We start from the raw sequence: 67516 nt of genomic DNA on the forward strand, positions 1-67516 counted from the left end.
TTTAGATAGTTGAAGCAACGCTCCAAATGAAAATCCGATAAGGGAACTTATATATAGGATGTACCAGCGGCGTATCCACCATGTCCTTATCATCTTTACATTTATACCGTTATCTCAACTACTTACGGTTTTATGTTATGACACACCATTATTCGGATCATGATTTCCATGCGAGGACTTTGGTGATTACGTATGCATCCATAATTACCTAGATCATCGGATGGTCCACATGACTCGTCCCATTGTGTGGGTTACAAAACGTTTAAGTAAAACATGATTTTTAAGGGAACAAAGTTTTTAAGGAGTTTTAATATAAAACGATTTCAAAAGTTGCAATGGAATTTTAATTAGACATCGCAAAAATATAAGTATTTGAAGAAGACATCACTTATGAAGATAAAATAAATAAGATAAAAGTAAACTTTAACAACCTATGTAAACAAAAGGAACTTTATTCATAAGATAGCTTATAAAAGATAAATAATTCAAATGCGAGATAATCCAAGGCCGTAAAGAGGCATTACAATAATTAAGAAAAGACAAAATATCAAGATAGATAAATAGAACGGCAAAAGTCTTCATGATTGTTGAGTATTTTAATTGACTTGGCTTGAAGCACCATGAGGAGTTGCATGAGCAGGAGTAGTTGGGGTAGACAGGCTTGGAATAACTTGAATAGGTTGAGCTTGCATAATAGGGGCTTGAGCAAAGTAGGCTTGGTACGCTTGAGCTTGGGGGCGCGGAGCTTGATAGAGTTGGGTTAAGTAAGGTTGACTTGAATTCATGGGAAGGGTTTGCAGGACATGTGGTGGTTGAGTTTGAACTTGGTGAGCATGGGTCAAGTAGCCGGGTGTGGTCATGGTTTGGGCTTGATGGGCAAGAATGAGTTGAGGGCACATATTACGAAGATGGTTTGGGTCTCCACAATGATAGCAAGCATGGTTAAAAGGAGCACCGGGTTGAGCACGTGAGGTGGCTTGTGCATCAAGCGTGATGCGGCAAGTGTTAGAAAGGTGGCCATAAAGGTTGCATTGGGTACATCGTCGGCAAGGGGTTTGGGGAGAGTGATTAAAGCTACACTTGGCACATAGGGGATGAGGACCAAGGTAAGTCTTCTTGTTTGGGGTAGTTTGGTTTTGGTTAGGAGGAGGTTGGTTATTGGGTTGGTTAATGGCATAGGCTTTGCGCTTGTTGTTGTGGTTGTTGTTGCGGTGATTGTTGTTGTAGGAAGGCTTAGTCTCAGCTTCAACTTCAAAAGAGGAGTCGGTCTTAGTCATGTCAGGAGTAGGCTTGGAATCCTTGCGAGACAAGGTTCCATCCTTAACATGACTATCGGTGAGAGAGGCAGCTAGGTCCATCGCCTCACCAATGGTTAACCGGTCACGACTCATGATGGCATCACGAAAAAGGATCGGAAGACCGCGAATGTACTTCTAAATACCGCGAGTCTCGAAGGTTACCAAATGGGGCACAATACGGCTAAGCTCGCGGAACCGGTTAGAGTAGGCGGAGTTATCCCCACCAATCTGCTTAAGTTCCCAGAATTCGGCTTCGAGTCTCTGCAGCTCATGTTCCGGGCAAAACTCTTTCTTCATTGCTTCTTTAAGTTCCTCACAAGGCATGGATACAACCAAGTCAGACCTTTGGTCATTCCTCAGGGCATTCCACCAGATGACAGCTCGACCCTCGAACTTGCTCGAGGCGAACTTAGTCCGTTTGGCGTCCTGACATTCACAGACCATAGTGGATGAAAATATTTTCCATTTCTTCAAACCATTGCAGCAATTTGGTGGCGTTTTCTTCACCAAGAAAGGATGGGGGTTTAGTGCTCAGGAAGTTGCAGAAATCAGAATTGTTTGACGCGGCCGAAGTAGCAGATCCATTGGAGTTGAGGCTTTGGACTATGAGTGATGATTGTGGGCATTTCAGCAGCAAATTCCTTTGTGATTCTAGCAGCCAAGCGGAGATCGCGTGAACCGGATGAACGTTGGTGACGACGGTGGTTTCTTAGAGACGACATATTAAAGGGATAAAAAATGACAATTTATAAGATGAAGGATAAATTGAGGAAACCATAAGAATAGTAAAATGTAGAATTATGTGAAAATAATAATGTAGTCTTAAGAAGTGAGGGGGATTTGCACCACAAAGATTAAATGTAAAAGATTATAAGATAAGAGGGTACATTGCGTAAATAGTTGTTAAATGATGTAGTAAATAAGTTTAATGTGTGGTGACTACATGAGAAGTTAAGTCATTTTAAATATTTTGATTATTAAGTTTACAATAAACTAACGAAATATAAATTGTGAATGTTGGCCTCCCATGAGCTTTCCATGGCAATTTGAATGGCCCAACGATCTAACGAAAAACAACTGAGTTGGATAGCCCATGAGCGTCTCAACTAATTAACGAATTAACAATGCGATGAAGTTTGTCGGCCCAATGAGCGTTACACGGCGTTTTAAACCGACCAAACTAAATAACGAACTATCAAAATAAATATGGGTAGTCGGAGAATCCTGTTAATCACCACGTTGATTACTTCAACAAAAATACGAAATCAAGTTAAGAAATGAATAGTAGGAGTGCCCATGGGTTCCATGAATTTTTCACCCAACTAACCATTTATATAACGGGACACAATAATCGGGAAAACCGAGTTTAGCCACGAATCACCAGTGAATTCGGTTAAAATTAACCTAAGGTGTCGGTCATATGGCATTTATGGGTCTCGCTCGGGTCCATGGGGTTGAGTACTGTGGTCAGGTTATCACCCAGGTAAGGAATAACGTCTTACCTTTGGTTCTTGGAACCGTTTTGCCAGTGCTCAACTCACAGTTTCTCTTCCCCTTTCATTTATCGTAGGGGCATGCCAGACAACTTAGCCTTAAGGTTTACGAGTGAAAACAACATGTGGGAATTCTTAAGGAATTTCCTGAAAATAAAACGCAATCTAATTTTTAAAAAGTTTTCTTTGAATGTTGAGGCATAGCCTCAGAGTTTGTGTGTGTGTGTGTGTAAAACAATACTATATATAATAAATAAATAATTATCTAAAAAGCTGTAAACAATTTTAAACTGAACACATAAAGGTAAACAGATAGGCACAGGGTTCCGAAACATGTATCTAAGGCAATTTCTAACGACCTATCTTAAACATTCGGCTCTGATACCAATCTGTCACACCCCAACCTAAGGCGGAAATGTCGGGGCGTGAACTGATTGTCACAGCTCTCAAGGTACTATCATGCAATATTAAAAGTTTCGATATCTATTAAATAAATTTCCAAATAACAAACATCCATGCAAAATTCAAATACACAAGTGCATATATGAATCAATTACAATATGTCTCATTATGTTTTCCTTCTAGCATAAATCCTTAAGTGATCTTGTACTTCACATCAAACGAATACCTGCAAATGCGTTGAAAATAGTATAGTTTTGTCAACACAAGGTTGAGTGAGCAACACACCAGTTCAAAGTATAAATAAAAATATGTATTTGCAACAAGTCATATGCGAATAACAAAATAACAAAATGAGCAAGTATAACTGAGATGTCGAGAAGCACAAAGCTATAACGACTGGCGTATGATCATACTAGACTGAGATTATGTTGGACCTCTCCTAATGCGAAAGCATACAAAGCAAATAGCACATAAACAAGTAAGGTATAAGTTATTAACACATAAGACAAAGTTGTAGTTTTGAGTATAAGTATTTATAAGAAATATTATTTACGCATATGTCCCCAAAACATTGAAAGCGTCACCTCGATACACGAACAATAGCAAAAAGAGAAGTATTAAGATTGATGAATCGCGGTAATCACACGTTGACGATAAAGCCTAAAAAGGAATAAGAGAAATACGAATACGCTAAGTAATGAACAAGATTGATTACGACAACTCGATAAACATTATTAAGTTAATATTATAATAATATAATATCATAAAGATTTAGTATAAAATAATTAGTTAAATAAATAAAACATATCTTGAAAAATATTATTTTAAGTTTCATAAATATATAATAGTTCATATACACAAATCAAATATTAGTTTGTAAAGTAATTATATATATATATGCATATATACTTATATGCTTTCATCTACGTATATACACGAACGACAACGAGAACGAGTATTATAAAGTCGGTTTTCACTAAAATAAGTTTAAATAGTTATTATTTTTATTAATATAACCATTAATTAATTTTAAAAAAGGAAAACTTTAACAAAAATCTCAAAAGTTTCGGGGTAGCAGAGGATCGAACCTGCGACCTCTGCCCCCATAGCCATGGGTGTTACCCAACTGGACTACCAAGCAACGGCGATATAACCCAGAACCCAAATAATATATATAGAAACAGATTTAATCAAATTTGCTTATAAACCCTAGCTAACTGATTTGATCCAACCCTTTGAAGTTAAACAAATCAACCATAGGGCTTTTTATCAGTACCATCTCGCGATCAAAACCATGTAATTAATTACCTTAACTCGTTTGAATGGAGGATGAACGAGATTAAATGGTTGTCGGACTATAGTGCTTATGGACGAGCTGGTAAACGGAAATGATAATATAATTGATGATAGGGTTAATGAAGGCGACGGCTTAAGGAAGCTAGGTGTGAGTTTAATTGCAAAATTATCATCGTTTATATAGATAACGAGATTAGGGTTCATAGCGTGAGTAATAAGTTGCGGCCCATGATCTGGATCCTTCTAGACGAAATTAAGCGAGGGATTAGGGTCGGCTGGATGCGAATTAAGGCTTAGGAACGCTTAATTAGACTTTGGTTGATGGATTTGGGCTCAAGAACAAACTAGGGTTTATATTAAACGTTTTGGGTTCGGTTTTGGTTTGGATCCAAATTCATAAACGGGTTAAATAACGATACTTACAATTTAATCCTTGATGTTTAAAGATGGACACAAGAAGTTGAAACTATAAGATTTCGGCTAAAAGTGTATAAACGATAAAGATTTAATTATATTAATAAAATAATCAGTTTTGCTCGATAAACGCCAATTATATTTATTTAATAAAAATAACCCGAGCATTGAACCGAGTCAGGTAAAAGTATAAGTTCGAAAACCCGAGTTGTTACATACTCTACCTCCAAATCAATGCCTTGAAGCACGTGGGCTTCAGGAGGAAGATTGTCTCGCAAATGCATCACAGCCTCCTGAAAACCAGCCTTATGGCTCAATTACTGTGCAACAGTAACAAGGCGTCCATAAGGGGTGGATTTGTGTTTCTTCAATATGATTTGTGATCCTCAACTTAAAGGCACTAAATAATGAGCGGAAGAACTGGTTGAAGTGTATGCAATTGAGATTCAAAAGTACACAGAGAAGAAAATAACAAAAAGCTTAAACTGAGATGCTTTGATATTGGTGTTATGTTATATTCATTATATGTTATCTAACTATACTATTAAAATAACACAATTTTTCAACATGGTACCATTCTAGAGTGTTCACATTGGATTCCACATAGACAATTCTCTTAAATACAGTTTCCACATTTTTAACATTCATTAAAATGTATAACAATTCATTAAATGTAGAAAACAAGTTATACAAAATTTAAAACTCACATTGACTTTTCTAATGTAGATAAAAACAAGGAGTAATTGTTATTTTATTAACTTTATTCAAGTTATATAAAAATTTAAAACACACATTGACTTATAATTTGATTATTTGATACTTTAGTAACAAATCTAAACAAATGTTGTCTTAAAACAAGTTATCTCTAAAATCAAATTATTAACTTCTCTAAAATGTTAAACGAGTTAATAGATCAATCCACTTTTAATGGGTTGGGCTTAGGTTTATCTTTTTTTAAACGTGTCGGGTTCAGGATGACATGGGTCTTGTCAGTCGACCCAAAATCAATATTTTTTCATGTCGGGTTTCAGGTCGGGTCAGGTATTGACACCCCAAAAGAAATCTATTATGTAATTCATTGTTTAGGTACAAGATTGAGATAAGAGTTCAAGATGAAACCCGTGTCGTGTCTCTAACTGTATTCGACAGAGATGCAATGCATCTTATTAACAAATAATAACTGAATTGTTTGGTGATCCATATGATGTATTACGTATATTTTTTTAACTAGTTATAAATACTAATAAAATATAACAGGTTTGCTGCATATATATGTGAGTTTTTTTTTCAAATATTCTTCTTATCAGTTTGAATTTTTAAACGGTTTTAAGTTAGTTGAAACCCTGCTTTGCTGAACTATTTGTTGGATAAGATGTTTGCGTTTAATATTTATGAAATATCCAAGTTAACTGATGATAAATCCATCTTCAGAACTTGAAGAAAGGATCAATGTTGCTCAAGTATTAAGTTTTATACTTAATTGTATGCATTAATTTTTTCAACTCTTAGAAAAAAGTTTGTATTTGCAGTCTTCTAAAAGCGACTCTCTTAATCATGTGGTTACAATGTCTGATTTTCCGGTTATAAGTTCTTATATTCTAAAGGTTTATAATACTTTTACATTTTTTTCATTTTGTATAGTTTAGCTTCATAATATATAAATTGTTTTTAAAGTTTAATGTTGTTTAAATAGATATCTAGAATGGGTGATGACCCAACTCCTGCCTCAAATGTTCAACACTTTATTGGTGATCAAGATGTAAATGTTGTCAAGAATACATTCAGTTCATCTTTAGATGAAGTACATTTGAGTATATAACAATTATGTATATTCATTATCTTTAGACGAAAGACATTTAGATATATAAATATATAAATTATGGTTTTTAATTAACATATTTATCAATATTAATTTTAAATGCATTTGTTAGTTGACTAAAAACTAAACGGAAATCATTTATGATTTTATAAAAATGGAATGATTAACATGCAAGAGTAATGTTATAATCAATAAGAAATTAACTATTGTTAGTCTAAATACTATGCTGATATATTATGGATTTGAAACTATAGATAGGATCTGAAAAGGTAATGTTTATGACGCATATATTAGGCCGATGTGTAATAAAAGCTAATGTTGTTTATGGTACAAATATCGAATATCGCACCTTAATTAGTCAAATTAGTCTTACTCCATCATATAAGAAACTTTGTTTTAAGTCTATAGAGAAGATAATTTTCTATTTTACTTTGTTTTGTAGTGACCTTCAACAAAAGTCAAGAACAATCGTTATCAATAGTTGACTTGTGTTTAAGAGAACCAGTTTTTTAGCATAAACAACTTTATGTTGATTTGTCAAGAACAAAGAGTGAAGAAGACATTACATTATTCATACTCAATAAAGAATCAAAGCTTATACAAAAGGAACAACAAAAGTTGTATATAAGGTAATACTTGAAAACTTATTATGAAGAATATTAGTTTGATATGTATTTTTAAACTTATTTTACATTTAATATTATACTTTTTTTTTACTAATATGCTTTATTCAAATTTTAGACTCAATCCATTGTTAAGCATTACTTAGAGAATGTAAGTTTTTCTTTTTACTATTTACTTTTTATGTTACAATTAATGTTTGATTTTTTTCCAATGTATCTATGTTTTGAATTTACATAATGTTTATTTTTTTTCAATTTCAGTTATTGGATGCTGAATTCATTAGATGGTTAAGTTTTATATAATATGCATCTTTTTTGCTCATGGTTTAAGTTATAAATATATTTTAACTTTTCATTTATCTCAATTAGTCTTTGTATGTTTTTATATTTAAATTAAAATAACAATGTGATTTCTTATAACCCATGTAAAATTATCTTTTTTTTAAAACGGCGACTTTCTTTGTATTTAGGCTACCGCACTCTCCAAATTTGGAAAGCCCCGATGCCCCACTCTGGCCAGACTATGTTGTCTTAACCGGGCCCACGCTGCCTTCAGAGTTTGGCTTGGGCGTTCCCCCGGAAAACCATACCGACGACTGCCACTTGACAGCCGTTGTGCCACAGGGTGACAACCTGTGGGACGAAATGGGATTCGAACCTGAGTCTCCATTGAAAAACCTAAGCTCAAATCCAGGTGGGCTCAGGGTGACAACCTTTGTACAAGTCATAGCTCAAATCCTTCATTGCCAATATCCATCCAAATATGACACAACTGGGATTCGAACCTGAGTCTCCATTGAAAAACCTAAGCCTATTACCACTAGACCACAAGTGGGGGATCCATGTAAAATTATCTTATTATATAAATATAACATTTGCATTTAATTGAATTTAAACATATGTATGTGTATATATATATATATGACGTTTCAAATATTTTTCACCCGTGTGTAACACGGGTACTATCCTAGTATATTTTAAAGCATTACGATTATTGTGTGTAACAACTTTTTTACTGAAACTGTATCAAAAAGGACTTACCAGCAATGGGCATGAGCAACTTCTGACTTACCATCAATGGGCATGAGCAACTTCTAACTTACCAGCAATGGGCATAATCCTAGGATCATGGGTATCATACATGTGTGCGTGCGCTGGTGGCAACTAGACGTGCACAAAATCCGGGTATGGTCAACAAAAGTCAAACCGGGTTCGGGTAGGAACCGGTTCCGGGTATAGTCGGGTATTTGACCGGGTTTTGATCGGTTCCTCCAGGTTTTTTTCGGGTTTTGACCGGGTATTTCCGGTTCCGGGTCGGTTCCAGTTCCGGGTACGGCTCCGAGGAGAAATCCTATGCATTGTCCTACCTGCGGGTAGGGTACGGGTAGGAACCGGTTCCGGGTCGGGTCCGGAACCAGTTATTTTGTGCACATCTAGTGGCAACATGCACATGGAAGAACGCCAATGGGCATGAGCAACTATTGACTTTTTCCAAGCTTTGAGAATCTTTGATGAAGCTGGGAATTATAGAAGAAATCAGTCTCTTAAATATTTTATGTTTTAAGCCTTTTAGTGTTTCTGTAATTGTTATTCAGATAACTTGGCCAATATGTGGTGTTATACAAATAATTGGTTCAGTCAACATGCTTGTGCAATCGGAGGTTGATCCATTTGATGGCAAGAGGTTATTTATTTACTTAGTTACATTATGGCATTAACCGTCCACCGGACAGATATAAAACTAGTTTTATATGATTTGGGAAGATTTACTTAAACAAATATGCTTTACTAGCAAAAGCCTAACATGTACGATTGTATGGAACTTTATTGCCTTATTGGCTTAAGTTTATTTAACTTTAGTTTATTAACAGACCTTAGTATTGTGCTCGTCACAATAGCATGATCGTCACATTTGTATAATAACCAATCGTTACGACCAACTATATGACATAAGTCATAACAGGTATACCCGAATCACATTTGGCCCTGTTTTGGAACACTTATCATCATCGTGCATCACCAGTAGCTATACAACTTATGATGCAAAAGTATATCCTACATTCATAACAACCAATCCAACAAAGTAGGTATTAGGTAGCAGGTCCGAAATGCAATAAGGTTTCATTTGATTGCAAAGTATAACACGAACACGATCCCATGCCACAACATATGCTAGTAAAAGTATATGGGTTAAAACTTGATAACACAACTTTAAAAGGTTATATTAACGAATCATACCACAACTCAGCCGATCATTTTATTGATTACCGCGTTCAGAACCGCAACCTCCACTACCGCTACCATCCCTACTGCATCTACCCACTATGACGACCTCCGTTCCCCATACCAACCTCCACCATACCGGTTGCCACTGCCACCATAACTATCGCCCTTATTTCCGCCTTTACTTGAGCATTCTCTAGCGATATGTCCGGGCTTGCCACATCTGAAACAGTCACTTCCACGATCATCATAGTTCCTTCTTGAACCGGCTTGAGATTGTGCTTTGCTTACTCTAATGTAACTCCCATCCAACTTATATCCGTTCATTTCTTTGATAGCAGCATTCATTGCTCGCACTTGAACAAAAGTCACGAATCCATATCCTCGTGAGCGCCCAGAGACCATGTCGAACACAACCTAAATAACAAAGAATAAAAATAAACTCTTGAAATCAATATCCTATTACTTGTAAACAATACGACCAAAGTGTCAGTCTATAATAATATAAACCATACTCAAAATAAATAAATAAAATAAAGGGTCTATTAATCGATGTAAAAAAATCCTAAACTCTTTTAAGAACGCGTAAACTCAATTGCTTAAAGTGAAGGATAGTTTTTTTCAAAAACGGTTTGCAAGATAAGATAATATAAACCTTCTTTCATGAAATGATGAAATCAAAGGCATGATCTCATTTTACACGGGTAAGTTAAAAACAAATATTCTTACATAACAAACAGTTGGTGCAAATTCTTAAAAAACAGCAATGAAATATGTTTGTTACCTTTGCATCAAGAACATAGCCAAACCTTACGAAGGCCTCAAATAGAGATTTATCAGTTGTTGACCATGATAAGCCACCAACAAAACAACAGTATCCCACATGATCAGACATGCTTGCAACTGCAGTATTAAAAGCAAAAAAAAAACATATAGAACATTAGTCAGACCTGTCAATGCAAACCCTAGCTTTTTTGTATATATTGCGGAGATAAACCATTCTTTAAAGTTTGACCGAAGTCCGGAACCATGTATATATATTGTCCTGTTGTGCTAATTTACTTTCCATATGGACCATATCCATATTTTCACACTAACAAAATTGATTATACAAATTTCCAAACACTTGTATTCAAAACAAGCATTATTTATAATTGTTAAAAGAAGACAATTGTAAAAGTTGATGATCTCTGCTAATGCATGCTTATTGTAAGTAGTAAAGATTCATAATCATCAATTCTTTCTCATTTCATAGTTTCCTGTACCATGTTTGATTTGTAAAGCCCCAATTTCCAAACACGAAGCAACCATTATAACTGTTAAATATCACATGGTAAACTAAACTCATAATATAGTTATACATATGGCGCTATAGTAGAGTAGATCAATTCTATCTTATTTCATAGTTTCCTATACCATATTTGATTGTTAAAGCCCTAAGAATTCACTAAATTAATGGTTAATATTCTCAAAACACTCACATAATTCATAAATGTTTGTCTACGTGAGTCAAATTATGATGGCTAAAAGCACAGATCACAAACAAACACAGTTGATTGTCAAATCCAATATGACACATATGGCGATTATGATCCATCAATGATTAACAACTAAAAAACACATGATAAGGACACCAATCGCAGATCAATCAACACGAACACAAGATCTAACGTTATATGAATTAAATAAAAGAGGTGGCAAACATATAATAACTTGGTGATTTCCTTACCAGGTAAATGCAAATCTAACTGACTGCCACCATTATGACGGTAGTCCCTTCCTGGACCGGCTTGAGGTTGAGCTTTGCTTACAGAGATGTAAGTCCCGTCCAAGTTATATCCGTTCATTTCTGCAATAGCATTGTTCATTGCATCCTTACCAGCAAAAGTTACGAAACCATATCCTAGCGAGAGCCCCGAGACCTTGTCTAAAACAACCTAAATCATACAAAGAATAGAAATGAACTCTTGAAATCAATATTAAATTACATGTAATTTGTAAATAATTCGACCAAAGTGTAGAATGATATAAACAAACAAATATTGTAATATAACAAAAAGTTGGTAGAAAAATAGCAATGAAGCATGTTTGTTACCTCAGCATCAAGAACATAGCCAAACCTTAAGAAGACCTCAAATAGAGCTCTATCAGTCATTGACTTGATCAAGCCACCAACAAAACAGCGATATCCCTCCTCAACAGACATGTTTTCAACTGCAGTCTCAAAACACGTGTATTCAAAACAACCATTATAATTGTAACAGTCGATGATCTATACGGATACATGCTTATAGCAAGTAGTAAAGGTTCATAATAATCAATTCTATCTTATTTCACAGTTTCCTATACAATATTTGACGATTAAAGAGCCCTAAGAGTTCATCAAAATAGACTAACCCGAACATAAGTAATTTGGATTGGATCTTGAGTTTGATTTGAGCTTTGGGTCAACTCGAAAAACTCGAATATAAGTTTTAGCCCCTAAGGTTATTAAAATATGGCATGGAGCTACAGTTCACATTCAACCTACGATGAATTGACTTATTAGTGCTTATCTATGTTTTTGATTTAAGATCGAACACCCTAATCACAGCATAACAAAGAGGATTTGTTGTTTTTTTAGTAGGCAATTTTATATATACCCTTACATATATTGAAAAGTTCATATATGCCCATACAAAACTATAAATACAATATATGCCCTTCCAAAGTTACTAATATATCACATATGCCTAATTCCTTAAAAAGGAAAAAGAACTATGTCGTATGTGTTATACAATTAACAAAGTGATTATACATATATGTACAATCAGGGCCGGCTCCAAAAAGATAAAAAAGTTTTTGGGCCAAAGGCGAACTTATTTTTGGGGCCTTAAGTAAAAGAAACATTTTGTTAGGTTTAAACTAGGGGTGTGTACAAAATTGAAAAAACCGAAACGAAACCGATAAAACCAAAAAAACCGAACCGAAAAACCCAAACCGAATTAGAAACCGACGGTTCGGTTCAAAACTTTAGCAAAAACTGAAATATTGGTTTTGGTTCGGTTTTGTATTTTGTTAAGAACCGAAAAAACCGAACCGAACCGAAATAACCAAAAATTTTGAAATAACCATAGTATATTGAAATAACCATTAAAACAAAATCTATCGGTGACTATTTGTTTAACATATGGTTAATAACAAATATATTTGGTTGCTACATATATATAGTTAATAACTAATAATACTGGTACTTTTAGTTTTGATTTTGATTTTTGATTTTAAATATATTTTTTATTAGCTTTTAATATTTGAAGCCAAATATTCAATATTCTATTAATCATTAGTTTAAAGAAAAAAAAATATCATGCCCAATTTCAATATCTTGGATCAAGTTTTTTCTTGCCCAAAATGTTTTGGCTCGATTAGCAAAACCGAAAAAACCGCATTCAAAACCGAACAGAACCCAAATACCAAAAACAGAAAACCAAAAAAGCCAAAACCGAACGGTTTTAAAAAATCATAAAACCGAAAGTTTGGTTTTAGGTTCGGTTTTAATCAAAAACCGCACCGAACCGCACCATGCACACCCCTAGTTTAAACAATTTAATTATAAATGGGCTTATTTGATTATGATTTAAGTTGTGTAAAAAATTTTTGTATAAAAATAAGCTTAAAATTGTCTCAAATAAGACTAGAACCCACAACCTTTTGGTTATATGTCATACCCCTTTACCATTATACCAAGCTAGTGGTTTTGTAATTATGTTGAAACATTGATTATACACATGTTTTTGATAAAAAATACACATAATTTTTTTTTTGAAAAAAAACATTTCGGGCCTAACGGGGTGTCGGGCCTGTGACCGTCGACTACCCTACCATGCCTCAAAGACGGCCCTGTGTACAATATCATTAAACATGTATGTATAATCCATATAAATACATTGTACACACATGTTATAATTCTCATATATGTTATTGTTATACATATATGTATAATTTATACATATATGTACAATATATTGCATTTTCTGAGTTGTATTAAATTAGTATATATGTTATTATTATACACATACGTATTATTTACACACACGTGACACATACACACACACACATATATATATATATATATATATGATTAGGATCATGAGAGAACTTTTTTGAAATTGAGAACTATGAGAACCATTTTAGACCACAAAAAATCCAAAAATAAAAAAAAATCATCAAATAAAAAAATCAAAAATCTAAAAAGTAAAAAAACCAAAATTCTTATTTTATCATCTCGGTTTCATTAAAAAAAACTCGGTTTAGCTAAACTATATACACATATGTATAATACATACATATATGTACATTTACATGTTTTTTTTATACACGTGTGTATAATTTAAGATAAATGATATTGTACATATGTGTATATTACGTAACTAAAGATTATATAAAATTATACATATGTGTATAATACGATGTTTTTTTTATTTTTTTTTATTTTTTTTATGAAACCGGAATGAAATATAAGAATTTTGGTTTTTTTACTTTTTTGAAATTTTTATTATTTTTTGTTTTATGATTTTTTTGAATATTTTTTAAAGGTGTTTTTAGTGGTACAAAATGGTTCTCAAAGTTCTCAATTTACAAAGGGTTCTCTTAGGATCCTTACCATATATATACCTAGGGGATGGATCTTGCGAGAAGTGATATTACAACGAGAAGTGCGAGAAGTGAAGGTATAACTCCATTAATCCCTAATTTCACTCCCTTTCATATGATGTTACATACATATATGTAGGTTGGTTGTATTTATGTCTTAATTACACATTCAAACCTACCTACAAACATATAAATGTACCGAGCCACATTCAAACCTATGTACCTACACACATACAAACATACATACACATATACAAACATACGTACCTACACACATACATATGCACCTACACAGAGCATCTACACATAAGAAAGGATGTGAAATTAGGGATTAATGAATTTATACATTCACTTCTCGCACTTCTCGCTGTAAAAAAACTTCTGAAATGATCCAATACCTATATATATATATATATATATATATATATGCAAAATACAACATCGCATGTAACATTATTAGGTGTGTACATTGTTATTATACATGTGTACATATATAAATAATTCATATATGCCCATACATGTATGTACAAAAATCATTATACATGTATGTGTAAATACCTTGTATGTTAATGTTTAAGGACGTTATATTTATAATCACTTGGTGTTACATGAAATGTAAAGAACGAAATAGACCGAGTTTTATCATAATCAAATAAAGAACGAGACTGAGTTCTAAAGGAAGCAAATGAGTTGGTTGGTCAAATGAAGAAATAGATGTTCATTTTTTAGATTTTGTTTGAAGCTTTATTTGTCGTATAGTGCTGTTTGTTTGAAGTTTTTGTTATCGGATTGATCTCAGGACTGTACGTTTTGATTTTCTAGTACTAAAAACATGTCGATGTTATTTGCGGTATTTATGTTTTAGGGAATTACTTCTTTTTTAGATATTTATTCGATTTTTGCTAAAGAGTGTGAAATCGTCAAGTGTGGCGTAATGTACATATATGTATCATTCTTAAATATACTTATATGTATAATCAATAGAAGCTTGTAAACTAGCCTATGTGTAATATACAACTATGTATAATTGGTTTCGTCAATGCTATATGGCAGTATACCTAATCACCATCAAAAGATATACGTAAAAAGCATCATGTTCTTGTTATTCAAATATCATCACTCTCTTTTAACAAATAATATGGTCTTAACTTTATAACAAACAAATTCAACTCATAAATTAGAGACTGATATTAACAATCGGTATAATATACATATATGTATAATCTGTGTAATATATGCATATGTACAATAGTATAATATACCTATATTATAATATACAAATATGTATAGCTTGTATATATATTCTCTCTACATTTACAATTGGTCACAATTCTCACCCTTTAATAATAATTTAAAAAGAAAACTTATCGTCTCTTTTTTTATTACTGTCCTGCCATATATCAAATGTCACATTCTAATATTCTATTCAAATACTTACAATTCTAATTGATGCCAAAAAAGTTGACTTATGCTTTGTTTCTTTCTTTTACCACGTTTTGTATTGTCATTACCTTTTCTTTTTAAAACAATGCATATTTCATGAAAGGTCAAAATATTTGGTCCCTATTCAATCCAACATCCATTTAAAAACCCAAACGATTTGAAGAACCGTTGTCATTTATCCTTTCTCTAATAACCACCTTTAAACCATCATAAGCAACCGATGTCATCCCAAACCTATAAATACACCATCACATCCCTCCATAACAATGGTGATAATCATAATAATACAGTCATGTAATCATCTTCGGCACCGCCTCCGCGCCCGCCCCTGTTGCTAGTTTGTTGCTAGTTAGTCGTCAAACATCCTAACCGTCAAGTAAGGGAAGAATATATTATTAATCACTGGAAGGCCTTGACAACCACATGCAATGACACTTGGCTGGGCAACGGATTGTGTGTGGCCGGGTATGGGATAGCAGGAACGCTTGCTGTGTATGGTATTGAACTGGCAGTCCGGCACCGAAACGTTACAAGACATTAATGGGCACTACAACGGGTGACGAAGACTTCTTTTAAATGCCTTTGCCCTAGTGAATGTGAAATTAAGGCCATTTTGACCAACTATATGATAAACAAAAGTTTTGTTAATGATCATTGCATGGATATGCTTTTGATTATGGCTATAGCCTATATGATGATATTTTCTGTCGTGAATTTGTTGGAATGCTTTATTTCTGCAAATTTATGTGTTATTATATATAGTGAAATTCAATAGTAGTAATTTATTGATAATGATAATTTACATGATGATACCGATTTACCTAATTGTATATTTGTATTCCATTTTAAAAATTAGTTGCACACAAAATGTGTAAAAATAATATATAATAATATATACTTATATATAGCCATTATAATCATTTATATTATAATAGATCAAAATATTAACTATACCTTATTATATATTAGTTTGGTAATTATTGATGGGTCATATTACATATAATTACCTAATAAAGAGTTTCCCCTTGGATGTATATAAAGAGAGATAAATATTAACATAACAAGTTTGCGTGCATCTCTCTCCTAAAACCGGATTCTTCCCTAACACAATCCTTAGCTACACATTCTAAAGGGGAACTCGACCAAGCTAACAACCATGTCGTCTACATCCTTCTCTTTGCGGTTACTACTCTCACTGCTATAACAGGTTCATAGGTTTAATATTTATCATGTTTTCTATTGCTTACATGAAAAACTGATCAAAATGTGACATCAGAGTGATGTTGATTAATCAGTTCTTCATGTTTTCCCTAAATATGGAATTAAAATCGAAAAACATGAATTTTGATTAAAACCCTAATTTTTTTCGGTTTTCTGTTTTCATGCTTTATTAAGAAAACTTGTTATAATTGCTAAAATTCATATTTAAAACTCTAATTTATTCGAAATCTGGTTCCAGAGAAAACTGACTAAAGATTCTTCGAAGATATTCTTCATGTTCGTCATAAAAACCGAAGAATCGTCCTTATTTGGATGAATCGTAGGAATAAAATATGTTGTTTCCAATTTTGATTGATTTTTATCTATTAAAATTTTTGAAACATGATATAGTTTTATTAATAAAAGATTTCAAAATCTTGGATAATTATAATTAAATATTTTAAATTTGGAAACAAGATAATCCATTAAAATTCAAATTCCATCTTTATTATAAATTAGTTTATGGGATTTAAAAATAAATGATGGGATAAAATAATTTATGGGTTAAAAATAGTTTATGGGTTAAAGATTTAAAATTAAACTTCATATTTTTTTTTCTATAATGGTATTGGTTTACCAAAATCTCGAAAACCTTATAGAACCTGAAAACTCTCATAATCCCAAAAACCCACTAAAATTCGGGCTCACTAAATTCCCGAGAACTCATATATCCTAAAAAAACTCAAAAGTATCGATAACTAATTTTCCGAGAACTCTAATTTTCCTATAAACTTTTCCTAGGTAAATGTTTTGTAAACAATTAAATCTTATAAAATTTTACAAAACATAAAAAGCTTAACTTGAGTGAATTTTGATGTATCACTTATGTCTAAAGGTGACGTGTTACATTTACCATATCATTCAAGTTTAATTAAAAGCTTCTGTTAGTTTTTGCATAACATGGTACAAGTGTCTCAAGTCTGTCCAAAGGTGGTGTGTTACATTTTGATCTAGCAAAACTAGCTTGTGCATAATTAAATTAGTTGTCTCACTTCTGCTCAAAGGTGATGTGTTACAATTGTTTTGCACACATACTTAAATAAATTTTAATTCTGCCCAAATATGATTTATTTTTTGTTTAAGTATAACTTTTAACTAGCATAAGTGCCCGCGCGTTACTGCGGGTTTGCACGACTTATCTCCTTGTATTGGTTTGTAGAGTTTGATGTGGTGTGTAATGGGTTATCAGTGCAAGCACGCTGTCGCCTCTGCATATAGTTTGTTGGGTGTATTTTGTGCGGAGGTACACGCTATGCATCGTGTTTTGTGAAATATATGTTAATAAAGTAGGTTAGTTGGCGAGCATAAGTTCGGGACCATTCTGCAATTCTTTTCATCAAAACCAGTTGAGAAAACGGTATTAAACCGAACACGTTTGTACTCAACCCGGTTCTAACTTTTTGTCGACAAACCTAAAATGATTTCGAACTGGATTTCATTTTAATTAGTATTCATGAGATTATAAGTTTAAACATAATATGGTGCTCTGGTTTTCACTTAGAATCATGTGTAAGGTCATTGTGGCGTCAAAATATTAATCACAAATTATAAAACCACTAAATAAGAAGTTAAAGTAATGCAATAATAATCACAAAAATCAAATCTTCATATACACATATGTGATGAGGGTCATAAGAATACCCAAGTTACATAATCAGATACTACATTTACAATCATATATATTATGTTTTTTTATCATTTGGGAATCTATTCACAAATACAACCATAACGAATTGTGGCTTAAATAAGCAGAGAAACAACGAGGTGATCGAGTCAAACAGATACAAACCATAAATTTTAAAGAGCGCAATATATAAAATGAGGTGGTAAAGTATTGGCTTGCGAAACCAACCCGGTTAAAGTATTGCCTTCTTTACGAGTTATGCCTTGAGCGGTCCACAATGTGAGATGAGGCCACTCGTTTTTAGACAATATCCTTTCACCATCAATGGACCCGGGCACTTCTAATGCAGCTAGTTTATTCGACAGTAACAGCGCGATCACACCCACAGGAACCTTCTGGTCCACAAACCGTGCATAGTTGGCCACAACGGTTACACCATGGCTTCTATTGTGAGCAAGAGTGATGTGGGTGCTCTCAAGGCTGTTGTTGCCCATGTTGGTTTTTACAAATATTTTAACCATCGGGTCGTTTTCTGATATCTGAAATCATCGAACTTTTCGGTCATTCGGTAACAGAGTATTAAGAGAAAAGTCGGATATTAAGCTCACGTGTGAAAGGATATTATGAACGTCAGTAACAATAACATCAATGGCAGCAAAAACTGAAGTTCCAAGTTTTCTTTTTTCAGACACGGGTGTAACGTATTCTCCTTTCGTTATTCCTTTGAGCTGTTCCATCACTTGATTAGCAGCAAATTCAAAAGGAACCTACAAAACATATATTCACAACCTCAGTAACATAAAACTAAAAAATAAAAATAATAATAATAATGAAGTAATATGAGTTTAATAATAAACATGGTACATGAACAGATGTCAAATAATCAGCATTTCTCGACAAGACCTCGCGAAATTGTTTTTGCCCATAAACCACATTCTTTTGTGTATATTCCTTTACTGGACTTTAATCTGATTATTAAGAAGACACATAAACATAATTATAAAAAGGTAAAAGAACAATATAATTTAAGTATTTAACAGATGAAAAATACCTTCTATGTCTATTAGTGTGTAATATGAAGCCTGCATAGATTTATTCCTTCTTCCAATACTGTCCTCACTGATTTAGGTAACGGATTCCTGTATAGATTTGTCCCGATACTTCAAAATTTGTAAAAATAATATGACTGAACAGATAATAATCTAATTTTCAAAATGTAATAACTCATGTCCTCTTGACTCATTTGAACTGTCTTGTTGAGTTGTTTCAAGGTACTTACTTTTTACTTGTTTGACCCGAATTGACCCTTCATAATAAGTATACGGGTCAAAATTAGCTTCTCTAAATATTAACACCTATGTATTTACCTTTCAGATTTCAAGAGAGGCATCTTCACAAGTGAGCCAAAGCGTTCGATCAGTTCACTTTCAAACTCTGAAAGATTCTGAAATGTGAAATAAGTAAAAAAATAGAAGGTATAAAAAAAATAAAACATAATGGTGTGAAATGTACCTTTCCGTCATACAGGTGATAGAACATTAGCAACACGTATCCAACACGTGGTGATGATTTATCAAGATTTCCCTTGAATACAACATTAAATAGTGAGACAAGTATTTAAATACAAAGCATAAGTGGGAAGAAAACTGCAATCGCATACAAACTGAATAGAAACAAACATACAGGATGATCAACTCGATTAAGTACACAGTACATGAAAACTGCTAATGCATCAAAGGAGAACAGATTTGATTCAGCTCCTGCATGTTAACCACAACAAAAACAGCATGTTAAAATTTAAATCCTAATTTATCTATTCACCCCGTAACAACAGTATATGGTATTTATGGAAAAAAAATATAATTCATAAAATGCATAAAGGCTTTACATAAACCTTCAGAGTCAGGCACAATTGGCAATGTAGATGCTTTAGTTCTATGGGACATAACCTCAATCTGCAAAAGCGGAAAAAAAAATCACCATAAAGTCATACCGTCCTCTATAATATAATGTACGCGCGCGCACACGCACACACACACACATAATACTATGTTACCAGCCTCCAAACTTCTTCATTGGAAAAAAAAATTATATGTTTCTTCATGGAACCTCATATTTTATTCATCATGGCAAATTACCAAAACACCCTTTGCAAGATTAAAGTCATTTTGACGTTTCAGATTGTATTTAAAAACTGTGAGGCTCCACAATGCATATCATAATTTATCCTTATCATAGAAAGAAGACTTTGATTTAGAAAACATCTTTACTTATATATAATACTATCATTGCATATTTAATGAATCCACAAGCATCTACCTTGTTACTGGAAGAGAAACGCTTAAACCAACAAAATTCTAAATATAATAATATTATTTTTGTACATGTGGTTAATTATACACACTAAAAGATTTTAATATGTTTATTATTATGTTTCTAGCATCAAGTTCGTCTCGTATAACATAAATGTGCTCGAGTTCGACTCGTATAACATAAAAGCGCTCGAGTTCGACTCTTATAACATAAAATCACTTGAGCTTCATTAAAAGCTATATTCGGAAGCTCAACCGCATCTCATGTGTATTTTTCAGTTGAACTCAACTTGTGCTTCATTCATTCATTATTTATTAGTTACTCAGTTATACGATAAATCTATATTTATAAAACTTTATGTTCATATTTATAGTTATAGTGTTAATAAACAAAATTATATTGAATACAGAACAAACTTGAACATGAAGTGTAAGTTTCTAATAATGTTGGACTAAAACACATACTAAAACCAAAATCATTTTATTTTGGTTCAATTTTAAGCAATGCAACAAAATTTTGAGATCGCCTTAAAGAATATCTTGCTGCAACACTCTTGTTGTCATCTAATTAATCCTTGCTATTTTTAAGAACTATTTAAGTAAAGCAGTATTGACATTTTACAATTAAAAATCACTAAACTAAGTAGGCATAAAGACTTAGCAGACCAATGTGTAAAGGATGCAAACAAAAGCATTTGGCAGAAGCTAACAAGCCTATGACCTGGAGATTATATAGCCCATACACCATAAGCATCATTAGCTTTGTTGCAGCTAGTCAGTACCAATATTAGTTACCCATATGGTCATGTTATTGAATCGAAAACGAAATCACTAAAATAATATTAAGAACTGAAACCTGAAATTGCTAGAATAATCTAAGAATTGAAATCCAAATCACTGAAGACTGCGAGAATATACATGGTTTTTATTTCCATATAATAATCTTGGAAGCATACATAAAAAATTTGTATGATTAGGAACAATAAAACATTTAATCTAACCAAAGGATGAAACAAAACAGGTAGGGAAGAGATTTAGCAAAATTGACAATAGCAAAAACAAATCAATAAGAATCACCCAAAGACACGAAAATTAAAAGTACCTGGGATAAGAGAGCATGAGTGAAAGTGGATGAAACCGATCTTTGTGGCCACCACTTGCAATAATGGACGTTATGTTGCTGCTGCCGTGAACAATCACAATCAAATTTTACAAAAATATGCTGCCGTTGCTGTGGTGATGAATTAGGAACCAATAGAAAAATACCTTATGAATCTACCCACCATTGAATGGCACATGGTTTGAAACAAAAGAGGTGAAGAAGCAGAATTAGGGTTTGCGGAAAACATAAGGGAGCAATAAACACCATTGATTCAATAATGCACATAAGCATTGAATTATAGGTTAATGAATCGGCGTAGGTGGTGAAGCAATGCATAACCGCTCACATTGTTGGCCGGAGATAATTAATATAACGGCGTCTTGCCAGAATTAATTAATTACCATTTTGTCCTCCTAATATGTTTTATATGTAATATAGATATAGATATAGATTATAGATTATAGTCTATTAGTTTAATGTTAATAATAGACATATCACATCTTCAATAAAATATATAATGATTCTCACATTAATGATCTTTCATTAATCTAATAATGATCATAAATTTTAATCTGTATTATTTTAATATCCTATAATATTACTCACTATAACATTCTTCTATAAATAATGATCTCATCCAAATCATCCACTCTAATCTTAAAACACAATTGAATTTTGTCTCATAAAGAGTTTAAATAATATTTAGCTCTTCTCAGTTTTAATTATCCATTAAGACATGATATAACTATCCTACTGCTCTTTCTAATAACAATCATTCTATTGAAAACTAGAGCATAATAAATGGAATGAGTCAATCATAATGTCTCTTATGATAATGAAAATCAAGAACTTATTTAAATAAATGTTATCACTAGAGTTATTCTTGATTTAGTTTTTTCTAAGACTAATCAAAATAACTCATAAGATGCATGCATTCCTTATAAATTCTAACTATAATGTTAAATGGTATCCCTAAATACATCGTAATGTACAATACCATGATCCATAAAATTAATGGCTCACACATGAAAATGAGTACAATTTTATTGTACATTACATACTAAAATTTTCAATAGTACAATTTGGTGCCTTAAGAATCAACTATAACACTCAGAAGTACCAAAGGAAAATGAATGTATTGATCAGCAACATATTTACAAGAAAAGAAATGTCTGGTACTGGAAATAAGATGTTATTCAACTCACACCACTAAAACTTAAAAGAGGATAATTCTAAGGTTCATAAAATAAATTACAAGTATAACTTTCAGCTTTAAGTTCTCTAAGGAGAAGTCTCATTGCAGACATATGTCATTATATTAGGCATAGGCATTACAAAACTATCCATAATTCAAAGGAAACAACTGGCTAAAACTGATAGTTGTATAAATGATATTTAAGTCTGCTAATCCTAATATTCCCATCAACACATGATTGGTTGAGTCTAGTTCTATATGTTTACCCGAAATCAACAAATAACTAACACGAGTGTTAGTGGCAAATTTACATGTTAAGGTTATTAGAACCATGATAAATTGTCTTTAAATTACGCTTTATGATACCTTAAATATTCTGGAGATTAATCAGAATTTAGTATCAATACTTAAGCTACATTATGACATTTATGAGGTTTGCATATCCAACATAAAGTCACTCTTATCTTAAACTCTCATATTATTTGTTATCAATATATGAATTGAAACATTTATAAAATATAACAAAATGATACTATATACTTTCATAACTTTTGTTATCATGCAAATAAAAGTTTAACAAAAGACAAATAAGACCTATAAAATTCATCCATTAAAATCAAATTTCATGAGAAATCATGATATCGTTGATGAGGGTGATTTTTCATATAATCTTATTCTTAGTGATTTTAAATCATGTGTTAGATGACCTAAACATTACTTGGATTAAAAAATAAGTATGGGTTCACCAGAAATTATATTATACTTATATTCGTGGAACTTATTCACATAATTCTTTTACCATTTAAAATGCTATTTACTTGTATATAATCTGTCTTTTATGGTCCATGGTCTTAAAGAGATTTATTCATATATACTTAATACGATTTCTTCTAAATATGTCCCTAAATTTATTATGACATATGGACGTTAATGAAATCAAATCAGGTCTAACATATATATGACAGATTCCCACATCACGTACATCATTGAAACTTTTCTTGTATTTTTTCTAGAGATATCTAAGATCAGTGGGAGCATTAAGTGTCTTGATCATAATCTGCAAGATTTGCAAGAGGTTGGGGGGGATGAAAACTTAATATTATCTCAATTACACCTCTTGTACAAGACACTACTCCATCACAACACTATTCCATTAAAAGTTATCTCTTTAGAATTTACTACTATTCTTACAAAAGTTTCATTGTTACTTAAACGTGGGCATATTCAGATTTCTTACTAAACTAACCCTCACCAAGAGAAACTACATGTAACATCCTAAAATATTATAACGTTAAATAAAGAAAGTTACGTTTAGTGATCTCGCGTTATTAATTAATATCGAGTAAAGAACGGATCATGGACTTAGATTAATTAAGGTGGATTAAGTGGTAATGGGCTTTAGGTCCATGGGCTTCAAGAGGTATAAATACCCTCTTAAACCACCCTTAAACCCTAAACCATCATTCATTTCCATCTTATTCTCTATACATTCAAAACACACACATACACTACACTATATTTCGGCCGAGAGAGAGAGAGACGCCCGAGACCAAAATCAAGCCAACCATTATTAGATCTTCGATATACGAGCTAGATACGAGATAACCACACAAACCGAACACATAAAGGTAAGATTTCGATCTTAAAGTTCATGTTTTTATAGACGGTTTGCCATGAAACTTGAAACGATAATAGATCGGATCTAAACGAAGCGTAAAGTAGCGAACTTGATGCTAGAACGAACCTAATAAACCCATAAACATGTACGGTTCGTTTAAGATAAACCGTATATCTTGTATTGAACGTTTATGAAATTAAAGGTCCAAACTTTACGTGTTTTCGGATCAAATCTTATCCAAAAACGACCATAGGAATGATCGCGGGTTAGTCAAACACCATACCCATGGATTTCTCAGTAAAACGATGATGATTTGGGGGATTAAGATTGAACAGAGGCGCAGCTGGGCAACTTCGCCTGCAAGCTTAACTTCGCCTGCAAGCTAAGTTCGCCAAGCCATAACTTCGCCTGCAAGCTTAACTTCGCTTGCAAGCAAGTTCGCCTAACTGGTAACTTCGCCTAAGGCCAAGTTCGCCTAACTGATAACTTCGCTTGGTGACAAGTTCGCCTAACTGATAACTTCGCCTGGTGACAAGTTCGCCTAACTGATAACTTCTCCTAGCATATGTTCGCCTAGGGTTAACTTCGCCGAACACTAATTTCGCCTATGCTTAAGTTCGCTTAATGTTAAGTTCGCTTATTATTAAGTTCGCTTAATGATAAGTTCGCTGGAGTTAGCAAATGAGAAAATAAATTAAAAACCTAATGAAAAATGTGTTTAGACAGTTAATGGAAATAAAATTTTTCCAAGCTGACCTGGTAGCTCGACCCCAGCCAGGGGCTCTGCCCCTTGGACCCTGCTAGGGGCTGCCGCCCCTAGACCCCACTGCCAGGGGCGCTGCCCCCGGACCCCCCGTTCGTTGTGGGTTATATAAAGATAGAAATACAACAGTAGTAGTAGTTAATTGATACATGTAAATATTATACAGTTAGCCGTGCACAGCTCAAGAAGGGAATAACGATTAACGGAGAGCGTAACAGGATTCAGGTGAGTTTCTAGCCCCATTTATGTGTTATGTTTTCGGGGCTGTGTGCATACTCAACATGCATGTTAATACGCTTATCCTAAGAGATAAGTGTATGCCTTATGTGAATGATGTGATATGTATGAATGATGGCTTGATGGTACGTGAACGATCTTCGGATATTGCACGTACTGTCAGGTTGTAACGCTATGTATAAGGTAAGTATGATATGTATTCTTATGTGTATGAACGTGATAAAGTTAATAAAAGAAGGAAAGGATGGTTGTATGGTTGTATGGTTACGAAAAGGGTACCGAGCCCTAATAATACTCGAGGTATGATGTATGGTTGTATGGTAACGAAGAGGGAATCAAACCCTACTAATATTCGAGAACTAGGGAACCGAACCCTACTAATATTCGAGGAAAAAGGGTATCGAGCCCTAATAATACTCGAGGAAGGAGGGTACCGAGCCCTAATAATACTCGAGGAATGTAGGGCGTAATGCTCTTTGTAACGTAAGATATGAAAGCAAGTTAGTATAAAAGAAAGTAAGAAAGTATGAAAGTAGGATTGAAATAATATGAGTTTGTGTGTATTGTATAATGTATGATTAACTAGAACTCACTCAGCGTAGCTGACTTTTAGTATGCACGCAGGTGAGTAGGATGAGGCAGCTCGCTTGAGGGGACACGTGGCGTTGAATAAGAGATTGGCATCAGAAGGCTCAAGACGTGATATGTTTTAATTACTTTGTTTTTGAAAGACAAGTTGTTTGTTTAAGACAAGTTTTGGATTGTTACGAAATGTTTTATGAAAATTTTTAATGTTCCGCGAATGTTTTAATTAACTCTGATATTTAGAACTGCGTTTATGAGTAAATCCAACACGAAAGTAGGGCTACCGGTAACGGGGCCTTACAAGTACAACTTAATCAACTCAAGACACTATTAAAGTGACAATATTTAATCAACTCATTTTATTTCATAAAATCATAACGAGTCACATAACTTGTTCATACAATAAATCCAATTCAAACATAGCAAATAATATATTGTCCGTTTTACTAATATCCTAATAGTCTTGATAACGTTTTCTCCAAGTCCTCGAGTCAACTATAGTCAAACCTATAATATTGCATAAAATAAAGTTTATCAACACAAAGTTTGGTGAGAAATTTCATAGTTTTTGAACAAATAGGTATATAATAAGAAAATGTCATAACTTGTATACGAAAAAGTAAATAATAGAAACAATTTGGATAATATGAGATCGCTAACACATTAGTGACACCTTCCATAAGAGAATACCAGATGGTTTAGGTTTTTTATAGTTATCGTTAATAAGAATAAACGAAACCTTGCTATAAGGGGTTGCCAAATAGATTAGGATTTATAGTTATCGTTAATAAGAATATATTAACGGCACCTTTCTATAAGGGGATGCCAAATAGACTAGGATTTAATAGATCAACCAACCAAAAGCGGTAAACACATAAGGATATAAGCATGTAAGCATAGAACACCAAATCGAGCATTTATTTAAGTAAAGTATACGATTAAGTTTGTGGTTTAAGACTCAAGTATAAATCATTTACTTTGAATAAGTATGCAATATCACCCCCAAAATGAAAGATGGAAAACGAGGAAATGAAAGTACTCACCTTTCAAGTAATAAACTTGATCGGTAAAAAAACGAGTAACCGGAAAGATGTAGTTTAATGAGCAAGGCCTAAACGAAAGAAAAATTCGTGTATTAGAAAGGGTTGTTTTGAGAAGGCTTTAAAATAAAAGACAAGAAATGTAAACAATCAAAGTTTAAGGTTTGTAAAGTAACTATTTAAGAAATTATAGAAATAACTCTTTAAATATGTAAGTTTGCTCGAAACCGGGTTAAAGTATCTAACCTTAATATTTACTCAACCTATGTTAAGTAATAAGGTGGGTAAAAATGCAAGAATGCAAGTCCCTATATAACATAGATACTAAAACGGGTTTAAACGAGTGTTTCGGGTTGTTGGTTCGGGTCCTGATTATTGGCCAAACCCAAGTCAATTTTCCAAAATTACATATGTTATGAGATAACTCAATAAAATCTAAGAAGACTTAACCAAGTATGTAGTTCTATTGTTTTAGAACTAACAACATACGTTAAGCGAGTGTTCGGTTTTGTCGGTCCAACTTTGTTATAAGATCAAGTTGGATTCAACATTCCAAGTACATTAAATAAATATTTAAAATCAGTTTGTAAAGTATTTTTAAAGAAATACACAAGTCTTGATAGCTAAAAACACACTTGTGTGTCTTAAGTGAGCGAAAATCGGTTTAGTTCGGTTTGGTTCAGTTTCCATCTCACAATAAGTTCATAGATGGTTTCCACATGCCCGAATATCAAAGAACTTGTATAATAATTTATAAGTGATGATACTTAAGTTTTACAACTAAACAGTTAACAAAGTCTCTAAACAAAAGTTCGGTTTTCGGTTCGGATCTTGGTTCGGGTTAAAACCGAGGTAAGATTCTACAAACCCATAACCATAGAACTCATAAAAATGGTTTTCTAAACTTAAATCCAACATTAAGCATGTTTAAACAATTATTTAACAAAAACTAGTAAACAAACTTCGGTTTATAGTTTAGAGCTATTTACGGTTAAACCGAGGCTAGACTCTTCAAACCCATAACCATGGAACTTGTAAATATGACAAACAAACTAAAATGAGCAGAAGTTAAGCATGATTTATATGTATAAACAAATTATATATATATATATATATATATATATATCAAGGACCGCGAAATTCCTCCAAGTAGCCTTGCCTTACAAGGCCCGGAACCTCACCGACCGAGACCAGAGGATTAACCGCCAAAGGTAACAAGGGGTGTATATTATATATATGTTGTACAACCATATTCAAGTATTAATAAGACTATATAAGCTAATTAAAATGAAAAATTTAACACAGTTTGACTTTTGGAAGTCAAACCTTTAAGAACAATAAAATAACAACCTTGAAATCTTTGGATTTGAGAGAGAATTTGGAGTATGAGCAGGTATAAAATGAAGGATATTGTCATGCATATATAGGGTAAGTTGAACTGGTCAAGCAAAAAGAGTCTTGCATGAAAATGGGTTGGTTTAAATCACATGTAACAACAACAAAACGAGTTTTGGTGCAGACTGCCTTTAGTGCGGCGCTAAGGTCTCTACCCTTGACCTTAGCGCGGCGCTAAGGTCTCTACCCTTGACCTTAGCGCGGCGCTAAGGTCACCTGGTGGAAATTCTGAACTTTCAAATTTGGCAGTTTTGGTCCCCGGAGTTGGTTTTAAGCGTTTTAAGGCCATTTTAGGGACCGAAAAGGGTGTTGTGACATTCGTTACTTTTCAAACCCGAAAACCCGACCCATTTTAAATTTCGGTTTTGTTTCTATTTAAATTTATATATTTTTATAATATTATTAATTAATCTCAATTTTCGTTAATGTATTTTATGTGATCATTTCTATGCTATTATACATTTCACCACCCTTGTAGTATTACATACTCATTTAAAACATTCATATTCAAGATCAAATATTTATGTACATGTCTCATGCAATTTACTAGAATTATTATTTAACAACTACTACTACTTTTATTATAATTATTATCATTATCATCATCTTTTCATATTATGTTACTTAACTAATAAAAAAACTAATATATGTTTTAATTACACAAAGTTTATTAAAATAGTTAAACCTTTTGAATGCTCCATTAAACTATTTTTAATCCTTGTTTTAATTATATTAAACATGATTTAATTTCTTTAATTCCATAAGACATAACAACTCTATATTTTCACTATAAAAGGAGGACAAATCATCCATTATTTTCACACCTCAATCCATTCTTTTCTTAAGTTTAAGAGCACTAACAAGTAAGTTGTTACCATTTCAAGCATTTTATAGCTTTTGTTTTGATTTTATCTTGAATGTTCATAGTTGTTCATAAATTGTTCTTCATGATCATGTTAATTTTATCATAAAAATATTATATCTTGGTTTTAAGAATCATTATGATCATGGATATCCAAGATGAACACTTTGATTTTTCTAAATCTTGGATCAAGCCTAGTTATATTGCAAGAACAAACATGAATATATATTTATCTAAATCTTATGATTCGTTGATCATCGTAACTTATAAACTTTCTTTTAAATAAGATTATTTATAAAAATTTCTTTTATTTAAAATATTTTACAATAATTTAACATATTTCATATCTTTGAATTAATAATTGAGTAAATTAATTATTGTTTATTTTATTTCAACATAACTACTATTTATAATTTTCTTTAAGAGAATTCATGTTAAACATTTAAGTTAATTAATTAATTATGTTACTTGAAAACAAATGTTTAATCATAAATTGTTATTAATATTATTATTTAATCTTATATTAATAAATTATAAGTAATTGTATACAAATCATTCTTCAACTAATAAACATCAAATGATTTATATAAACTTTATTCATTTTTGTTAAACTCATTAAAAATCCCCATGAAGAGGTAGGTCCCAGCAGAGCCCAGTTGGACCCGCATGACTCACCTTGAAGAGAGACGTCTGCGCAGAAACCAACTGGATCCGCAGGACCCACCATGCTCAGAGACGTGACGTCCTTACGCGCAGTACGCAAGCTGTTCCCGCAGGAAATGCCTCCCAATGGCGAAGTACTCCGCCTGTTCCCGCAGCTGCGGATACAAGCCATCAGGGAAGGCCACCCACGCAGCAAGGCTACACGCACAAGGCACTTAGCTCTCAAAATAATTCAGTAGTCACCTGAAGGAATGAGCAAAGCCGGGAACAATCCCGCACAAAGGCGGGAAGGGGAATACTCCCGCCCAAATGAGCCAGTCCGTACGATACTGGAGGTTCTTTTGTACTGTACCTGACGAGGTATGGGCAAAAGATCTAACCAGAGATACGACAGCTCATTGACAACAGTATGGCGAGCAGCATGCTCTTGTACTGTATGTCACTATTAGCCGCTGCCTACTCACCAACTCCTGTCATACCACGTGCATAGCCTGCAGTTGGTGGAAAAGGAATAGTACACAGCAGGCCTGGTCACTGTCAGCCGCTGCCTACCCACCAACTACCAGCATGGCACGTGCGTAGGCCACAGTTGGTAGAACAGGAATACTATTCAGCCGGCTATACCCTCTTGGAAACCTACCTTCAGCTATAAATACCCCAAATGGTATGATCATCTCATCTTATCTTGTATCTTATATCTTATACCTGATATCTGCTCTAGCAATCTCTTAATATACACTTATATTCAAGAGCAATCTAGTCTGATTCTCACGCCGGAGGGTGGTTACAAGGAGGTACCCCCCCTTCTTAGTGACGAGCTCACGGTGTCTGTTTTGCAGGTTATCAGAAGAACCATCTTTGCCGGATCTAACCCCTCGTGGGAAACATCTATTTAACCCCCAGATTATCCGTAATCTGCCCGGGGACGATTAGTGTTTCTTCATTGGCGCCATTCGTGCATAAAAGCTAGAACTTAATTTCTTTTCAGTTTTTTCAAACTTCTGGAAAGATGGTTAAAGAAACTCCGGTAACCACAACCCCAGCTACTGGGGGGAATACCGGCGACTACACAGTTTTTACGAACACTACCCCGGTTACCCAAGCCGGGGCAAGTGCAGTAAATTTTACGAACACTACCCCAGTTACCCAAGCTGGGGCAAGTGCAGTAAATAATCGCTCACTGGGATTCACCGATACCCAGTTAGAGATACAACGAACGAGGCTCCCCCTCCAAACACTAGATGAAGTTAAAGCGTGGGCGGAAGCACGTCAAAAAGAATTCCAAGCTGAGTTGGATGAACGCTTACGTTTACTCCAACAGGCTGATGAATTCGTAGAGTACTTTGACGATGATTCGGAGGAATCCGATAGTGACGCAAACCCTCGTCATAGGGCGAAAGGGAAGCGTAAGGAAACGGACTCCCAACCGAGAAGGCGTTTTGGAGAAACCTTCAAACCAAAAAACGCGGGTGGAAACCCACGTGACTTCTCCAAAACATTTACACCAACTGCTGCAAAGGCGGGAACGTCCAAATTTGCAAGGGACATTGTGGAAGCAATCGTCCCGAAAAGTGCCAAACAGATGTCCAACATCGGCACTTACGATGGTATATCTGATCCAGACGATCATTTGAACAGGTTCATAGCGGGGGCAACCGTCAGTAGTTGGACGGAACCTACGTGGTGTTACATGTTCCAAATGACGCTTGTTGGGGCAGCTAGAGCGTGGTTCGATCGTCTACCGGTCCACCACATCTACGATTGGGAAGACTTCCAGCAGAAATTTAGCCAACACTTCAGCCAACAAAGAAAGTATACCGAAGAGCAATGGACAATCCTCAATTGCATTCGAGAAAAAGATGAATCTTTGCCAGACTTCATCACTCGCTTCAACTCAAAGAAGCTAAGTCTGGGTAATATTAGCGAAGATCTTGTTCGCGCTGCTTTCATCCAGGGCGCGAACGACCCAGAGCTCATCCGCACCTTAACGGGTAGAGATGGCATGCCATCCACATGGGATGCCATCATGACAGCAGCTAAACGCTTTGCGGAAACGGAGAAGCAACTGGGTAGAGATCTCCCCCAGAGCACAAACCTCTACACCCAGAAAACAAGAGAAGACAACGTCCTTACCGCCCGACTAAACAAAAAACGGAAGCTAGGCATTTGGCAGTCAAGGATAAACTTTGACACCTCATCCGGCTTGCAACATCGGTTAGGCGGAAGGGATAACGTACAGTCGAACCAGAACTCCAGATGGACGCCACTCACCAAAAGCGTCACCGAGATATTCGCCACTGAGGAGCTCCCATGGCCAAAGGCTCCAATAATCCGACATCGTCACAACGCTGATCGGAGCAAATACTGTGACTTTCACAGGACAAAAGGCCACAACACTGAAGAATGCACAGACGTGAAGGACATCGTCGAAGCATACGTCAGAGATGGGACGCTCGCGCACCTCGTGGCGTAACAAACGATGAGCAGGCTGATGCGTGTAGAACCCCAGCTGGGGAAAACACGAATAAAATTGCAGCTTCAATGCCGGAGACTACATACTGCGTAAACAACGAGATCCCGAACCAGGTGCATATCGGCTCGATGGCACTCCCATCCCAACATGGAAGGGAGCTCAATCACACAGTTTGCATGTAGATCAATTCCAAACTTGTAAAGAAAAGGCCCAGAGCCACTTCTAATGGAAATGATTCTCCTTAGAACATTGATGCTGATGATCTTACATTTATACTTATGAACTTTCCACACGGATATGCCGGTCTTCACCGCATACATAAGTGTGAAAGTCGTTGCGTGGGGAAGGTGGCAAAACCCGCATAAACCCAAAAAACGGCAAACCTTCACGCAGGTCAGTTAAAGGTAAAGTTCAGTCATCCCACTAAATGAAAGTGCCGGTCTATCCGCACGAATCATGATAGAGGAAACTGAACACTAACCTATTAACAACCGCGCGTCGAACGGTTAATTTATTCAACACGGATGCCGGTACTCACCGCATAATTACATGGAAAGTCGTTGCGTGGGGAAGCCGGTAAAAGCTGCATAAACCCAAAAAACGGCAAACCTTCACGCAGGTCAGTCATAGGTAAACTTTGGTCATCCCACTAAATGAAAGTGCCGGTCCTAACCGCACAAATCATGAGAGGAAACCGAACTAACCTATTGACAACCGCGCGTCGAACGGTTAACTTATTCAAAATACTTAGAAAATTTCTAACAGAAGGATGAGGAAAACCTCCACGCAGGTCAGATGTAGGTGAAGTTTAGCCATCCTACCAAGTGCAAGTGACTGTTTCACCCGCACAATCACGAAGGGGGAAGCAAAACTTCAACCTATTATCTACCACGTTCAAAGGTTAACTTATTCTAAACACTTAGAAAATTTCTAACAAAAAAGATGAGGAAAACCTCCACGCAGGTCAGATATAGGTAAAGTTTAGCCATCCTACTAAGTGCAAGTGACGGTCCTACCCGCACAATCACGAAGGAGGAAGCAAAACTTCAACCTATTATCTACCACGTTCAAAGGTTAACTTATTCTAAACACTTGGAAAATTGCTAATTTAAACTAAAGTATGCATGAGCAAGTCATATAACGTTTATAAAGCAAGTCATCCAGTGAAAGTAGCGGTTTTACCCGCACAAAGATTTATATTTCATAATAATTCATTACAAGAATGGCCGGGTAACTACCCGCCTACAAGAATATAAATCTATACAAGCTAAACCTATCCTAACAGTGGGAAGGGATCTTAAGGTTCAAGCTTCAGGACCACTCCCTCCAAACCCACTTGTACCCGCACCATCAGTTGGCTGTGGCGGTTCAAGGAAGGTCTTTAGAATGGCTAGCCCATCATCAGCAGCAGCAACTTCGTTCACCTTCTCCACCACCGGATGCGGGAAGGCGGCATACTGACTCACTGCTTGGTCATATACAGCTTCAGTATCAACATTATATAAAGGGAAGTTGGAAGGCGGGATGCCTTTCTCAACGAACCCTAGACCAAGCAGGAAGCCGGCCTTTTCCCCATCCTCGTGAGAAGTGTTGAGGGCTGCGCTCATGGCATCGTCGTATGATGTGTCCGTGAAGACTCGATGCACAACCTACAAGAAAAAATACAAGTATCAAAACATTTTCTATTTACAAAGAAAAGCGTAAAGATATAATGAAATTAAACATACCTGAGACAACGCTTCTCGAAGAAGCCATTCCTTGGCAACCAGAGCCTCCTGGAGGGCGGCTTGAGCTTGGTTACGGGCGCGTTCGGCTTCACTTTTGTTGAGGTTGGCAAGCAACACTTCTTTAGCCGCAGCCTCTTCAACGCCCTTTAGCTTCCGCTCAGTATGGTCAAGCACCCCCCTCTGGTCCAAGATCTCTTGGAGCTTCTTGGCGTCTTCCATCGCCAAGGCATCATGAGCCTATTGGAGCGCCTCTAGTTTGGCTTTAAGTTCCTCATTCTCGAGGCGTAGAGGCTCAGCAACAGCTTCAGCCTTGGTGGCCCTCTCGGTTGCGTTCCGTGCAGTTTCCTTAGCCAGCCGAAGCTGTTCGTTAACAGCTTGGGCAGCCTTGGAACGGGCCTCGAGCCGGGCCTGAACTTCAACCTCGAGGGCCTTGAAGGCCTTCTCCTTTTCCGCAGCCACTGCGCTAAGCCTCTTGTTCTCCTCCCGGACAGCCCGCGCCTGAGCTACTTCTTGAATACGAGCTGCTTTTAACTTGTCGTTTTCACGACAGAGCAGCTCGACGCGCGGCTGCATCCGAGCCAGGAGAATCCGAAGCTCGTTGGTTAGCCTACCCTCCTGGTAGCTAGCCATTGCTTCCCCCAACGCACCACTGGGAGCTGCGTGACGAGCCCACTCCACGCACTCCACAGGCGTGCGAAGGGTTGTTCCTCGGCCGATGTTCCATCGTGGAACATACACTTCATTGGAATCCGACACTGCAAAAAACAAAAAGCAGTTAGGAAAAGATGATATATATATATAAAAAAAAAGGCCAAAAGAACCCTACGCACCTGTAGGGTCGACAACAGGCCGATAGCCGCCAAACCCATCACCTGACCCCAAGGGAAATCCATCCAAGAGGTCAGGCAGATGGGAAGGAGGCAGAGGTTGGCGAGAAGCCCCAAGCATACCTGAAGGATCGGCCGTAGCTGCCGACGTCGGAGGAGGCATAGAGGCCGCCGCGGTAGAAACCAACGGAGGTGAACTCACCGGAGGTGAACTCACAACCGTGGTCGCCGCTGCGGAAGTACCCGCAGAAATAGTCACCGCCGGCTCAGTGAAAGATTCAGTAAATATGGCACTGACAGCCGGCGGAGATGTCATCACAGTTGGAACAGTTGGCTCAACTGGGTGAGCAACTGAACCAACAACTGAAGCAGGCGCAGCCGCCTGGGTCATCGCCTCAGGTAGGTTGACCAAGCCTACCGTCATGGGTCCGGAGGTGCTCCTCCCCGCTCCACCCTGGAATGCGGTAGCATCCACGCCTGCACAAAGAAGATATAAGTATAATGGCGGAAAGATATGAAGTTAAAAAGTAAAGGAAGTTTGTACTTACGGGTTTTCTTGAGCCTAAAAGTGCGAACAGGCGGGGACGAACCCGATGGAGCCGGCCTCTTCACGCCGCTCACCGTCGTTGTCCTGGGCTGCTCGGAGGTGACGGTCGTCTCAGCCTCCGGAGCAGTGGTCTTATCACCACCAGGGTTCCCCGCCACCTCCTCGCTCTCGGTCTCTGAATCAGACCGATGCACTGGATCGGCAGTGGAGGCAACCTTCGCCTTCCCCTTCCCGCCGGCAGCCTTCTTCTTCCGCACCAACGGAGGACCATCTGCGGATTCCTCATCAGAAGATGACAACATTAGAGGAATTCCAGCAGAGGTTTCAGCATTGAGAGGTCGAGGGTTGAATAACGCCTTACCTGGCCGCGCGGCGCTCAGAATAGGGTGGCCTGGCGGGTAGACCTCCACAAACCGATCCCTCGTTTGCTCCAAGATGGGCAACTCGTTCTCATCGAGAGCACGAGTACCCATCCGAGCGGGACCATCACTCTCCCGCGGCTGCAGGAGAGACTGCAAGTCGTTCCCCTCTGAAATAAAAGAAACAAACAGTTAGAAGACAAACCTATATAAACAAAGAAGACAGAGCATACTGTAAGGGACAGAGTTCAAACCGTATTCGAGGACGATGGGAACCTGTGACGCCTCCTTCCACACCCGGCTCATCCCAAGCATCACCATCCCAGACTCCGCAATACCGGAGTCTGGACCCGGGAGATCTTGGCGAACCACTCCGCCTCCTGGTAGTTGAGGGCGTGAAGGGCGGGGAGTGCTCTCCCATTCTTAAAGGTCATCGCAAGGGGGACGACGCGAGCGGAGATATAAAAAAACTCACGCTTCCACGACCGAAGACTGCGCTCGGTAGCGCAGATCTTCAACCCCTTGATCCGATTGACCAAGGTGTACCACCCCTGGATGCACCTCTAGGAGTAGAAGGTCATCAACCGATCTACGTGGGGCTCCACGCCCAGAATGAGGCACACCCACTCAAAGTGGCGGATCTTGGCGATCGCCATCGGGTGTACCTCCGTCAAATGCACCCCGTGCCTCTCCAAGACACGGTATACAAACTTCGTCAATGGGAACCTGAGATTCCCATAAACGAAGAATGCAGCGTACACCCCTATCTTGCCTTTGGGGGCATCGTACACCGCCTGGTGTGGCTCCGGAAACTCAGGCTCGAACGGCTCGAGCATGAACTTCCGGACGATGTACTGAAAAAGCTCGGCAGGAAGAGCGCACTGGCACTCGCCAGCAGTGCTCTTGTCGTCCTTATCGGAAGTGGACGACGGATTCTCGACGAACACGTCAGACTCCTCGGCAAAAGAAGACATGTTTGGATGTACAGAAAAACGATTTCAGAAGAATGCTCGACGGAATAGTGAGTATTCGCCGGAAATCGTTTAGATGATGAAGAGAAGTGAAAGTGTGGATTGCAAAGGACCCTCTCCCCCTTTATATACTCATCGCAATTAATGCGATGAATTTAATGCGGAAGAGAGAGAAATCGCATGTGCAATGAAACTATGACACGTGGCAATGAGCAAGCTGGCAACAGCTGTTGAAAGGACGCGTGCCATTAATTTCGCGCCCACGCGCCTGAAAAAGCGCCTGGAATGACCATATACTGTCACGTCGCCATAACTTCCTGCACGTCCTGACACTGTCAGAAGAAACCGTCGGACGACGTTTCAACAGTTTGGACTGTTCTTATCCTTTCACCAACTCTTCGAATTTCAAAATTTCAAAAAGATTCAAAAGTAAGCGGGAAAATACCCCTTACCTTGGCAACCAAGTAACTATAAAACAGGTGCGAGTACAGTGTTAAGGCAAAACCCTTCACATACTTAGCACCTGCAGGGAATTGAAGCCAAGAATACCTCGGCGACCAAGTAACTATAAGACGGGTGCGGGTACAGTGTTAAGGCAAAACCCTTCACGTACTTAGCACCCGTAGGGAATTGACGCCAGGAATACCCTGGAAGTAAAGTAACCGTAAGACGAGTGCGGGTACAGTGTCAAGGCAAAACCCTTCACATACCTAGCGCTCCGCAGGGAATTGAAACCAAGAAGGATCTTCTGGGCCATGCTTGCGGAAACGGGAATAACATCCCCGCATAGCGGGAACGTCGAGAACTATATTGTTTGAAGCTCCAAGATGGAATTGGTGGTTTTAACATAATTGATCACTATGTTCAAAACTACCAAAACCTCATGGAGAATCCACACAAGTGGGACTCAACGCTCCTGACTTGCGAGGAGGTTACAGACCTACCCACATCATACCCAAAGATCAAGCAGGAAAGTCGGGAATTTCTGCAAGTGACATTAGGACTTCCGCGGGAAGAATCCCCATGGAAAACCTTAAAACTAAACCCTTTTCAAAAACCCTTTGCTTAAGTCCAAAAGTTCACCTCACTTATTAAACATTCATGAGAAGAACATTGGACTGGGGGGACTTGAAGAGGTAGGTCCTAGCAGAGCCCAGTTGGACCCGCATGACTCACCTTGAAGAGAGACTTCTGCGCAGAAACCAACTGGATCCGCAGGACCCACCATGCTCAGAGACGTGACGTCCTTACGCGCAGTACGCAAGCTGTTCCCGCAGGAAATGCCTCCCAATGGCGAAGTACTCCGCCTGTTCCCGCAGCTGCGGATACAAGCCATCAGGGAAGGCCACCCGCGCAGCAAGGCTACACGCACAAGGCACTTAGCTCTCAAAATAATTCAGTAGTCACCTGAAGGAATGAGCAAAGCCGGGAACAATCCCGCACAAAGGCGGGAAGGGGAATACTCCCGCCCAAATGAGCCAGTCCGTACGATACTGGAGGATCTTTTGTACTGTACCTGACGAGGTATGGGCAAAAGATCTGACCAGAGATACGACAGCTCATTGACAACAGTATGGCGAGCAACATGCTCTTGTACTGTATGTCACTATTAGCCGCTGCCTACTCACCAACTCCTGTCATACCACGTGCATAGCCTGCAGTTGGTGGAAAAAGAATAGTACACAGCAGGCCTGGTCACTGTCAGCCGCTGCCTACCCACCAACTACCAGCATGGCACGTGCGTAGGCCACAGTTGGTAGAACAGGAATACTATTCAGCCGGCTATACCCTCTTGGAAACCTACCTTCGGCTATAAATACCCCAAATGGTATGATCATCTCATCTTATCTTGTATCTTATATCTTATACCAGATATCTGCTCTAGCAATCTCTTAATATACACTTATATTCAAGAGCAATCTAGTCTGATTCTCACGCCGGAGGGTGGTTACAAGGAGGTACCCCCCCCCCCCTTCTTAGTGACGAGCTCACGGTGTCTGTTTTGCAGGTTATCAGAAGAACCATCTTTGCCGGATCTAACCCCTCGTGGGAAACATCTATTTAACCCCCAGATTATCCGTAATCTGCCCGGGGACGATTAGTGTTTCTTCACCCCAAGTCCCCATTTACCATAAGTTAATTAACTTTATAATTCCGGTAGCTAGTCCTTAATTTTTGTATCTTCGTTATTATTTATAGTTTTGTGAGATTCAATTGCTTCGTTTGTTAACTCGCTTTCGGTTATTATTTCAAGTTGTCTCCAATATCAAAGGTGAGTTTCTCACACCCCCTTTTTACCTTTTTACTATTTTGGGGGTAGCATATATATCCTATCAAAATTCAATTTCGTTTATTTATTATTTACAAACTACAATTCGCATCATGGACTTGTGTGTTTACTTGTTACTTGCTCAAATATTACGTGCATGGATTTCGTCGATAAGTATGATCATATGCCCCCCTATGCACCCATGGACCATTTGTTTCTGGTGGAAAAGAGACTCCGATCTGAGTACGTTGGTGCACAATCCCAACTGGAAAAGACCTTCATTTATTCTTTACACTCATTGTAACGATTCCGACGAAACCCAGTATACCCTAACCGGTAGACAATAGTTACGTCATATTTAATGTCGGGTACATGAGTTACCATAGTAATTATACGAGAATACATGGTTCACTGTATTGATTGTACGTGAATATATAATTCATCGTATTGAATATGCGATTAATCGATCGATAGTTATTGAAACCCGAACGAATCGAGGGTTTAATTATAGACGAGATATATGATATTTAGTGATGTTTACGAAATATTAAAGCTTCGGGGTAAGTGAATTAAAGCACAGAAAAAGAATTTCGATTTAATGGTACGTCGGTACATTAAACGAAACCTTTAATACCAAACCGAGCAAGAGATGATCGATCAAGCCGAAAAAGATGCGCGATAATTAATGATATGATGTTTTAAGTTAATAAATGTCATGGTTTAAGTTTTTAAAGTTTTTATATCGGTTTTATATATATTTCATTTTTAAGCCGAAAAACGACCGTTTTTGCCTCGTTTTAAGCCGAATTAAACATTTAACCGAAAAACGAACTGAACCAGATTATCCAAAACATTATCCTGATTACGAGAATCCAAACATGTGGCTAAGAATGAAGAAGTGGGTCCCACCCCACTCCCTCCCATTTCCGATCGGTGTAAAGGGTATCCCCTTACCCTTCATTTCTTTTTTTTCATCACACCATTGCAACATCCATCAATCCTCTCCACATTTTCATCCAAAAACCGAGAGTTCTAACAAGAAAAACAAGGTAATGATCGAGTTATTCACGTGTTCATCTTCGTTTCTTGAGTTTGTTTGCAAGAAAATGAGGTTTCAAAGATGAAAACCGATTCTTGCGTGATCAAGTGATGTATACGGGTTATACAAGGGATCTTGGTCCAAGAAAGGGGTTAAACGAATCAAAAACGAATTTTTACGGTTAAATCTTTGTTTTTGGAATCATAACCGAAACCATGAAAGAAATGGCTTGATCGTGAGTGTAACTTGCTTGGTATTGTGGTATGTTGGTTGTAGGTTCGGTATTTAGTGGTAGATAAGGCGGAAAGACGAGTTTGTAGCTTGTAGTGGCGGAAAACGAAAGGTATATTCGGTTTATGTTCGGTTTTGGAGACTTGGACAGATTGTGATGTGTTTAGAGTTAGGTCATGAAATTTTACAGGGATGTTCTACACATGAAAATAAGAGTTCAGTGAATTTTTTGTAATTTTTGGATAAAGGATGAATATTTGGTGAATTTAATGCTCGGTTTTGGCTAAAAATGGTGAAAAATAGTTAAATATCATGAAAAATTCTGGAAAATTGCAGATAAGCTTTTTATATCATGTATAAGTCACACACAAAATTTTAGGTCAGTTGGAGAAGTCAAAGTAGGCTTTTCGGTTAAACGAGTTCTAGGGTTTTCTAGCTCGGTTTTAGTGAAAATGGCATGTAAAATGAGATTTTGGTTCTGGAAAAATTACAGGGGACTATTTGGATGGCAGGGGACATCCAGGAAAAATTTAGGATTTTTCTAAGATCGTTTGGTATTTACGACATATTTAGTGTTTAAATGGTGTTTAAAAATAGATAAATAAATTTTAAATATAGAAATTAATTCTGGAAATATTTTTATAAAATTCCCCACTGTCAAAAAGTGATTTGTGCAAAATTTCAAGATCCGAGATTAAACGGATAATTATTTGTGCTAATTATCAAACTTTTAAAGTTAAAACGCGTGAACCGGTGAAGTTCGCTTAAGCGAGCTGACTGGTGTATAAAAACCCTAAAAATGAACTATTTTCATATAAATGAGTTAAACAAGTAAAAATAAATCATCCGAAAATAATTCGGATGATTTGAGTAATTTTTGTCCGATTTAACAGTTTCCGGTACGCTAAGACGGAAACGGGTCCCGCGGCCAATCGGGGCGTCTAAACCGAGCTCTAATTTCACAACTTAAACTAAATTATCAGTCAACCACTATTTTCGGGTCGTGTGTGACCAAACTCATTTTTGAAACATAAAAACGGGTAACCGTGCTAGGCACGCAAAACGGGGAAAACAAGCTATTAGAAAATTTGACTGTTGAACTCTAAACGACATCACAATCTGAGTCCGGAGAAGTGTTTCTGCGTTAACCTTGCCCCCAGAACGGGTACAGTGCTGGGTTAACAGTGTCCCCAGATGTACCGGTTAACTTGGTTAAAGTTATAATAATAATGAGTGTACAGTAACGATCGTAGGGATCATATTACAGATTGGACGTGTTAACTGATAATGATTGTTGTTACCTGCTTGCATGTGCTAAGGTGAGTTTCACGAGCCCCTTTTTCTGAACTGTTTTTACATATTTTCTCGGGGCGGAAGCATGTTACTACTGAAATGTTTAAATACATACTGAACGCATGGATTTGCGTGGATTTATATATATTTTATTGTACGGGAATCGTACGGAAATGTACTAAGATGGTAATTGTCTGAGTTGCTAACATTCTAAGGCCCCGGAACACGAGTGATTAACTGAAAGCCGGTAGAGTGTGGATAGTACTATTGGTCTGACAAACCCAACTGGTCCGGCATGGATTTGCTGATGTTTCCCAGCCAGTTGCACATGTCTATTTTGGGTGTTATATATATTTTGCTATGTAATGTTAGACATAGCGGTTTGGGGCAGTTCCGTGGGCGGGGGATATGCCACGGGGGTTGTGTGTGATAGTCAGAGGTTTCACTTGTGGGCTCAGCATAATTACATCGATAATAATATTATTTTATGATAATGATTTATCATGGTTTACTCGAATTGTGAAACTCACCAACTATTCGTAGTTGACCCGTTTTCTCACATGCTTTTCAGGTACAACTAAGATGAAGTGATTGCTTACGTGCTAAGTGCTTGATGTGTGTAAGATTTGTGTGCGGAATGTTAGGATACATTATAATAAATAGAATTATGTATCGTATTGTATGATGTGTGTATCACCTAGACGGTAATGAAATACGAGATAATGTAATTTTGAAGTATATTAATGTATTCAGTTTTCTTTATAAGCAATGTGGTTGATATCAGACGAGTCTGTCGCACCCCGTTTACGTTTCCGCTGCGGTTACGGGGTGTTACAGAACTTGGTATCAGAGCCATTGGTTATAAAAGAATTAGGATGTCTTTAAAAGATACCTAAAATATAACTAGTAGCTCAAGTATTATAGGATCTGAATATCAACTAATAATTTATAGTGACGAGAGCTGGATGAACTTGGACGGACAAGTGAGTAATTATGGTCCGGAACATAATAACAGACTTATCCGCACGAGGGAACTCAGGGGAAGTCACGGGGAACATTAATAGGTAAAAATGGCAACATATGTGTAAAGTATATAATATTATTTATGCGTGCTAATGTGTGTGTATATATATGTATATATATCTTGTGGTTTCATGTATTGAGAAATAGGACCCGGATAAAGAACCGGGGGATGAAATAATAAAAGTACCGAGGATGCTGAGATTTCTAGAGCATCGGTTGATGATAAGTCTGACTTATCGGGCCATAGTTATGATAGTACCAAGTTAGATCTCCCGTTTGACATTAACCAGAAATATCTAGTAACCGTCACTCCCAACCAAAATTTATAAATCCCTTACCCTACCAACACCGGTACCGTATATCCTAATAACCCCATATGTTCACCCGAATCGCCGACCCGCACGTACGAACGGACCGGTACCTGAACCCATTCTTTTTTCATTAAGGAAAATAAATAAATAAATAATAATAATAATAAATTTGATAATAATTAAGCAGATAAAAATAATATATAGAAATATATATATGTATTTCTCACTCACAAACATATGAGTCATACCACTTCTAGATCGAGAATTACCGATTTTAGCAAACCTAGAACGCCAGAGGACATTGACTGAGCAAACGATAGAGTTTCCCATAATAATAATTGATAATATTTGAAGGCAACCCATGTTGCACGATTACCTTGAACCTTGCAACTCCCTATGCTATTCTTACATCCGTTAGATGCCTATACCCATGTATACTCGAATAGAATGATTACCCATACACAAAGAGTTGTTGGAATCATTATAGCATAGTTGGTTATTCATTCGTAGGTGGTATACCGTGTATGCCGGATATACGAATAGACACGGATATTATAACTCCGTGGTGCGTAATCGTTTGGTGCTCACGGTGAGCATGTATCGGTTATGTTGACATGCAGAAGGATATTGAAATCAAGTATATTAAACATTAATCTTTGTTGAGAAAAATCTATATGTCAGTTGGTGACAAGGGTTATAAAACATATTTAAACGTTAACCGACGTCAGGTTAAGTCCATATGTTATTATATTTATGGGACATATATACTAGATACTGGTATGTGTAATATGTATGATAATATTTGGTGTGTATGTGTACCTGCTGTTATGATTGAGCTGGTGACGAGCTATACGGTGAGATTAGTATTGATTACTGCGTACGGGATGAGTACGGCAGAATGACATAAAAAGAGTAACTCCAATGATGGAGATTGATATGATTCAGTTGATTGCTCAAAGATAGCAGATGATGATACCGAATGTCGTATCACAGATCACTGCTAGTGTTGATGCGAATGTGATCGCAGAATTATAGATCGAGCAATCACATGAATATGAATATTTCAATTCTTAGTGGTATTACTAAGAGTGATAATGTTCCACCGGATACTATTATGACTACAAGTATTAGTTATAAACTAAACATGAATAGTAGTCGTAATGAATTAGATCCGGTATGAAGGATATGTTTGTTGGTTGTGTTAAAGAAATTATTAATAGTTTACTGATGGTAAAGAGAGGAATAGATTAGCGAGGGGATAGAAAAGATCGAAATGGTTAAGGATATTGGTAAGAGTCTAGAACATTGTGTAGTGAAATATGCTACAGATATGTTGGTAGATTATGTTGTATCGTGATGGAACACGATGGTATAAAATTATAGTTAGAAAATTTTTACTCAGATGATGTGGTCAGAATTTAAAATTCTTGTGCTAGAGCACTTTTATTCGAGTAATTAAGTTCAGAGACTGGAAACTGAGCTAAGGAAGATAGAAATGTTGTGTGCAGATCACTTAGAACACGCTAATCGTTTGGAGGAATTGTCATGCCTGGTAACAAGGCTAATTACTCATGAAACTAAGCGAAGTGAGCGCTATATTGGGGACTAACTCCATCGATAAGGAGTATAGTCAATCCTGTAAAATATACAACCCTTGGAAGGGTTGTGGCACAAGCCAGCATTGATATATTTGACTCTATGGGAAGCGGACTGGAAGGACGTTAGATGAGACGTCGAGTGTTAAAGAAGAGCAATGATAAATGTATAGTGCAAGATAGGCTCTCGAATAAGTAGGTATGTCCTACAACCCAGAATTATACTAAGACTAGTTCGGGTGTGAAAACATGAACCGCATGAAGGGTCTTTCCCTAAATGTGGAAAATATGGTTATCGGTAGGAAGAAGAGTGTCGAATGATAGTAGGCCACAGGTGTGGTAAAGATGGACGTAATGCCCCAATTGTAGAACCAATTGAAGCCATGTGAACCGGCAACCCCAACCCAGTCGTGTACAACCACTCCGAACCCAACAACTTCAATAACAATCCATCCAAAGAAACCAAATTATACCAAACGGTTGTACTTGCTATGAATGTGGCAGTACAGAACGTTTCAAGAGAAATTGCCCAAAGTTGAACCAAGGTGTCGTTGGAAGACGAACCTCATGACAAGCATCAACCTCTGATCAAGCAAGGAGCTGTGCTTTTGTGAGTAATTCGAATAAAGCACGTCATAATCCAAAGGTGGTATTAATTATGTCGTAGTTTTAAATCAATAGACTTCAGCGATATTTTTACGGTCGTCAATAGAAGTTAGTTCCTGTTAACCTCCTATCATTTGGAAAGATACCGATTAGTGAAACTATAGAACCCTATACTGTAGAATCGCTAACGGTAAACCCCTAATGGTTAACTAAATTGTTCGGAATTGTCCTATTATTCTGAACGATTAACCTTTCCTTATTGATCTACGACCAGTAAAGTTAAGAAGTTTTGACGTAATAGTTAACATGGATTGGCTAACTCAACATGAAGCTGAAATCAAATATGAAAAGAAGATGATTAGAAGCTCTCCTTCGGACGATGAAGCGATTAGATACTGAGAAAAGTGTACGGTATTATGTTACCACTCTAATCTCATCTTGAGATGTTATAATATTTACGACAAGTGGACGTGGTGTATTTAACAAACGTGATTGCCAAAGTATTTAAAAGAAAACATATAGAAGATATCCCTATGGTACGCGAATTTCCACAAGTTTTCCTAGAAGAACTTCCTGGATTACCGCCAACCCGACAGGTCGAATTCAGAATCGATTTAATGTCTCAAGCTGGCCCTGTTGCTAAAGCATCTTACCGACTTGCACCAACTGAAATGCAAGAATTATTGGATAAGGTTTTATACGACCTAGTTAGTCACCAAGGGGTGCACCAGTGTTATTTGGGAAATGAAGGACGGAAGTGTTAGGATATGTATTGATTAGGGAGAATTGAATAAAGTGACGATCAAGAATAGGTATTCACTTCTTCGAAGTGAATGATCTGTTTAACCAACTGCAAAGGGCGATTTATTTTTAGAAGATTGGTCTTAGATATAGTTGTCACCAAATGAAAAATCCAAGAGGAGGACGTTGCAACAACAGCGTTTCGGATTCGCTACGGCCATTATGAATTCTTAGTTATGCCTTTCGGGCTAACAAATGCGCCGGCAGCATTCATGGAACTCATGAACCGAGTCTGTAAACTTTATTTTGACAAATTTGTCGTAACATTCATTGATGATATTTTGATATATTCGCAACGTAAAGAAGAGCACGAACGACGGTTAAGGAAAATTGTGGAAGTGTTAAAGCAAGAGGAGTTGTACGCGAAGTTTTCGAAATGTGATTTTGAATAAAGAAGGCATAATCCCTTGGTCATGTTGTAAAGCAACAAGGATTTCACATAGATCCAAATAAGATGGAAACCATTAAAATTATGCCAAGCGCCGATTTTAAGTCTCCCCGATGGAGACGATGGTTTTGTCTCGTATTGTGACGCATCGCGTAGAGGGTTAGGATGCGTGTTGATGCAGAATAATAAGGTTATAGCCTATGCTTCCCGACAGTTAAAAGTACACGAGAAAAATTACACTACTCACGACTTAGAACTGGGAGCGGTTATCTTCGCACTTAAAATCTGGAGACATTATCTCTACGGTACGAAGTGCACCATCTTCACCGATCATAAAAGTTTGCAGCACATATTCGATCAGAAAGAACTGAATATGAGGCAACGAAGATGGGTCGAGTTGTTAAGCGATTATAACTGTGACATCCGTTATCGCCCCGGCAAGGCTAACGTTGTAGCCGATGCCTTGAGTAGGAAAGATCGGGTTAAGCCATTGCGAGTGCGAGTTCTGGGGATGATAGTCCAGTCGAACCTTTCGGACCTGATTCGAGTCGCTCAACGTGAGGCGTTGAAAGAGGAACAATTGGAAAATGAGGAACTTTACGGCAATGAGAAGAATTTTGAACAACGCGTGGACGAAATTCTCTACTTCAAAAATTGGGTTTGGATCCCGACCCTCCATGACCTTCGTGAATTAATCTTGGACGAAGCGCATCGATCGAAATATTCCATACATCCGGGATCGGATTAGACTATTGATGATACGAATATCTGAAAGGATTTTATTAATGGCCGAGTGTGGAGAAAGATATGGGTACGTATGTTGGTGAATATTTAAGTTATGCAAGAGATAAGGCTGCACACCGAAAACCCTAGGGAACGCCACAACGATAGAAAATTCGCCAATGATAGTGGAAATAAATTACAATGGGATTCGGGACGCAAATTCCCAAGATATATCAAAGGCATGATGTGAATTGGGTAATCGCGGATCGATTAACCAATCCTTGCATTTCATCCCAATCCATGACGATTACCACAATGAATCCTCGCCCAAATTCATGATGGTGAAATGGTATCTCGTCGAGGAGTACCATTTTCAATTATCTCAGATCGAAATGGTCATCCTACTTCCATTATTGGAAGGCGGGGAAGGAAGCATCGAGAGCTTGAAGCTTTCTATGGGTGAAGTAATTATCACCAATTTGTTAAATTGAAAATAGGCGTCAATCAAGCCATAAGATTTGAATTGATTCGAGAAACAACCAATCGGATTTATAATATGTAAGATAAGTTGAAAGCAGCGCGGGATTGGCAAAGGATTTATGCCAACATTCAAATGAAACCATTGCCACTGGAAAGAGGTGACAAGGCATTTTTAAGGCATCACCTTCGAGAGGTGATATGAGGTTTGGCAAAACCGAAAATAGCTCCTTAATATATTGGACCTCATGAGACTATCTCCATGATGGGTCATTTAGTTTATCGATTAAAATACTCCAGGGGCTAAGTACTATACATGATGTTTTACCATGTATACGGATTGAAAAGTACCTAAGCGATGAGGCAACGAAAGTACTAGTAAGGGAAGTACTCATAGAAGTCATACTTGATATCATGAATAATTCCGTAGAAATAATAGACGGGAAAACTAAACAGTTTGGACATACCAAGCTTTATTGATTAAGATTAAGTGGAATTCACAGCGAGGACCAGATTATACCTGGTAATGCGAGGGTGAATTCTGAAGGAAAAACCCGCCACCTTTCCCTCGGAAGGGGATAGTGGATGTGTAAAATTTCGAGGACGAAATTTCTTAACGGGGGGAGAATGTAACGATTCCGACGAAACCCGGTATACCCTAACCGGTAGACAATAGTTACGTCATATTTAATGTCGGGTACATGAGTTACCATAGTAATTATACGAGAATACATGGTTCACTGTATTGATTGTACGTGAATATATAATTCATCGTATTGAATATGCGATTAATCGATCGATAGTTATTGAAACCCGAACAAATCGAGGGTTTAATTATAGACGAGATATATGATATTTAGTGATGTTTACGAAGTATTAAAGCTTCGGGGTAAGTGAATTAAAGCACAGAAAAAGAATTTCGATTTAATGGTACGTCGGTACATTAAACGAAACCTTTAATACCAAACCGAGCAAGAGATGATCGATCAAGCCGAAAACGATGCGCGATAATTAATGATATGATGTTTTAAGTTAATAAATGTCATGGTTTAAGTTTTTAAAGTTTTTAAATCGGTTTTATATATATTTCATTTTTAAGCCGAAAAACGACCGTTTTAGCCTCGTTTTAAGCCGAATTAAACATTTAACCGAAAAACGAACTGAACCAGATTATCCAAAACATTATCCGGATTACGAGAATCCAAACATGTGGCTAAGAATGAAGAAGTGGGTCCCACCCCACTCCCTCCCATTTCCGATCGGTGTAAAGGGTATCCCCTTACCCTTCATTTCTTTTTTTCATCACACCATTGCAACATCCATCAATCCTCTCCACATTTTCATCCAAAAACCGAGAGTTCTAGCAAGAAAAACAAGGTAATGATCGAGTTATTCACGTGTTCATCTTCGTTTCTTGAGTTTGTTTGCAAGAAAATGAGGTTTCAAAGATGAAAACCGATTCTTGCGTGATCAAGTGATGTATACGGGTTATACAAGGGATCTTGGTCCAAGAAAGGAGTTAAACGAATCAAAAACGAATTTTTACGGTTAAAACTTTGTTTTTGGAATCATAACCGAAACCATGAAAGAAATGGCTTGATCGTGAGTGTAACTTGCTTGGTATTGTGGTATGTTGGTTGTAGGTTCGGTATTTAGTGGTAGATAAGGCGGAAAGACGAGTTTGTAGCTTGTAGTGGCGGAAAACGAAAGGTATATTCGGATTATGTTCGGTTTTGGAGATTTGGAAAGATTGTGATGTGTTTAGAGTTAGGTCATGAAATTTTACAGGGATGTTCTACACAAGAAAATAAGAGTTCTGTGAATTTTTGGTAATTTTTGGATAAAGGATGAATATTTGGTGAATTTAATGCTCGGTTTTGGCTAAAAATGGTGAAAAATAGTTAAACATCATGAAAAATTCTGGAAAATTGCAGATAAGCTTTTTATATCATGTATAAGTCACACACAAAATTTGAGGTCAGTTGGAGAAGTCTAAGTAGGCTTTTCGGTTAAACGAGTTCTAGGGTTTTCTAGCCCGGTTTTAGTGAAAATGGCATGTAAAATGAGATTTTGGTTCTGGAAAAATTACAGGGGACTATGTGGATATCAGGGGAGATCCAGGAAAAATTTGGGATTTTTCTAAGATCGTTTGGTATTTACGACATATTTAGTGTTTAAATGGTGTTTAAAAATAGATAAATAAATTTTAAATATAGAAATTAATTATGGAAATATTTTTATTAAATTCCCCACTGTCAAAAAGTGATTTGTGCAAAATTTCAAGATCCGAGATTAAACGGATAATTATTTGTGCTAATTATCAAACTTTTAAAGTTAAAACGCGTGAACCGGTGAAGTTCGCTTAAGCGAGCTGACTGGTGTATAAAAACCCTAAAAATGAACTATTTTCATATAAATGAGTTAAACAAGTAAAAATAAATCATCCGAAAATAATTCGGATGATTTGAGTAATTTTTGTCCGATTTAACAGTTTCCGGTACGCTAAGACGGAAACGGGTCCCGCGGCCAATCGGGGCGTCTAAACCGAGCTCTAATTTCACAACTTAAACTAAATTATCAGTCAACCACTATTTTCGGGTCGTGTGTGACCAAACTCATTTTTGAAACATAAAAACGGGTAACCGTGCTAGGCACGCAAAACGGGGAAAACAAGCTATTAGAAAATTTGACTGTTGAACTCTAAACGACATCACAATCTGAGTCCGGAGAAGTGTTTCTGCGTTAACCTTGCCCCCAGAACGGGTAGAGTGCTGGGTTAACAGTGTCCCCAGATGTACCGGTTAACTTGGTTAAAGTTATAATAATAATGAGTGTATAGTAACGATCGTAGGGATCATATTACAGATTGGACGTGTTAACTGATAATGATTGTTGTTACCTGCTTGCATGTGCTAAGGTGAGTTTCACGAGCCCCTTTTTCTGAACTGTTTTTACATATTTTCTCGGGGCGGAAGCATGTTACTACTGAAATGTTTAAATACATACTGAACACATGGATTTGCGTGGATTTATATATATTTTATTGTACGGGAATCGTACGGAAATGTACTAAGATGGTAATTGTCTGAGTTGCTAACATTCTAAGGCCCCGGAACACGAGTGATTAACTGAAAGCCAGTAGAGTGTGGATAGTACTATTGGTCTGACAAACCCAACTGGTCCGGCATGGATTTGCTGATGTTTCCCAGCCAGTTGCACATGTCTATTTTGGGTGTTATATATATTTTGCTATGTAATGTTAGACATAGCGGTTTGGGGCAGTTCCGTGGGCGGGGGATATGCCATGGGTCCGTGGGCGGGGGATATGCCACGGGGGTTGTGTGTGATAGTCAGAGGTTTCACTTGTGGGCTCAGCATAATTACATCGATAATAATATTATTTTATGATAATGATTTATCATGGTTTACTCGAATTGTGAAACTCACCAACTATTCGTAGTTGACCCGTTTTCTCACATGCTTTTCAGGTACAACTAAGATGAAGTGATTGCTTACGTGCAAAGTGCTTGATGTGTGTAAGATTTGCGTGCGGAATGTTAGGATACATTATAATAAATAGAATTATGTATCGTATTGTATGATGTGTGTATCACCTAGACGGTAATGAAATACGAGATAATGTAATTTTGAAGTATATTAATGTATTCAGTTTTCTTTATAAGCAATGTGGTTGATATCAGACGAGTCTGTCGCACCCCGTTTACGTTTCCGCTGCGGTTACGGGGTGTTACACTCATGGACCATTGTTTCTAGTGTAAAGAACCCTTATATGTTTTTCACAAGTTTTCATGGAATTGTATTGTTTTTATGTAGTATTTAAACTTGTGTGAATTCACCAACTATTCAATTAGTTGACTTTATTTTATATATATGCTACAGGTACTTACATTAAAGGAGGAAATGGCGAAAGACACTAGAAGTTAGGTTATTAAAAGAATAAACAAGAAGATGAAATGGCATTAGACGTAGTGTTTTAGTTGGTTTTAGTTTATTTGCTTAATTGTCTAGATTGCATGATTAGAAATTATGTGTGCCTAATTTGATTGTTCAATGCACATTATTTGGTTATTATTGATTTGTTAATGCCTCATGTACGCAAATACTATTATACTGATGACCAAGTACTTCAATTACACAAGCACACACAAGTCCAAGGCTTATGCCTAAAAACAAAGAGTTTTCCAACATTTTTAATTATTGATTTTTTATCTTGGTGTTTCGATATTTATTCTTCTTAAAGATGGTTCTATATGGCGGGTATGTAGTAAACTGTAAGGGGAACGTGCCTGTTTTCCGAAACTCTTGACACCAAGGTTATTGAAACCTAAGGATAAGCAATGTGTATGAATCCCAATCAGACGCGGGACCCGGTTGCTTACCTGGAGAGTTAGGAAAGAGCATGAACTCTATTAAGCCAAAGCATACCACTTTCAACGCCATATGAATCACAACTTTAAGTTTTCAAACGCGACCATGTTCTCTTTGTGAAAAGAATATGGTTGCACTCCTCTATGTTTTACAATGTGTTTTAACTGGAAGTCTGTACACAAAAACCCAGCTTTCGGTTCGATTTAATTACGCAATTTTATACGAGAATAGTTAAGTTTTAAAAGTTTTGTGACACGTTTCTTTATTTATACGCTCATTTACGGCTTATACTTTTAAAAGTTTGCAAAGTAATAACCGAATTTCAAACGATTACTTTATTATTTTACTATTATGTTTTAGAATTGAAAGTTCAAAAATGGTTGAAATTCGATTTGATTACTATATTATTTTATTCATTTACTACTAAGTTTTATAATTGAAAATTCGAAAGGTCATGATGATATATGAATGGTCGAATTTCAATTCGATTACCTTATTGTTATATTCATTTACACTTATTTTTTAGAATTGAGAATTTAGAAAATTATGGTGGTACATGAACACTTGATTTGCAATTCGTTTCTACAATTCATTGTTAAGTTTAATATTTATTCCATATGATTATTCAATAATTTCTTAGATTTTCGTTTGTTGAATGTGAAAAACAACTCATGGCGTCTCATGGGAATTCCAATTTTGATTTCAAATTTTTTTTCATATGATTTCTTTTCTTTACTTGTTTCATTGATGTATCTATTAGTCGTTTTTATACTTACGTCCCAAGTCACGCAAATTCTTCATGTTTCGTATCACGCCTTCTAGTTTTCCTAGTTGTCGCACTCAACCGGCGAAATGACAATTCAAGTTATCAAGTAAAATGGCCTCCGCGATCCCGATCACCCCACGTTTGACCGCACCCACCTCCATCGCTATAGTAAATTCAAATTCAAACCCAGCACCATTCTTGGAAACGCAAACTAAACCCAACCAAAAGGCCTCACGCTGAAACACACCCTTTGTATGGTATGTGTAAATCCCACCACTTTACTTCCCCGAAACGTTGATATACTTCAATTTGTGGTAGATTCAATTACCACTTATTGCTAAAACCCACCCAAACTCAACGCCACTCGCCCATCTGCAAGACCTGTACCTAACCATTTGTCTCAATCACATGTTTGACATCATGCTTCAAGCCTACTATCATTGTGGTGACCCTAGCACACCCGCTATACTGTGGAAGGCCTGACTTGGTTCCGCCATGCAATATCCTAACCCCGCATCCTTTGTTGACCTTACACGATTTCCCGGTTTCAATACATAGATCTTTACAGAACTCATCAAACTCGTTTATATTTTCTTTTGCATACTTTTCTACATTTTATTTCTTTTACTAACACTTCGCGCCTAATCCTTAATTATTTTAACCTTTAGTCAAATGTATTTTCTTTAAATAGAATTTATTACCTCTATTATTATTATTATTATTATTATCATTATTATTATTATTAAAGTTATTAAAATTACCATCATTATTAATATTACTACTACTATTATTAGTAGTACCATCACCGTTATCATTATATTTATTATTATTATTACGGTAATTATCAATATGGTTATTATTAGAATTGTTACTATTATTATTGTTAATATATTTTTTTAAATATTGATATTAGTAATATTATTATTATTACTAGTATCATTGTCACTACTATTATATAATAATATTTAAATTAAAAATTTGCTTCAAACAAATTTTGAGCCCTTTTGAAACTTTTTTTTTCTTTCAATAATATTTTTATTATTATGATTAGTAATATTATGATTACTAGTATTATCGTCACCTCTAATAATAATGTAATTATTATTTCAAACTGTATTTAAAGTAAACTTTTTGTTTCAACCAAATCTTAAGCCCTTTAAGGCTATTTTTCATTTAACAAGTCGGATATCTTGACAATCATTTCTTTCCTTTCTAACTAGGCCGCGGGCCAAAAGAAAACATGTGTTTTTATGTGAAAGTTTTATAAAATTTGCAGGTCTTTGCAATAGCTAAAAAAAACTTTTTGTCTAAATAAATTTTATTTCACCATTAGATTTAAAAGCATCACGATTTACAACCGATTTTCGTAAGATTAAAGTTTTCTTTTCATTTCCCTTCATTAACGCCAATGAGTTTCGGCTAAGAAATCATGGCACCACCTCCCACGTCAACCTCTCCTACCCCAAATAAACCGACATTCGAGAAGACAAGCGTCACAAGCTACATTTTGTTTTCTTTATTTTCTCCTTCACATATGTTTTGAACTTACCCAAAGTGATCCTATACACTTCTCTAGAATATCATTACGAAGTTTATTTCATTGTTCGTTGATCCTTGGTCCATATCAGTTTGTATATTTTTAAGAAGTGTAAATTCCTACATCATTCTTATTCGCTTTATTAAATCAGTTTACGTTTGTTATTTTCGAATTCTGTGGTCTATGACCAATTTTCCATAAAAGTAACCGTTAAGTGAAAATTGGGACTATGAACATGTATGTGTACATAGGTACCTAATGGAAATCGTGTTTTCATATTATTTCTATGTTTGAATATCTTTGACCGACTCTCTCTTAATAAATTTGTTTACTTTAAACCGGAACTGTGTCCCATGTACATGCCGAGTTTATGCTATGTTATAATTTTTTTACACAAAGTGGTTTGGTTATTCGTGTACTTCTCTTTCACTCGATGTTATAATTAAACCATTTTGTTGTTCTTGATTTCATCAGTCTGGAAAAAATGCTTTATTTTGATTTCGAAATTTCAATTGTTTACTTTGAGAATGTTTCTTTTCACAAACTTAATCGGTTTTAATATTTTAATATTAAAAATTTCGTTTACCCATTTCATTTCAAGTTATTATCAATTTACATGTTGGTAAGATATAATTGTTTATGCATCTCAACGTTGCCATTGGTCACGCCGATGTTTTATTGGAAATTTTTCATTTGTTAAACATCATGATATTTTGATACTTAAAAGTTTCGTTTATCTAAGATATTCTAGAACCCAAATGCGTTATCAATTTACATGTCCATACTTCGTTGGTTAAATGCTACATTTACTTACCACGTTATTCACAACTCCATTATTTCAATTACATATTACGATTTTCATAATTCAAATGATTTCATTCTCTATATATTCATTACCTTGTTTATTTTGTTTTCAACATTGTTTACTTGGTTCAGACAACGATGATTTCATTTACTCGACTTAGAGTTTTTGTCTTGTTATTGGCCTAAATGGTCTAACAATATGTTTTGTAATGTTTCTACCCTTTTAATTCATTATTTTTGACTTTTCAACGTTCTATATGAGAATTTTATTTATTTATCTAAGGTCTATGTCTTAAAACCACACAATAGAGCAAGTTATATGGATCATCCGACGATAGAGGTAATTATGGGTCGACACGTAATTATCAAAGTCCTCGTATGGAAAATATAATAAGTCCGGTTGTGTGAAATAACTCAGAACTTGGAATGATTTTGGGGAACGGGACAAATACAATATGATAAGGGCATGGTGGATACGCCGCTGGTACATCCTATATATAAGTTTTCTTGTCATATTTCCTATTTGTGGCGTTCTTTCGGCTCATTCAAAGATCTACGTTATTTTATTTTAATTGTGCATGTATAAAATTGCTAAAATTTCCAACAACTCCGATTATTAGTTGTTCTCTTTTAAATTTTTTTATTTTAATTTTAATTTTGGGACGAAATTTCTAAAAGTTGTAAGTCCTGTAACATTCGTTACTTTTCAAACTCGAAAACCCGACCCATTTTAAACTTTCGGTTTTGTTTCTATTTAAATTTATATATTTTTATAATATTATTAATTAATTTCAATTTTCGTTAATATATTTTATTGTAAGGCCCCGTTACCGGTAACCCTACTTTCGTGTTGGATTTACTCATAAACACAGTTCTAAATATCAGAGTTAATTAAAACATTTATGCGGAATATAAAACTTTCATTAAACATTACATAATTCTTAACTTGTCTCAAAACATCCTTTGTCTTTCACATTAAAGCATTAAAATTAGAACATCATAAGTCTTCAGATGCCAGACTCTTGTTCAGTGCCACGTGTCTCCTCAAGCGAGCTGCCTCATCCTACTCACCTGCGTGCATACTAAAAGTCAGCTACGCTGAGTGAGTTCTAGTTAATCATACACTATACAATACACATAAACTTATATTCTTTCATTCATACTTTCATACTCTCATTCTTTCATACTTTCATTATTTCTTTTGTATTAACTTACCTTCATATCTTACGTTATAAAGAGCATTACGCCCTACATTCCTCGAGTATTATTAGGGCTCGGTACCCTCCTTCCTCGAGTATTATTAGGGCTCGGTACCCTCCTTCCTCGAGTATTATTAGGGCTCGGTACCCTCCTTCCTCGAGTATTATTAGGGCTCGGTACCCTCCTTCCTCGAGTATTATTAGGGCTCGGTTTCCCTCTTTCCTCGAATATTAGTAGGGTTCGGTTCCCTAGTTCTCGAATATTAGTAGGGTTCGATTCCCTCTTCGTTACCATACAACCATACATCATACCTCGAGTATTATTAGGGCTCGGTACCCTTTTCGTAACCATACAACCATGCAACCGTCATTTCTTTCTTTTATTAACTTTAACATTTTCATACATATCATACTTATCTTATACATAGCGTTACAACCTGACAGTACGTGCAATATCCGAAGATCGTTCACGTACCATCAAGCAATCATTCATGCATTTCATATTATCCACATAAGGCATACACTTATCTCTTAGGATAAGCGTATTAACAAACATATTGAGTATGCACACAGCCCCGAAAACATAACATATAAATGGGGCTAGAAACTCACCTGAACACGGTTACGTTCACCGTTAATCGTAATCCCTTTCTTCAGTTGTGCACAGCTGACTGTATAACAAGTATACGTATCAATTAACTATCACTTCTCATAATGTATTTCTATCTTTATATGACCCACAACGAACGGGGGTCCGGGGGCAGCGCCCCTGGCAGCGGGGTCTAGGGGCGGCAGCCCCTAGCAGGGTCCAAGGGGCAGAGCCCCTAGCTGGGGTCGAGCTGCCAGGTCAGCTTGGAAAAATTTTATTTCCATTAACTGTCTTAACACATTTTTCATTAGATTTTTAATTTATTTTCTAAACGAACTTGGCTTTAGGCGAAGTTACCATTTAGGCGAACTTGGCTTTAGGCGAAGTTACCATTTAGGCGAACTTGGCTTTAGGCGAAGTTGCCATCAGGCGAACTTTGCTTCAGGCGAAGTTGTCAGCAGGCGAACTTGACCTCAGGCGAAGTTACCAGTTAGGCGAACTTAGCTTTACAGCGAAGTTGCCATCAGGCGAACTTAGCTTGCAGGCGAAGTTCATCAGGCGAACTTGGCTTGCAGGCAAAGTTCATCGCTTTGAAGGCGAAGTTGCCCAGTTACAGGCGAAGTTGCCCAGATCAGCCGCTGTTTGGTTTCTAACCAGCTTTTTGGGCGATTTTAACACCCTTGTTATGGTTCAACATCACCCACTACGCTTCCCGACCATTTTCGGTCATATCTACGCTAAAAAGCTTGGATCTTTAAACTTCAAAGATCAAGAATCATACCTTTTTGGGCTTGTTTGGATCTCGTTTACTTGCTAGCACACTAATCTCTCTCTCTCGGACCTGCCCGATTCTTCCCTTGGCTCGGCCGGCCGGCGAAGTTAGTGTGGTATGTGTGTGTTTTGGAAGTGTGAAAGGATAAGATGGAAATGAAGATATTTTGGGTTTAGGGGATATTTATATCCCTTAGACCCCATTCTCATTTAACCCATCTCAATTAAACCAAGTCCATGGTCTGCTCCTTACCCGACCTTAATTAATTACGCGAAATCACTAAGCATAACTTCCTTTATTCAACATTATAAATTTTAGGATGTTACAAGTCTTCCCCCCTTAAAGAGGTTTCGTCCCCGAAACCTAACTATTACATAAACAAACTAGGGTAAAACTTGCGTATCTCATCCTCGGCTTCCCAAGTAGCATCCGATCCTTTGCGGTGTTTCCATATCACTTTTACCAAAGGTATAATCTTGTGACGAAGCTGCTTCTCCTTGCGATCAACGATCTCTATCGGTTGCTCGATGTAGTTCAATTGTTCATCAACCTCAATATCCATCAATGGCACGTGAGACGTGTCATCAGCTAGACACTTCCTCAGATGAGAAACATGGAAGGTTGAATGAATTCCTTCTAACTCATCGGGTAAATCCAGTTTATAAGCTACTTCACCCACACGATATACAATCTTGAACGGTCCAATGTACCTCGGACTCAACTTTCCTCTTTTCCTAAAACGGATAATCCCCTTCCAAGGCGAGACCTTGAGCATCACAAGTCACCCACGTTAAACTCAATTGGTCGTCGCCGCTTATCTGCATAAGACTTTTGTCTGTCTTGCGCGGCTTTCAATCTTGCTTTGATCAGATCGAACTTTGAAGACGTTTCCTGAACCACTTCTAGGCTTCCCATTTCTTTCTGACCAATCTCACCCCAACACACCGGGGTTCTACATCGTCTACCGTAAAGCATCTCAAACGGTGGCATACCAATACTTGAATGGTAACTGTTGTTATAGGAGAACTCTGCCAGATGCAGATGATCATCCCAACTTCCACCAAAATCTAAAACACAAGCACGTAGCATATCCTCAAGGGTTTGGATCGTCCTTTCAGACTGTCCATCAGTTTGAGGATGATACGCCGTACCGATGTTCAACCTCGTCCCCATAGCTTCATGGAATTTCTTCCAGAACCTCGAAGTAAACCGTGTATCTCTATCAGACACGATCGATAACGGTACTCCATGCTTGGTTACAACTTCTTTGATGAACAAGCTTGCTAACGTTTCTGACGAGATGGCCTCTCGTATGGGCAGAAAGTGAGCACTCTTGGTCAAACGGTCCACAATCACCCAGATGGTATCATGTTGCTTAGCTGTACGAGGTAGCTTAGTTATGAAATCCATGGTGATGTGTTCCCATTTCCACTCAGGTATCTCTAGCGGTTGCATCTTCCCATAAGGCTTTTGGTGCTCGGCTTTGACTTGTAAGCAAGTTAAGCACTTACTAACATAATCCACTACATCATTCTTCATTCCCGGCCACCAGTAATCTCTTTTCAAGTCTTGGTACATCTTTGTAGCTCCAGGATGGATTGAGTACCTTGACTTATGAGCTTCATCTAAGATTCGACTTCTAAGATCACCATGGCGTGGGATCCACATACGGTCGAACCTAGTTTTAACTCCATGAGTGTTTTCCATCAACTCATCTTGCTGGCCGTAAATCCTTTCTTTCTTTACTAACCCTTCGTCTACTAACACTTCTGACTGCACTTTGATGATTTCTTCAAAAAGATTTGAGTTCATGATCAACTTGTATGACTTCACTGTTGCAAGGACTTCCTCATTCTTACGACTTAGCGCATCAGCGACCACGTTAGCTTTACCGGGGTAATACTTAATCTCACAGTCGTAATCCTTTATCAATTCTAACCATCTTCTCTGCCTCATGTTCAATTCTTTCTGCTCGAAGAAGTACTTTAAACTCTTACGATCTGTATAGATAATACACTTAGTACCGTACAGATAATGCCTCCATATCTTAAGAGCATGTACTACAGGTGCTAACTCCAAATCATGCGTCGGATAAGTACTCTCATGGACCTTCAACTGTCTAGATGCGTAAGCTATCACCTTCCCTCGTTGAATCAACACGCAACCTAACCCTTGATGCGAGGCATCAGCACAAACAACGAAATCTTCGTCACCATCAGGTAGAGCAAGGATTGGAGCTTGGTTGAGTCTCTTCTTTAATTCTTCAAAGGCTTCTTCTTGAAACTTTCCTCAACTGAATACTATCGACTTTCGGGTCATACCGGTCAGCGGTGCGGCTATCTTGGAGAAACCTTCGATGAATCTCTTATAGTAGCCAGCTAACCCTAGGAAGCTTCGTATATCAGTCGGATTCTGCGGAGTCTTCCAATTCGTTATCGCTTCAATCTTAGCTGGGTCCACGGTAATCCCTTCCGGATTAACCACGTGACCTAAAAATTGCACTTTTCTTAACCAGAACGCGCACTTCGAAAACTTGGCATACAACTTCTCTTTCTTCAGAGTCTCCAATACCTCTCTCAGATGCTCAGCATGGTCAGACTCGTTCTTTGAATAAATCAATATATCGTCAATGAAGACGATAACCGACTTATCCAACATCGGTCGGCACACCCTATTCATCATGTCCATAAATGCTGCAGGAGCATTGGTTAGACCGAATGACATTACGAGGAATTCGTAGTGTCCATACCGCGTTCGGAACACTGTCTTAGGGATGTCTGCCTCTTTCACCTTCAGCTGATGGTAGCCTGATCTGAGATCTATTCGTGAGAACCAACTTGAACCTTGCAGTTGGTTAAACAGATCATCAATCCTTGGCAACGGATATCTATTCTTTACCGTAAGCTTATTCAACTCACGATAGTCTATGCACATCCTCATACTTCCATCCTTCTTTTTCACGAACAATACTGGTGCGCCCCACGGGGAAACACTCGGTCTTATGAAACCTTTGTCGAGGAGTTCTTGCAGTTGAGACATCAATTCTTTCATCTCGGACGGTGCTAGACGGTAAGGCGCCTTCGCGACAGGTTGGGCTCCTGGTATTAAATCTATCTGAAATTCTATCTCTCGCTCCGGTGGCAACTCCGGAAGATCCTCAGGGAATACTTCTGGGTAGTCGCGCACAATAGGAACATCTTTCATTTCTTTCGTCTCGGCCGTAGCGTTGTCAACAGCCTTAGCAAACCCTCAGCTTTTATCATCGAAATGACATTAAGCCCAGAACTTTCCTTATCACCATAAACTGTCACCGCACTACCATCCAATGACTTTAACCTTATCATCCTACTCTTACACACTATCTGAGCCTCAAACTCAGACAACCAATCCATACCCAAAACCACATCGAACCCTCCCAAGGTCATAACGTACAAGGTAACCGGGAACTCATGTCCTTCCAATTCTATCTTACAGTTCTTAACCATCTTTGTTATTTTAACCGAAGTGTCACTGGCGGTTTCTACTACAAAAGTTTCAGACACTCGGCAGCCTTTCATTTTAGCTAGTTTACTAAATGGTGTGGCTACAAAACTTTTGTTTGCGCCCGAATCAAATAATACAGTAGCGGAAACACCGTTCACTAGAAACGTACCTGTGACAACATCCGGAATCTGCTTGGCTTGTTCTTGGGTCAACATGTAGGCTCTAGTTCTTGGCCTAGCTTGATCGGCATCCTTCCTTCTACTAACTCCAGCTTCACTCTCGGTACACTCCCTAGCAAAATGACCTGTCTTACCACACTTGTAGCATGCAGGCTTAGAACTGCACTCATGAGCGTAATGACCTGCCTTCCCACACTTGTAGCAAACATTCGACCCAAATCTACATTCTCCGGCATGAATCTTTCCACACTTATGACATGTATCCGAACCCTTTCCCCACCTACACTCACCACTGTGTGCCTTGCCACAAGTCTTGCACGACCTGTTCACCCAAACTCTCGGCTGCTTGTTCTTAGGGTTCCACATCTGGGTACCGGGTCGTTTAGCAGGAGCGACCCATTTCTTCTCTTTCTTCTCGTCTCCCACCACCACATCATCCGCAGCCAAGTCTGCAAGACCATTTCTGCGAGTTCGACAGCAGAATCGAAAGTTGCAGGTTTACTTGTCCTGACTAACATGCGGACTCTCTGTGGTAATCCCCTCACGTAACACTTGATCCTTTTAGCCTCAGTGTTGACCATATCGGGCACCAACCTAGACATTCGATTGAACTCGGTGGTGTACTCACGATGTGTCATTGTCCCAGCTTTCAATTTTAGGAACTTCATCTCCGCCCTTTCAACCTCGGCGTCAGCACAGAACTTTATCATCACTAACTCCTTCAGATCGTCCCACTTCATCTCCTTGATCTCTTCACGGGTCTTCCTCTGCTCCACACTCTCCCACCAATACATAGCCTCATCCTCGAATGATTGAGTAGCATAAACTACCGCTTGATCGGGACGGCACTCGCTAATGCGGATAACCTTATCCATGGCGGTTATCCACTGAAGAGTAGCGATTGCGTCTCCTAAACCAGTCAGCATAGGCGGGTCACAACCTTTGAAGGACTTATAGTTGCAACCGCCTCGGGCCCTCTTCCTATCATCATCTTTCACAGACCTTACCTCACTTGAGTCACCCCTCTCCCTCTCGTCATCATTTCTACCATTACCACCTGCCCCTTCAACAGTTCTTTCACGGCTTCCAGCAGACCTTCCCGGGGTAATATTCTTCACAGCAGTGGCCACAGCTTGAACAATAGCTGCTTGAATGGCGGGATCCAGTTGAACTCCTTCATTGTTTTCCGGGTTTCTTCCCGCTGTGCTTCCTTCAGCTTCGGTGTTGGAAGCTGTCTCAACCGAAGGTTGCTGGACACGACGAGGCCTGCCGTGTCGTCCAGTGCGACCTCCAGCTCCAACAATGTCTCCAGCTCCAGCCATTGTATTCTAAGGGAAAACACAAACATCATCACTCAAGGAACTATTTAGTACAAGGATAGTAAGGCTAACAGGTAATAACGGTGGCCAGTTGTGATTAGCTGATCACGTTACTTTCCGTGTCCTATACACTTCCCTTTATGAGTCTATTTGTGCTGGTTCTACTTAAGCAGTTTGTCAAATTAAACAATCAATTATTCCTATCCCTGCCGTTCACATATCTTTCCTTTCTCATTAACATATATCATTTAATCATACACCTTACCTTTACTGATCTTGCTTGAGCAACACATGGCATTCTTGAACTGGCATCTTCTTTCTTTTCTCACTTAAATCCCATTCTCTGTTCGAGTCTAAGCATGTAGGATGCTTAAATCTCTCGAACTTTGCTCTGATACCAACTTGTAAGGCCCCGTTGCCGATAACTCTACTTTCGTGTTGGATTTACTCATAAACACAGTTCTAAATATCAGAGTTAATTAAAACATTTATGCGGAATATAAAACTTTCATTAAACATTACATAATTCTTAACTTGTCTCAAAACATCCTTTGTCTTTCACATTAAAGCATTAAAATTAGAACATCATAAGTCTTCAGATGCCAGACTCTTGTTCAGTGCCACGTGTCTCCTCAAGCGAGCTGCCTCATCCTACTCACCTGCGTGCATACTAAAAGTCAGCTACGCTGAGTGAGTTCTAGTTAATCATACACTATACAATACACATAAACTTATATTCTTTCATTCATACGTTCATACTTTCATACTTTCATACTCTCATTCTTTCATACTTTCATTCTTTCTTTTGTATTAACTTACCTTCATATCTTACGTTATAAAGAGCATTACGCCCTACATTCCTCGAGTATTATTAGGGCTCGGTACCCTCCTTCCTCGAGTATTATTAGGGCTCGGTACCCTCCTTCCTCGAGTATTATTAGGGCTCGGTACCCTCTTTCCACGAGTATTATTAGGGCTCGGTTTCCCTCTTTCCTCGAATATTAGTAGGGTTCGGTTCCCTAGTTCTCGAATATTAGTAGGGTTCGATTCCCTCTTCGTTACCATACAACCATACATCATACCTCGAGTATTATTAGGGCTCGGTACCCTTTTCGTAACCATACAACCATGCAACCGTCATTTCTTTCTTTTATTAACTTTAACATTTTCATACACATAAGCATACATATCATACTTATCTTATACATAGCGTTACAACCTGACAGTACGTGCAATATCCGAAGATCGTTCACGTACCATCAAGCAATCATTCATGCATTTCACATTATCCACATAAGGCATACACTTATCTCTTAGGATAAGCGTATTAACAAACATATTAAGTATGCACACAGCCCCGAAAACATAACATATAAATGGGGCTAGAAACTCACCTGAACACGGTTACGTTCACCGTTAATCGTAATCCCTTTCTTCAGTTGTGCACAGCTGACTGTATAACAAGTATACGTATCAATTAACTATCACTTCTCATAATGTATTTCTATCTTTATATGACCCACAACGAACGGGGGTCCGGGGGCAGCGCCCCTGGCAGCGGGGTCTAGGGGCGGCAGCCCCTAGCAGGGTCCAAGGGGCAGAGCCCCTAGCTGGGGTCGATTATGTCGATCAAGACCCAACAAATGTAAAACAATATTGTAACATAAAAACCATCATTTTGATTATGTCGAGGGTTTCAGTTTAAGATAAACGAATATAAAACGAAAATGAATCGGACCCAAAATTGACGAATGTCACATTATTAACTTGTTTCTCTATTATAGTCTATTGGTCTTTTTCATATTGACCATAAGATTGTAAACTTCCTAATGGTTTCTAAGGTCAGCGGGAGCAGTAAAAGTTCTTATGATGACTTAATATAAGTGCAAGAGGCGGGGGGGAGAGAGTCATTAAATTTTACTCCGATTAAACCTCTTGTACACCATACTATACCAACTTTTACACACTTAGAATCCTAAAATGATAGCAACCTAACCAAGAGCTAACTCATAAAACTGAAACTTCAAATATACCAAATAATCAACTCAGGATGTCATCTAGGTTTAAAACCTACTAACATTGACGATTATGTGACCTCCCTAACTAAAGTTAAAACGGATGTTGGAAAGATTACTGATCAGACCTCTTCTAATTAAATCATTAGCATCAATCAATCTTCTGAATGGAATAAGCTATTATTAGCAGATTAAACTAAACTTCATAAGTCAGAATAACGTTTGAGATTTTGTTGAAACACCTAAGGGTGTTCAAAACTAAATTAAATCCTAACAAAACGTTAAGACATAAAGAAGCATGACTGACTGTTAAAGGTTATATGTTCAAGAGGGAATAAATTATCAAAGAATCTTCTTACCTATATTACAAAAGATTTCTTTAAGTATCATTGTTGTTCTAGTAGCTTATTATAGTTAAGAGCTACATTAGATGAACATTAAAACAACTTTCCCTAACAACTGACTTACATATTAACATGTTCATAAAAAAACCTGAAAGTTCTAAGCTGAAGGTCAAAGAACACTTAGTATGTAAGTCAATAAAATCCATGTATGGGTTAATGCAGATATCATAATGTGATGGAATATTATTACAATTATTTTCATCAAGAACCAAGTGGATTAATGTACCTACCTCAAGATCAGTGAGACCAATTAAAAACATAATTGTCCTTATATAGATGACATTCTATTGACAATATATGTTACATAAGTCAAAGCATTGTTAACACATATTTTGATATGAAATATCTCAAAGATATTCCTTACGTGACAGATATCATAACATTCCGAGATAGACTCGAATGGAAGTTAGTTAGTTCCATAAGTTTTACCTTAAACGGGTCATTTCACATGTAACAAGCGATATTTCTATCCTTCTGAGGATACATGATCATTGAGATTATTTCCATATGCTTCATTAAGGAGAAGCTTCATGTAGATTCAAGTCTATACTCGTTCAGATATTACTCAAATTGCAACATACTAGATATGTCTAGGTTAATGTGAAGCATCTAAAAGAGTATTAAAATATCTTTAAAGGAAACGAGAGACTATAATTTAAAATGAAGAAGTAAGAACTCAAACGATTGATTACATAAACTTTGATATATACAAAGATAACATAATGTGAATTTCGAGATATATTTTTATGTCGGTAGATAAATTTATCTCGTGGAGGAGTCATAATAAGCTGAAAACTATATAACATGTTGATTAATCACAACACAATTGTAGATAAGTGTTGTTGAAAATTTATCAGTGGACTCATAATCATAAGTATGTTAACTCCGTATAAATTATATATTGAAGACTTACTGTGATAAAGTCATCTTCCATATTTTCTCAAACAGTAATAGTTCGAGAGGTGCTGCATTAAAACTTCGATATGAAATTAATTATTCGTTTATAAACGAATTGAGGAATCTAAATTTTCGTGTCGAATACATTAAGGTGTTGAACCATTTTTTTTATTACAATTCAAAGTTAACTTTTCTAATAATTGAATTTCTTGATAAAACTAGTGTATGCCCTTACATAAACATATAAACTTAAAACTAATTCCATGTTTTTTTGTGTATAATTATGTCAATGGGTCATTGTATAATTTGTTTGATCGCAAAAAATATATTACGATTCTAACAATGCCATGTTAACTATTTATTTAAAGAATATATATAGTAAAACACCTCATATGCAATTTTTGTAGCTAAAAAATGATCATACTTCATATCATTAACTTTATTTCTTCTCAATTCATTTTTTTTTCATTTACATATAAAACCGTCGCAACACGCGGGTAACATTGATAGTTATACATAAATTTCATTTTGTGTATAGTATAATATACACATGTATAATATACAAAGTTGAGTCTATATCACTGTAAATATTTTGAAGTAATTATCACTAAACTTATAACTATAGAGTAATTACGATAATTACTCTAGTGTTATAAACCAGATATACAATACCCTACTGAACTATATGTCACGGTTATATTCTTGTATATATATTATGATGTACTGAACATTTGGGATTGATCTTATTCAATACTATACAAAATCTCTCTGGATTTTCTGGTTTATATTACGTTATCAGCACGAATGACTCTAAACACGAATTGATCTCTACAAAAATTCGCCAGCCTTGTTCATCACATCCGGGTACACATCATTATCTTCACAATTTGGTGCATGTTTCCATATAATTTTTGTTTACTAGACGGATAGATATATTTCCATGAAGCTCTATCCGAATCTATACTATGGAATAGAAACTTCACATACATATAACAAATCTGTAAAATCAGAAATTCACCATCAAGAAAAAAAATATTAGTTATCAACATCAAGAAAAAATGCATTTGGTATAACCCTAGAAGATGTTATTGATATAATGTTCTCAAGTAGAGGTAAATGTCCTAAAAGAGACTAATATATTTCTAGAAGAAAACATTAAAACCCTTGAAGAGGTAAATGTCCCAGAGAAGATTAATATAAGTAT

General features: G+C 36.9%; 1 long non-coding RNA gene and 2 pseudogenes across 2 annotated transcripts; all 3 read right to left on the bottom strand.

Moving 5' to 3' along the window:
* Positions 1-9667: 9667 nt before the first annotated feature.
* On the bottom strand, positions 9668-10879 carry LOC143546750 (glycine-rich RNA-binding protein RZ1A pseudogene; annotated as a pseudogene).
* Positions 10880-11154: 275 nt separating this feature from the next.
* On the bottom strand, positions 11155-11774 carry LOC143546751 (glycine-rich RNA-binding protein RZ1A pseudogene; annotated as a pseudogene).
* A 6437-nt stretch (positions 11775-18211) lies between these two features.
* On the bottom strand, positions 18212-19952 carry LOC143546767 (uncharacterized). Of its 2 annotated transcripts, XR_013137647.1 has the most exons (4): positions 19895-19952; positions 19392-19666; positions 19136-19294; positions 18212-19059 (listed from the first exon to the last, which is right to left on the bottom strand). It is a non-coding gene; the product is annotated as an uncharacterized LOC143546767 (long non-coding RNA). The 2 variants fall into 2 exon arrangements; XR_013137646.1 differs by having other exon boundaries at positions 18212-19294.
* Positions 19953-67516: the final 47564 nt, after the last annotated feature.

The sequence above is a fragment of the Bidens hawaiensis genome, unplaced genomic scaffold (genome assembly GCF_021521415.1).
Source record: "Bidens hawaiensis isolate Kalapana, Puna unplaced genomic scaffold, B.hawaiensis_p1.1 tig00014463_1, whole genome shotgun sequence".
In the NCBI taxonomy this organism is placed as follows: Eukaryota; Viridiplantae; Streptophyta; class Magnoliopsida; order Asterales; family Asteraceae; genus Bidens; species Bidens hawaiensis.